The sequence below is a fragment of the Ambystoma mexicanum genome, chromosome 10 (assembly GCF_040938575.1).
Source record: "Ambystoma mexicanum isolate Mex_15411 chromosome 10, UKY_AmexF1_1, whole genome shotgun sequence".
Taxonomy (NCBI): Eukaryota; Metazoa; Chordata; class Amphibia; order Caudata; family Ambystomatidae; genus Ambystoma; species Ambystoma mexicanum.
This window is the reverse complement of record NC_090932.1, coordinates 941,586,570-941,658,658: the sequence shown is the minus strand read 5'-3', so window position 1 is coordinate 941,658,658 and position 72,089 is coordinate 941,586,570.

Below are 72,089 nucleotides of genomic sequence, written 5' to 3'. Positions count from 1 at the left end.
GAGGTCAGAGTCATACCAGGAGCTGCACTTGGCTTTGGGCTTCAGGCGGATCCTCATGACAGCGGCAAGAACATCAAGAGTATCAGATATAGCAGAGTGGAGCATGGAAAGGGCTGTGTCAGGGTGTGAGTCAGCCAAAGGGGGAGGGGGTGGTGATAAAGTGACGGTGAAAGCCTCAACTGACTTGCGCTTCATGGGTCGGATGACTGAGAAAGTGGGTGGCAGAGATGGAGTTGGCTTGGCCTGAGGGGTAGAGAGCGTGAGCTGGGAGGAAAGGAGAAAGTGATCACTCCAGGAGTGAGGAGTGGTGAGAGGGATAGAAAGGGGAAGGTCTTTGATACCACTGTCTTATCAAGGAGTTTCTCAAAGGACTGTTTCAATCATTCCCACCAGTGAAGCCACCTTCCCCGGCATGGGAACTCAACTTGGTACTGACTTGCCTCATGGAGGCACCTTCGAGCCTATGCATCAGGCCCCTCTCAAGTTCCTTTCATGGAAAACTGCTTTCCTTGTGGCCATCACCTCTACCAAGAAGGTAGGTGAGATCCAGGCCTATGCTGCAAACAGCCTTATTTGACATTTTACGACACCGGGGTGGTGCTGCGGACGCACCTCTCTTTCGTGCCAAAGGTTCTGTCAGAATTCCACCTCAATGAACCTTTAGTGTTGCCTATGTTCTTTCCGAAATCTTTGTCACTAGCTGAAAGGGCTTTGCACTGGCTGGATGTGGCTCGTGCTCCGAAGTTCTATGTGGCATGCACAAAGAGTTTCCGGAAGACATTTCAACTATTCGTTAACTTTGGTCCTGTGAACCATGGGAAGGCCTTGTCCAAGGCTTCCATCTCCAGGTGGCTCTCTGGCTGTATCACACACTGTCACTGGTTGGCAAACCAACCGTGGTCCGGCCATCAGAGAGCCCATTAAACAAGAGCGGTCTCTGCGACAATGGTATTCCTGTCTGGTGTGCCCCTGCTGGACATCTGCAGGGCTGATACATGGAGGTCCACGCACACCTTCACAAGATTCCACTGCATTGACATGGATTCAAGGGAGTTGTCCAGGGTGGGCCAAGCAGTGCTTCGCAACCTGCTTGCTTGAAGGTGAGCCTGTTCTGTAAGTAAGAGTAATTGCTTCTGTTAAGCCTTGCCACCTCCCTTGGTTATGTAATATTGTAATGCTATGTATTCTTTATTCAGGAGCATGTGACTCCATGCCAGACCCCATTCTGGAGAAGGAACAAGTTACTTTAATTTAATTATTGTTCCCCAGCATGGGTCTGGCATGGATTCACATGCGAACCCTCCTGCTGTCCCCTCTGCGGCTCTTCTTGGTCATACTGCCACTTTAGTGCTTACCAAATCTGAAGATAGCTGCCAGAGGAGTGGCTTAGGGAGAGGACAGTCATTGGCTGGGGGAGTATGGCCCAGAGCTCAGTGATTTGTTTAGTGGAGAAATATAGTTTGTAAGTGTAAGTGAAACTGCATTTTCTTTAACTAGGATTCCCAGCCTGACAACAGGAATATTCAGGAGCATGTGAATCCATGCTGTAGTACAATAGTTACAGGTAAGTAACTTGTTCCATTTTTTTATGAATAATTTCTAATAGACTCATCAAGTTTCTTTATATTTGTAACTGTAAACTGTGTTCAATTACACCAATAAGAAGTCTTCTTATCACTGGACCGTTATTTGGATCCTGTAAGAAAGTGTGAATATTAATGTCTCTTCTAACAAGAGTAGGGAAAGATTGAAGTATGCACAAAGATACATCAACCACAAGCCATGAATGTCACTGTCAGCAGGTACCATATGTTTTGATCACTTAAAACAAATATTCTCCACAAAATGAATCTGGATACTGTTTTCGTTTCCAATTTCTGATAAAACACTGACGTTTAGGCATAACTCTGATTAATTATTCTTTGCTTCAATATATTTCTAAAAGTTCTTTTCAAAATTCCTGGAATTCTCTGCAACTCCTTGCACTCTGTGCTAAAATATATAGAAGGAGTGTCTACTGAATTCCAGTCCAAATAAAGTAGGTGTTAACCACGGGCTGCTTTATCGTCCTTCTTCTTAGTCCTCAATTGAGTCTGCACACATGAAAGTTCTTCTTCTTGTCTTGCTTCCAGATCAGCAACGGTGGGAGTTAATATCTTGCCTTTATAGATCTTCATGTCGCTCAGGTGCAACCAAGCTCTTCTTCCTTAACTACAGAAGGGGGCCTTCTTCAACAATGAAAGGGCAATGGAACCATGGCTCATGCCACTCCTGGTAAAATGTTTAATTAACACTAGGTCCCCAGAAAATAACTTAGGTGGTGGTAATAATTCACTTGGATTGGTGATGAATTATTTTCTTCTGTGTTCTTAGACCGGCCCCTCTGGTGCTTGACTTGATCTGAAATTTAAGAAATACTAGAAGTCATACATGTCAAATAATCATGCATCTCATCACCTAAAGTTTTATCTACACTCTGGGCATCACTCCTAATCCTAGACGGAGGTCTAAGGAGAAGTCTCATTCGACGCCCTGTCACTAGTTCATGTGGAGTGAGGTGGTGGTCTGACCCTGGTTGACTCTGAAGGGCATATAAGGCCAGGGGTAGGCAATACAGCCATCCCTTTTTCAAAGTCAATTCAATCGTGCCAATCCTTTCTTTGAGGAGGCCATTGAGTGTCTCACGTATCCTGTTCGCTAGCTGGTGATATGCGGAAGAGAACATGTGCTTTATACTTAATAAAAGCCCAGTTTGTTTGAATAACTCAATGTGGCCCATTATGGGATCTCATCACTTCAGACACACCCCACCTCAGAAATACTTTGTACACTTCAAACTTTGCTGTGCAAGTGGCATCGGGGTGTATACACGCAGTGATAAAACACAAAATGTGAGACCCCCCTGCGAGCCAAGCTGAGCCCCCCCAACTCAGCAACAAATCATAAAGCCACTGTATTTGCAATTTTGTTTGTAGGGTAACACCAATCCAATACATGCAAGTCACCAACAGTGCACAGGAACATTAATGTTTTGCTATTAAAAATGCCTTGCCACAATGAAAACGTGTCCAACTGGCTGCACAATGTAGACCAGTGTAGACACATCATTACATCAAAGTAAAGCATGCCAGGCCACATTTAGACATACTTAGATTGGTTGCACCAAAATGCCAGTCGAAGCAATAATACTCATCAAGAAGAGAGCACCTGATCTCTACCTTCTTCACTAACTTTCAGTGTTATGCGGATAACCCAGCTTTCCTTCAGACTCTACCTTAATGCCAGTAACACAGAGATCCTTCTCATTGGGACCCCTGCACCTGCTTTACCTCTCTCACTCTGCCCGCTTGCCTTGGGCCCTCTACCTTCGCCTTCTTGCGAAGCAAAAAACCTTGGTGTCATCTCCGACTCCACTCTCTTTCTCTCCTCACATCTCAGACATCGCCAAGAAGTCCCACTACCAGCTCCTCCTCAAAGGTACGCTTGGCTTTCTCACTTTCCACCAGAAGTTCACTGTCTCCAGAGCCCTGGTTCTCTCTAGGCTGGACTACTGCAACAGACTCTTTCTCAATCGGCCTTCCTCTACTCTCTGCCATCTGCAACTAATCTGGAACAGGACTGCAAGAATTATCCTTGGCTCAAGCCCAGGGATATTATCTCTCCATCCCTGAAACTCTCTCCACTGGCTCCCGGTGGATGCAAAGATCAAGTTCAAGACCCTTTGCATTGTCCACAAGGCTTTCTGGGGCCGGGTCCTGCACTTCAACCAACGTTCTCTTCCAAAATACCTTCCTTCTCGAGCCCTTCGCTCAGCTTCCTCCAACCATCTAAGGGTTAGACGCTTCTCCACGCAGAGAATGGCAGGTTGATCCCTGTCCTCTGCAGGTTTCTCCCTCTGGAATGGCCTCCCTGCGCCTCTCAAACTTGAGCCGGATCACCTGAAGTTTTGGAAGCAGCTCAAAACGTTCCTCTTCACCTCTGCTTTCCCCCCCCCTGCTGACTTACCTGTCTGTTGTACCAACAGGTTGCTAAGTTACCCTCAGAGTCCCTCTGAGTCCATGCTCTTTCTTGATCGGTCACCCTTGCACTGCCTCCGGGCCTACCATGTACTTAGGGGCTCTAAATGTACTCTGCAGTCCCTTGTTCTCCTTGCACTGCCCAGATACACGCTGCCCTGGCTGCACTTGCTAAGAGCATTGCTGCACAGTTTTCCCCTCCCCTCTCCATTGCACTACCACCTCCCTTTCCCCTTCTCGTTCTCACATTTGTACAATCTGAATGAGGCCTACTAAGATTGTTTGTCTTGTCCTCCCTTTATCTTCCCTCCCTTGTCTAGAAACACTTGTGTACAGGCGCATTATAAATGACTTATATCCTATCATAGCATTTTATCACAGATGCCGAGAAAAATATACAACGCTGCAGTAAGAAATGGCTAGACTGGCAGCACCCAAATGCCAATCTTGTCAGGTAATTACCCTTAGCAGGACTGCTTTATCAGAAAATCCCAGTTAAAATAAAGTCATACCAAACTAAGGTATGACTAGACTAGCTGCACCAAAATGCCTCTCTAGCTACTCATACCACATATCATGCCTGCTTAGCCTGGACATGGACAACCATTATGATTTATTGCACAATCCTACCCCCCACCAGATCCCCTCTCCTCCCACCCACTACCCCAACCTCCAAAATCAACCCCTTAGCCCAGAATGACTGTGATGTCCCTCTTCCTTGTCCCAGAGCTTACATATGAGGCTCCTTGCCTCATAGGTAAGTACTGGGATGAGGAAGAGTGGGACAAGGAGCAACAAAGATTACAGGTAGCTACGACAGGCATTACCTCCATGTAACTCTAACTCCTACCAGTACTTGTGTATGAAGCAAAGTGCCTCATACACAAGTACTGCCTCATACATAGGTATTGGGACGAGGGAGAATATGGCTAGGAATACTGCAGATTACCAACAAGTAATCAAGGCATTAAACACAAGTAGTGGCGCAGCACCATTGAGTTGACTGGGCTTCAGCACTCTCCCCCCCCTAAAATTTTGGGCTATGTTGACTCGACCTGGCTGACCTTTAGAGCAGCTGTTGGATAGAACAGGACACAGATGTTAAATGGCACCTGGGTTTTGCTGTTAACAAGGGCCCAGCAATTACCAAGGTCAAGCATTTCACTGTTAATACCTGCATTAAAATGCCACATTTTTTAGGCAATTGAAATTGTGATGTGGGTTTCGTACTTGCATGCCAGGGGAGTGATTGTAAGGGTAGAGTGGCAACAGGAGCCCACTCATTCTCACAGCAGTCCATAAGTGGGTGCTTTCAGGCTTAAAGGAGAGAGTTAACTGCTTGTAAAATTGAAGCTGCACTAGAATACTCTCATTAAACTGTGTAAAGAAGTTAAATTTCCCCCACACAAATAAGTGTGCCTCTCCCCATCGTCTGTGAAGTTAGCACCTCTCCCAACATTGGAAGGGTTAGCCACCCAAAATGTAGGTTTGCCCCTGAACGCACACACAAACACACACCGTTCACGATGTACACACATGCACACCCTGCCATCCATCCACTTAAGTGTGCACTCTTTCACCATACAGGCACACTGAGGCAGCCAACTGTATATTTAAGTCTGCACCCTTTCACCATAGAAGCACACACACCCCGGCACCCACCCATACATTTAAGTGTGCACCCATTGACCACTCACTCACACAGGCAGCCACCTATACATTTAAGTGTGCACTCTTTCACCATACAGGCACATCCAGGCAGCCACCCATGTATTCAAGTGTGCACCCTTTCACCATATACTCATACAGCCAGCCACCTATACATTTAAGTGTGCACCCTTTCACCACACACGCACACATCATGGTGTTGAGGGGAGCCCTATCACTTCAAAAAGAAATTGTTTCTTTTTGAAATCACTCTGACTTGACTAAGAAATTATTTCCGTTAAGGACCGAACAATAACAGAAATAATTTCTTTATGAAGGCAGAGTGACTTAAAAAAAGACATATTTCTTGTTGAAGTCATAGGGCTCCCCCATCCCATGACATGGATGGCTCCAGCCTAGAGTATTCCATTTCATGGGTTGGGGTGGGCCCTCGGACTTCAAAAAGAAAGTTTATTTTTGTAGTCACTCCGCCTTCATTTTTTTCTCCAAGTGGGGCCCTTTCCCAGGACATGTGCTGGTGGGGTCCCCACAACATGGGGGTTTCTGTTATGCCAGTGTGTACACGGACCTGCCTTACTCCACCTAGAAAAGGGACACACCATTGCTAATAGATACCTATATCCATTACATGCCTGCAGCATATCGACATAGTGGATATGTAAATGCTGAAACTGACCACTTGATCGAGGTATTACTCCTCCTTGTTCTCAGCGTATGCCCAGCAGTAAACTTTTCGGACACAATGCAATTCACAATAAACAGTGCAACATGTTTCAATAAATTAGGAATGAACCAGTCCTCTGCAATACTAGCAGCAAGACTTTCTCTAGTTACATGTACAGGGTCATGAGCTGTTCAAGCGCGACTTTCAATAAATGTACTGGCATCACTTGCTTTCCAATGCTATGCTGTCACCATAATGCTTCTGTGGGGGATAAAGAACATCCCCTTCATTTCCACAGTTCTTGCTCTTACTGTGGTACACTTCCCTAAATTTCTATTAATTGGGTTATTGACAATTTATTAAACCCCTCTTGTACTAACATAGTTGTAACTGAATTCTCTTTAATACTATCAGTATCAAAACTCAAAGTTTCTGGAGAATATGCAACCCTTTTGGCTACTATATCTGCAGCTTCATTCCCGCAAGAGGTACAATCTGTTTGCTTAGTAAGTGCTGCACATTTAATGACTGCTATGGCTACTGGGAGTTGTAGTGCCTTAATGAGTCTCTCCAATAAGGATGCATGCTGCACTGCAGAGCCATCTGTACGGATATAGATCCTCCTCTTCCAACGTGCCAACCCCGCATGTACAGTTAACGTCACATAGGCAGAGTCAGTGTACATCATCACTTCCTGTCCTTCATGCTTCTGAAGTGCGACAATAAGCGTTACTAATTCTGCTGCTTGAGCTGAAAAGGGAGATGTAGTATTGCACTTGCTACTTCTTCAAATTCTCCATTTAATCTGTGCCTTACTACTGCAGAGCCTGAATGCCTTTCCCCACTAGTTTGATCAATTTTCAGAGAACCATCTATAAAAAGAATCTTCCCTCGCTCTAAAGCATTCTCCTTTATACGGGGTATATCATCATACAATTCAACATAATGGGCACAGTCATGCACATGATCACCTTCTTCTATGGGTTCAGCTATAAACATGGCTGGGTACACTATTTTACATCTTACAACTTTAATGTCGGGTTAGAAATCAGTATCTCATACGGTGAAGCTCTTGCAGATGTCAATGTGCCCTTGGGTTTCTCTAGACTGGCAAATAGCACATGCTCAGGAAAAGAGTCATAGAGCAGCCCATGACAACACTTGGTGGACTTCTCAATTGCAAATGTGGTAGCTGGCAAACATTGTTCACACACAGAGTTTCCTCTCATAACTGGGTCTAGAATTCCACTGTAATATGCCAAAGGTTCATATCCCAATGTGGTTCTTTGTGTAAGCACTGATGTCATTACTAACCCACCTGTGTGTGAAAACAGATGAAATTCTTTTCCATAATTGGGAATTACTAAAACCGGGGCTGTACAAATTGTTTTCTTCAGTTCTTCAGATCCAGTTTCCATCTCTTCAGTCCATTCTAGCTTTGTTTTACCAACTTGCGCTTTATTTAATGCTTGCAGAAGTGGCCTTGTGTATGTACTATAATCAAACACCCAGGCTCTAACGTAATTGCACAAACCTAGAAACTGCTGCATCTGTCTCACTGTGTTTGGTTTTGATGTTTTCATGATTGTTTCAGCTCTCTCAGGTGTCACTTTATTTCCCTCACGTGAAATCAACCGACCTATGCATAACACTTCTTCTTGACAATACTGTAACTTCTCCTTATCCACCTTATATCCTTTGTCAGCTACAATAGTAATTAGTCGGATAGAGTCCTGTCTGCAGTCATCCTCTGATTTACTGCAAATCAATAGGTCATCTACTTATTGTATGACTGCACTTTCGAGATCGATATTGCCTAGTTCCATCTGTGGGGCTGTGTTAAAGATCGACGGGAACTCACAGTGACCTTGACCTTCAATCAAAGTGAAGTATCGAGCTTCTACTGGGATACTACATAATATTGTTGCTGGATTAGGAACTAAAAGAAACTCAGCATCTACAATCTGGTTAAGAGGTCTCAAATGCTCGATAAATATCCATGACCCACCTTTAGATTTTTTAATCGTATACACCGCAGTATTACACAATGACTGTGGTGGCACCAGAATCCCCTGATTCATCAGTGCTGATATCCTCTTAAATATACCTTCATCAGAATCTTGAGACATGGCATACTGATTTGATTGGGGTAATATTGCTCCTGCCTTAAGCTTTATTTTAAACTCCCGCTCCCTTTCAATAAACTTACGTCATAAGGGCCTGTGGTTTATAGGGCACTCGCCATCTTTTCAAGATCCTCCAAAAAGAATGCTGGTCATTGCTGCATTATCACCATTCGCTGTGGGTCTTCCCTTTTATCTATCCTCATGCAGTATGTAATGCTCATGATGAACACTACTTCATCATCGTTTCAGTCTTCTCCGAACATAATGTCATCAGTTATGTCAGTCAATCTGTACCCTTCCTCAAGGACTATCACTGTTCTCCATGGTCTACCCTCATCATCTACTCCTTCGAGCATTGCCATTTCTTTTCATACTATAGCTGCTTCTAACTCTATAGCACTAGTCTGTCCACCCTCCTCATCCGTAGGTATTTGTGGTCTAAACAAAAACATGTAACGTATCCTCACCATGTAACCATGTCAAAAAAAAATGCTCATCCCATATAGAAAAATCTCTGGATCTGTTGGAACACCTCACAGAGCCACTTGCCCTGTGAATGCCAATATAAACTCTACCACATTAGAATAGTGTATTCCCGGAGTTTTGTCATTACATCTCTTCCTAAAATGTTAACAGTGTCTGTCTGTAGTCAATATAACAGAGGAATGGACATGTCACATTCTCCTATGGAAACTGGTAAATTAGCAGTAAAAGGAACTTGACTCATAGCTCCAGTGAACCCTTGAGCCTTCAAGGCAGTACCTGACATTGGATATTTTACTTCTCGTATACACAAACGAGTTGCTCCAGTGTCTGCAAGAAAAGAAAAGGATTTGCCTCCTATCGTCACATCAACCATTGATTCCTCTTGGGAGTCTGGTGTCACAGATAGTACTGAATACATCAAGTCACCCTGTGAGCTGTCCTATTGAGGATACAAGCTAATCCCCATCACTGTGAAAGGATTTCCCCCCACCACAGTGACACCTCCTATTCTAGGTGTCAATACCTGTCCTGTATTTGCATACCGCTGTGTCTGCATCAAGGTATGTTGTGACTACCCTTGTGGTGGATTCATTTGTGTGTGTCCCTGCTGTTGCACCTGCTGTACTTGTGGTGCTTGTACCTGATAAGTTGTGTGACCTTGGCAAAGCCCTCTATGGGCTGTGTGCTATATGGAAAATTGCCCATTTTGTACACTCCCTTGGCTCCCACATATGTGCGCAATATGTCCTGTCATTCCACAATTCCAACATACTGAAGAAACCCTCCTGCTAATTCCTCCTTGGTTAGCTCCTCCCTGAGTGCTCTGGTTTTCATTCTGTGTATTTTGAAACCCACCTTGGTTATTCTGAAATCCACCTCCGCTCCCCTATAACCCATACCTCTGTTTTGTGGCGTAAAGCAATATCCACCTTGGCCCACCAGGCACAAATTATTTGCCTGCGATGTACCTATTGTTTCCTGCATTCCCAATCCTTCAAGGCTTATCTGTACCACCCCTTCTATGGCAAGTTTGGACAACTCTTTCTGAACAAACTTGCCTTCCTCGAACTTCCTATTCTCATCTTTCTTCTTGTTTTTCTCTTGTAATAACTGACAATAGTGCACTATCATCAGCTGTATCACAGCCCATGGCTTTGCTTCCATCCTTACTTGTTTTTTCATCTGTCTCTGTACTGGCTCAGTCAACCCCTGACGTAAAATATACTAACATAATGCCACTGTCTTTGCTCCTGAATATCCAGAATGTAAGCAATAGGATCTTCATCTTCCTTCATTTTGCGTGTCATAATTGTACCCATATCTGATTTGTCAGGATAATGTATCCTGAGAGCACTCCGAACATCTGCTCTACAATTATTAGACAGCGCTCCATCATGTCATGCACTGTGTTTTGTACAGTCACACTTCAATATCCCGCTCTTCTCTATATCTCATCAGCCCTCTCTCCAAGAATGGCTGCCAGGAGACCTTTTATGTTATTCCTGTCATTTTCTGTAATTTTTATAGCCATTTCCCAGCCCCTAAAGTCAAACTAGGGAGCTTGCATTTTAAGATATCCTTATCCATTTGTGGCCATGGATGTATTACAGTCTTGCTCACCATTTTTCTAACAAGGGAAACTGTGTAAACCCCATCCCATAGTCAGATCCCACTATTAGTCTATTTATGGCAGGGATAATCGTTCCTGTCTGTCTTCTTGGTGGTATTGACTTTAACCTGTTTACATATTTATTTTTATTTATTTTTATTTTTATTTAACATTTATAAAGCGCTCACACAGCCCGCAGGCATCGAGGCGCTGTTACAGGGATTGTTTGTTTTTTCTTAGTTGCGTAATTGTTTTTTTTTTTTTTTTTTTCTCTTAGTTGCGTATTTATAACACGCTTAAACACCCAGAGGTTTTTAAGCGCGGACCCGGGGATCGAACCTGTTGTTGCTTCGTGTCGTCCTGCTTCCAAGACGCGCACGCTGCCGCTGAGCTATCCTCCCGGGACATATGGTGGAGATTCTCCCTTCACACTATGTGATGGTCCTCGGGGACACTCAGGATATGCTATGGGATCTGCCATTCTATTTTTAGGTTGTTCCAGATCCGACCATCTCACTTCTTTATCCATTTGCTAGCTTCCTTCAGGGGCACATGCGTTCCCTCCTTCTGCCTCAAGACCATACTCTCTTTCCTCGTCTGACATGTCTAGGTCCCCAACTAGTGTGACTATCATACCCCTGACCCTTGTCTAAGTTCAGTCTGCTCAAAGACAATGTGCTGCGTTCATCACTAAACAAGTTTCCTTCCTCACTTTGTAATTGTGTTTCTGGGTATCGATCACCATTCCCTCGAGTTCCATTCTCGCTACCTCGTCTTAACTGTTGATAGACCTTAGTGATCCTTTCTCTAATGCTTGCATCAAATCTTTCTTCTTCTAGCACTACTCTAGATACTGCTGGTGTTGCTTCCTTTATTGGAAGAGTCTCTTCCACTATGTCCCCTAGTATTTCTGGGCTCTGCCTCATTTGTTCTTTTCAGATGAGACTTGTATCGAAACCTTGCTGTCTCCTTTTTCGTTCTATTTCTTCATCTACTTCCCTCCAGTTTCTTGCATGCCTTCTAATTCTTTCTTCCTCTTGCCTTTGTTCTTCTCTCCTTACTTCTTCTCTCCTTTCCTCTTCTTCCCTTCATCTGTGTAACCTTTTGTCCCTTAATCATTGTGCTTCTTCTTCCTCCTCTCTGCTTCTTTCCTTTCTATCCCTTTCTACTATCGCTCTTTGTATATAGTTGTATTTTCTTTATTCTTCTGCCCGTTCTTGAATTTTTGCTTGCTCTTCTGATATATCTGCTCTTGTCGCTCCCTGTGTTTCCTTTTTTGCTCATCCTCTTTTAACCTCTTCTCTCATTCATTATCCTTTCTTTCTTGTTCATCCTTCTCTTCTTGTTGCTTAACTTCCTCAATACTTTTCCCATCTATCTTGAGTAATATCTGTCCTCCCAGCCATTTGTTTTGTACGAGTGCTAAATTGTTAGCTTTATCTTTTTCTTTTTTCCTTCTCTTAATTTCCCTCTCTAGTTCTGTCGACAATATTTTTCTTTCTCTTATTCTCTTTCGGACTATCATCACTAATGTAAGCGTGGGGTTCATATATCGGATTACTTTAACCCGTAGCTTTTCTCAGTTCCTTTAAAGGATACACTCCTATCTGTTCCATAACAACACTTTTCACTTCAGGCAAGGTAAGGGGAACTGAGGGCCCAACGCCTTCGTCCTTGTGCTAATTACGCATCCACTCCTTAGGTGGCGGGTCTTCACTTTCCTATTGATACATCTTCCAGAGCCCTAAAATCGCTAATTATTGTTTAGTATTCTGGTGGATGAAAGAAAGGAAAATAAAATTAGATGGGATCTTAACAACAAAGCGGCCTATCGTATTTGGAGATTTTTTTTTATTGCAGTGGACATTACTAATGTCATAGCAAGTTCCTGAATGTTGATTTAATTCATAGTATTCTATTTTTTACATTGAACATCATTACTTTGAATATCTATAGTCATTACTTTTAATGAAGTCTTCTGCCAAGTCTATTAGAAAAAACTGGGAAATGTGGCAATCCTATGAAACCTGTCTTTAGGTATTGTCTGAACATTCTACGTTTAAAGTACTGTTTGGAGAAGGCTTTCATTATCTCCATGTTTTTAAATGGTTTTAAGTTGTGGGTGGGTATAAAATATAAATACTATAAAGGTGGGATAATATTTTCCTTTGTACACCATTTGATGGTGGGGCACAGAGGCTTCCGATTATGCAACATGAATGCTTAGAAATAATCAATGAAGAAACGTATCAATGGGTTTACAATAAAGTACTAAAGACAGATTCATTTGACCAGTTTGCTGACCTGAGGATATCCTCTAATGGTGTGCCGGCCCAATGAGCCATGAGGCCATTGCAACCGTGGCCTAGTGGGTGCCCAAGAAGGACATATCTATCTCTGCATGAAACAAGTCAGAGAGGAAACTGCTTTGTGGGTTTCCTACATTAGATGAACAGCTGAGAATACAAACCACTCTGCTCTCTGGTGATGGTTTCTTAACATTTAAGGCATTGTACCATGCATAAATAGGGGAAATCTGTCAAGCTGAATATTCTATTAACTTGCAACTCATCATGCCTGATAAAAAGGGCTGACCTCTCAGATCCAAACCTCAGATCCAAACCCCTGATGTTTGAAGCTCACTTAAAACACACTATTTGGTAGCGTAATCAATTTGGTGGAAAAGGCCTGCAGTGAAAGGTCTTTGTTGTGTAGGCCATTATTGAACTAGAGAAATAAACTAAATTGATGTCACATAACACTGTATGTGCAGATTGTGGAGGGTGTTTATAAATAATGGCCATCAACAAGCTACATACCAAAGCTTTTCCCTTGTAAGTAGGACATCTGGCCTACCATGCTTAGCATGAATATCAGACCTATAGACATTCACTTTCTCACATAAATGAGTGAAAGCCATGTCAGCAAGGAAATCAACTACCCTTCACATCAAGGGATTTAAAGGGGTCCAGGTGTCTAGACAGTCACTATACACCATATGTCTTCCAAGTCAAAAAGTACATTGTTCTAATATGGGGAGCCCAGGTCTCATGTAAGACATCTAGACCTAGACCTGAACGGCCTGTAATATTCCAAGCCAAAAGAGTCAGGGATCAGTCCAGGACCAGAGAGTGAAAATGACCCACTGGGTTATAAAGTATTTTGTGGAATCAAGAAATTGGGACCATTATCTTAACGTTCATATGGTGGGGAAAACAAGGAAATGGGACTGTTACCTTGATGTTCATCTTCAGAGCATTTGGGTACAAGGCTTGGGGCAGCCATAACTGTGCTATCAGAATAATGGACACTTCTTGAGTGCATGTTTTAAGCAGAACCTCTGGAATAAGGAAAAAGGGAGGGACGCGTAGTGACAATTTTGGGAATAAATATGAAAATAAACACATGCAGAGCCATGACATCTTTGTTTGATTTTTTGGGAAATATTTTGGGATTATGCCTAACTTTGTGGTATGTTTATTATGGTGGTAAACGGTGGTATTATATGGTGGTAGTATCTGCTGTGGTAATTTGTTGGGGTGTCTCTTTTAACAGTGGTAAGACTAACTTCAGAATACTGCCAAACAATTGTTTTTACCAGGGCAATTTACCACAGCAGGTTAATGGACATGATACAGTCTAGGTGGGCAAACTATACCTTCTCCTCTCGCAGTATTGTATATACAATACCTCAGTATGCCCTTGTGGCTGAGCTTCAAAACATATTAATCATTTCATAAACACATAATTATACACACACACACACACACCTAGCACTTCTGAAAACTCAATTCACAGAAAAACAATGTATTTTAGATTTTACCACATGTGGTAAAGGGAACTACCACTTGCGGTAAAATAGGCTTACCAACTGCAGGACCTCAGTCTATGTGCTAAGAATGACTCAGACACATATTCAAAGTACTGACTCAATTTGTTTTTTATACCTTTAGATTTTTATAGAAGGTTCAACTTCAAAAGCTATCCAGAGATTTGCATAATGCAGTACTACTTTACAATGGCTTACACTTGGACATGAACAACATTTCATTAGGGTGCTCACACACGTAAAAAAAATGGTGATTGATAAGCTTCACTTACACATTTGTCGCTAGCTGGCCAGCAACAGTCTGGCGAGGAGACCTTGACTGTTAACAGATAGAAGCCTGTAGTTTAAAAAAGCTCACTTCATAAATGGGAACCCATGTAAAATATAAACCATGAATTTCTTTTTAAAAAAAACATATCTCTTTCACAAAATCTGTAAGTAAGTATTCCCCAGTCACACCACATTCACCACAATTACTAAATATATTCACCTAAATCTACTGATGATATTCCTGTCTCAGCTTGGCATGGAGCCCGGAGTCACATAGATAAGCATTTGCTCCCATCAAACAGCCCTCAGCACTGTAGTCTGCTAATCTGCCAGCCAGCTGTCACCAATCTCAGCCTGAAGTGCGTTCTCCCAGCTCTCGAAGGTGCCTGCCTGTCCTACACCCGCTCAAGTACTTTGTATGACCTCTTGCTGCCAGTCAAGGGAGATCCTGCCCCTTCCAAATCATACCACTGAAAACCACATGATCCTATTGTGCTTTTCCTGCCTTCACCGACCGCATGTCTGAAGCTAAATGTTACATTTATTTTGTTTGTGTCCTGCACTACAGCAGAGCATCATTTCATACATGTTCAACTTCACCAAGCTCATTCTGCACCTTTGAATCCATTTTACAAAGCACAATGTATTTTCCAAAATCATTTTCAGGCCATTTCGACATAGACTAATTTACACTAAATGGTAGTAAGGGAACATGTTACTGGGATTGTATTACCATGTTAATATATTAGTATTTGTTTCAGTGCAAATTAGTCAATTGAAATATCATCCTGGAAAAATATGCATTTTCAAGCATGTGCTTTGCATTTCTGAACTCTGTGCATTTCTCATCTTGCCTTATGCATTGACAACCATGTGCCTTGTGCACTTCTGCATTTCTGTCTTTCTGTCTAAGACCCACACCACAGCTATAGGTGCATGCTAAACTAAAAAGCCATAATTATAAAGAGCCCTACAAGCCCTCCTTTTTTTTCACTGCTGGGACATACCCAAAATCACTGCAGGAAAAAATGAAAACATATATTCCAAAACGCATGTGCTGCTCCCAATTGAATTTTCTCCCTCAACATTGTCATCAAAACTAAGATCAATAGTTTCATCTTAATGGTGAGACCAATCAACCAGATCAAAATAATCAGCATTGGGTCCGCCAAGATCACCAAACCTCTTTCAATCCAGGTCCCCCAATTGAACCTTTCTACCTCTGTCAGGGCTAAATTGCCCACAGTAATACTGTCCTTATTTAGATGCATTCTAAGTGTATGTACACGTTTATGTTTCAGCAAGAATTCAATGTCTGGATCAATGGGAAATGCATTTTTCTGAAAAGAATCAGTGTTCGCCACCTTTCCCTCCCACAAATTGCCATCGGCATGAAATAGGGTCATTCAACCCACCAACACCACTGTATGTTTAGGGATAGATATATACAACACACTGTGCTGCAACTGCTTCACAATAAAATATCCATGGTTAAGGTGAGTAACTTTGTAATTGGTCATTGAAGTACTTACTAACCACCTATCCTTAATCAATTTAACATGGGCCAATTCTTCAACCTCTATGTTCTGCAGTTGTGGCATTGTGGGCATGATGCAACATCAACCCCAAAATGACAAGGGCTCTACCCATTGTATTTGAGCTGTCACAGATTCTCTAACCATCATTCCGTCTTGAAATCTATTTCTCTTTTTGTGTTTTAGTAATATTCTCAACTCCTCTTTCCCTTTGCATTCCTCTTCAGTCAAAGGATGTTTTCTGCATTTAACAAATGGTTATAAAATAGGCCTAGGCTAAGATCTTCCTTTTGCACTTTGATTAGGTCCTGATCTGGAGTATCAAAAATCCATTGTGGCATGGGCTGCTTTTGGAGTTTTAGAGCATGTTATTGCATCTACCTGTATTTCATCAAGCAGGTGTTCAATAGGAAATCTTACCCATTACAGCTCCAATTTTGGCTAATTGATCTGCCTTGTCATTCCCCTCTTTGTCCTCACATGGCGTTTTCAAATGAACATATTTTTTCCTCCAATGCATTATTAAATCATGCTCTGACACAAGTTTGTCTATGGCTTGAATCATCTTGCCATGTTTAAGTGTTTTTTTGTTATAGGTGAGCATGCCCTTTGCTTTCCAGCCAGGTAAATATTCTACAAAGCTATTTTGTACATAATCAGAATCAGTTACTAGAACAATTTATTTGAGTTTATTTTCTACTGCTGTAGAGATTGCCTTGTAAATAGCGGCCAATACTGCCACTTTACTCTTTCTCTTTATGCTTACCCTTGGAATGTTGTCATGTTTGAACCATATATTTCCTATTCCTGCTACTAGCTCTTTTTCTGCTTTTTTTGTACATGGTATGTGCATCCATCTACATACAGAGTTGGTAAATCCCTTCATATTTCTTAATTGAATGCATTGTGTGTGGATTTCTCAACATCATCCACACTTGTTTCTAGCTCTGTATCATCAGGTGCACACACATCTGCACAATCATGCAAGTCTGCTAGCCCTTGGGCAACCGGGCTCTTTTTTATTATGTCCATATTTCTCTTCCGCAGTAAATCCATGAAGCGCTAATGTCCAGGAAGTAATTCTTGACTTGGACAAATTCCATGATCTGATTCTCTTACTTTGAAGAAACTGCATAGGTTGGTTATTTGTTTCAATAATTACCCTCTTCCCTTGAATATGGGGCAGAAATGTTGTAACGCCCAGACAGTGGTCAGAAGCGCTTTTTTGCAATCGCTAAATTTGGTCTCTACCTGTGACAATACTTTGCTAGGATATGGAAAAGTTTTATTATTTGCATCATATGTTTGATATAACACAGCTGACATGCATTGATCAGTGAATCCTATTTTCTAAAAATAAATCCTGGTTCTTTATTGGATATGCCAGACATGGCGCCTTCATGAGACACTCTTTTAACCTGCCCACTGCCTCACTTTGTTCCTTTTCCCATTTACGGGATACACCCTGCTTCAGTAATGTTGTTAAAGGTTGTGTCATTTCTGCGTAACTCTCAAAACATTTCCTGTTGTAGCCTGTCATCCCTAATACACTCTTTAACCCTTTCAGATTAGTGGAATCGTTTAGTTTATGAACTGCCTCCACTTTCTTCTTTTGCAGGTTTAAACCATGCTCAGTCACTTCATAACCTAGGAAGTCACCTTCTTTTTACACCATTGTGCTTTCTATAAAGATGGTTTGGCCCCAGCCTTCTGTAGCTGGCTAAGCACATGTCTAATTTCATTGAAGTAGCTTTTCAGATTTTCATTTTTAATCAGCACATCATCCACATAAACTATTGTCCCCCTCTCAGCTGCATCCGGAAGTACCTTGCTCAGGAATATCCCAAACTCACTCTCACTAGTGACATACCCAAAAGGTGTCCGGGACCATTCATATTGTGATTTGTCAAAAGAAAATGCAAACACATTTTGAATATCTTCAGTCAATGGTATGCACCAGTATCCAGCTGTAAGATCTAATGTGGTAAATACCTTTGACTCGTGGACCTGTGCGAGACCCTTATCAATAAATGGGAGGGTCCACCTTGCAACAGGTATCTTTTGTTTAATTCTCATAGTTCTACACACAAATGTCATTGGCCATTTGGTTTTAACACACCCTATATAGGGGTATTTGATGTGCTATGAATAGGCCTAATAATTCCTCTAGAGTCTACATTTTTTATTATTTCAGCTAATGATTCCAAATCATTCCAGGGGTAAACTATATTGTCGCACAAATGCTGGCTCCCTACCATGTCCTTCTGGTAATGTGACAAAATGCAAATATGTTAACCCACAATCATATGCACCTTTGGCAAAAAACTGTTTGCATTCCATAAATATTATTCTCAATTGGTCTTTTTCGTCTTCATTTGTACAAGCATCTGCAGCCTCAATTTGCTCTTCTACCATTTTAGAGAACTAAAAGGAAGTCCTCTAAAGTAGGAACCTGTGTACTTTCCTCTAACCGTGTGGCTGCATCTCTTTGGAGAGTCGACACACTTAAATATTTTGGAATATTGACCTCCATTTCAATATGCTGTTTTTCACTTTCAGATTCAACTAATTTGAATAGAATGCAATCATCTTGGTGACTGCACACTATTTCATTTGACTCATAAGGATACACAGACCAAACTTTAAAGATTCCTTTAGCTTTAGAATCCAAGGATTCTGGCAACTCACCCTGTGTAGTCACATAGCTTTCAGGAATGTTCCCAATCACTGCATTACTGAAATCTGCAGTGTAATAAGACTTCTGTTTTGACATTTCTACTGCTGAATTCTCTTCCAATTGAATGTCTTGACACCCTTTATTGTCCACCAGGATTTGAATGGGTCCAGCCCCAATTTCATTCAGTGGTGTATATTCCCATTCTAATCCTTGCTGCTTCATAGATTCATTCAGCATACAAAAGCATCAGAATCTTTTATCTGTTATCCATTTCTGCACTTTGATGCTATTGTAACTTGCCCGGTGAACACAGGCATGGTAACATCCCTTTTCACCTACAGTTCAACTGCATATGATGCCATCTGTGCGCAATGGTAAGCTTGTCCTTAATCTTCAAATTCAGGCGTGGCCCCACCTAATCTGGATCAAACCTTTTGATTTAGAATGTCCAATACCATACACATTCTGTGCATACTATCATTTCCCAAATAAAATGTGTTTTGTGTACCGTTCATGATCCACACATTGTGATAAATTCTCTTAAGACCAATTGTAATCTTTAACATGCAACTTCCTACAATTCTTTGCCCCGACTCTGGATCATCGAGGCCAAAGATCTGTTGATTCTTTATTCTGAATTTTGGGACCTCCCTCCTGTCAATTATTTGTTGGAGTACCTTTCCATTAATGAAACTTTCATGTTCCAGTGCTAAAGTGGCTTCTATTATTTCAGGATGCCCATTCACATGGATAGGAATCCATGGCTGCCCATCTCCCATGTATATTTCTGAAAGAGTTGAAATGTGCGTTTCCGTATTCATATCTGGAGTGACATTTGGCTTGCATTTTTTTTCAGTTGGATAAAAGCGCAATGTGTTTTCATCTATTTCTGTTTGCCATTTTTTCTTAGGGTCCAAAATAAATCTCCAAAGACTCCTTCTCTTTTTCTCCCCGCATTTCACCCGGACACATGAGAATGACAGTGTCGCTATGCGCATGGCCATTCTGAAGATATACTTCCACTGCACTTTCTGCAACGGTATGGAATTCTTTTACACTGTTGTTTTGTGTCATTATTTTTTTAGGCCTCAATGTTTTTTTGGCTAGGGACCACAATACTCCGGTTGTATACTAATTGACATTTTCACAATTGACCTCGGGAGAATTGACCTCGGGAGAATCAACCTAATTTAGAATGTTAATTAGCACATATGTGCAGGGGGGAAACCCCTCGCAATCCCTCACCCAATCCAAAACCCCCCGCAACCCCCAACCAATACCCTTAGATTATTTATAATCCAAAACCAACCCAATACATAAATAAAATAACTAAAATAATATAAAGGTCAATTGTGCAGAAGGTCAATTAGGACCACTATAAATAGGTCAATTGTGCAAAAGATGAATTGTAAACGGTCAATTTGGGTAATACCCAATACATGTTCCCCATCAATGATATGATATGATATGGCATTTATAACACCCCTATACACAAGTGTTTCAAGGCGCAAAGAGGCAAGGGAGGTGGAACAGAGGGAAGACAGACAACAATCCTACTAGGCCAGGTGTCATTCAGTGCATGGGAACGGGTAAGGGGGAAAGTGTGGGGGGTGGGGGCTCGAGGGGACAGTGTACTACATGGAATAATAGAATACATAAACAATAAGTACGGCCAGCAAGTGGCAAGGGTAGCAAAGTTAAGTGCAGGCATTAGGTGTTAAGTGCTGGTAGTGGGACTGTAGGGATACAAAAAACAGACCCCAAGTGTGGGGGTTGCCAGGAAGGCAGTGCTGGTGTGCGATGGCGGGGAAGTGGACCTGGGCCCGAGATCAGAGGCGGCCAGGTAACCAGTGCAGTTTCAGTTTTAGCCAGGAAGTCATCTGGGGAGAGGAGGAGAAAAAACAGACGCAAAGAGAAAGGTTTTCAGGTGCTTCCGGAACCGGAGATGATTCCCCTCAAGTTTCAGGGAGGCAGGGAGGCTGTTCCAGAAGGAGGCCCCGGCTGAAGAAAGAGATCTACAACAAACTCGTTGCTTGGAGAAGCGACTGACCCTGAGGGAGTTGGAGGCTGATGAGCAAAGAGCTTGAGAGGGAAGATATTTAGGAAGAGAGAGTTGAAGGTATTGAGTCCCCAAGGCCCAGAATGTCTTGTGGATAATGCAGAGGGTTTTGAACTTAATCCTTGCAGCCACTGGGAGCCAGTGCAGAGATTTCAGTCCTGGAGAGATACAATCCCTGGGCTTGAGGCCAAGGACAAGTCTCGCAGTCCTGTCCTGGATGAGTTACAGAGGGCAGAGAGTAGAAGCAGGCAGATTTAGAAAGAGGCTGTTGCAATAATCCAGCCTAGAAAGAACCAGAGCTCTGGAGACAGTGAGCTTCTGGGGAAGGAGAGGAAAGGAAGAATACCTCTGAGGATGTGCAGCTAGTAGTGTGACTTCTTAGAGACGTCTGAGATGTGAGGAGAGAAGGAGAGTGTGGAATTGAAGATGACCCTGAGGTTTTTAGCCTCACAGGTGGGAGCAGGAAGAGGGCCAAGAGAGGCCGGTCAGAGAGTGACAGGAAAGGAGGGTGTGGGTGTGCCGATGAGGAGAATCTCGATATTGCTGGCATTAAGGCAGAGATCATTGGCGGCACACCACTCTGGTATGGCGGACTGACAGTCAGAGAGGAGAGCGAGAGAGAAAAGGTGGCTGAGCGTAGCCTGAAAATTAGCTGAGTGTCATCTACATAGCACTGGAAGTTGCGGCAGAGCACGGCAATGCGGTGGGCAAGAAGTGCCAGGTATTGGTTGAACAGCCAGGGAGAGAGGTTAAACCCCTAGGGAACACCACAGGTAGAGATAAAGATAGAGATAGAAGAGAGGAAGGGCCCAAGTTGAACCTGGGAGGGTTGATCAGAGAGGAAAGAAGTCAGCAACGCCAGGGCCTGACTGGTGACCCCCAGGTTATCACGGAGACAGTTGAGCAGGATGGCATGGTTGACCGTGTCAAAGGCATGAGAGAGATCAAGTAAGATAAGGACACAGGGGGTGTTGAATCAAGATTGGAGAGCAGGTCTTCATGGATGCGCAGGAGAACAGTTTCCGTGCTCCTTGCAGCTCTGAAGCCACACTGATGATCCTAGAGACAACCAACAGATTCAGTGTGAAGACTGAGTTAGGAGATGGCCAACTTTTCCAAGAGTTTGCCCAGGAAAGGAGTGATGGAGATTGGGCGATAGTTGGCTGGCAGGATGGGTCAGCAGAGGGTTTCTTAAGAAGAGGGTGCACAAGGGAGTGCTACAGGGGGAAGGGAAGAATCCAGTGGTGAAGGAGTGGTTGCAAAAGTTGGCCAGGGCAGGTGCCAGGGAGTCAATCTCGTCCTTGATGGTTTTGGAGGAACACGGATGAACCTGTTTTGACAAGACTTTCATAGATCGGACCTGTCTAGAAACCTTGTCTGGGGAGAACAGGCGAAAGGCAGAGAAGGAGGGAGGAGAGGTGGCCGAAGAAGGGCCAATGGAAGAGCAGGGAGTAGAGGGAGGAAGGGGAAAGTAGGAGAGAGAGGACAGGATGCCCTGAGTTTTAGAGATGAAATGAGAAGCCAGTGCTGTGCAGAGGGCCTGGGAAGGGATAGGAGAGGTAGAGTCTGTGGCAGGATTGGCCAGTTGCTTGCAGATTTTAAAGAGTTCAGCTGAGTTGTTAGATGCCGCAGAGAGGCAGGATTGGTTGTGAGCTCTCTTCTTGGTGACGACAGAGAGCCGGTATTGCCTTTGGAGCAGGCGGCAGGCCAGTTTGTTAGAGGATGTACATGAAGCGCGTAGTTTCCTCTCAGCCACCCTGCACTTGCTTTTAAGGGTGACGAGGTCAGAGTCATACCAGGAGCTGCATTTGGCTTTGGGCTTCAGGCGGATCCACATGATAGGAGCAAGAACATCGAGAGTATCAGATATAGCAGAGTGGAGCATGGAAATGGGCTGTGTCAGGGTGTGAGTCAGCCAAAGGGGGAGGGGGTGGTGAGAAAGTGGCGGTAAAAGCCTCAACTGACGCGCGCTTCATGGGTCGGATGACCGAGAAGGTTGGTGGCAATGATGAATTTGGCTTGGCCTGAGGCGTAGAGAGGGTGAGCTGGGAGGAAAGGAGAAAGTGATCACTCCAGGAGAGAGGAGTGATGAGGGGGATAGAAAGGTGAAGGTCTGAGGAGATCAGAACATCCAGAGTATGCTCTGCAGAGTGAGTCGGGCCAGAGAGGAGAATAATGAGTGAGAGAGAGTCACAAAGGTTTGCAAAAGAGTACAGAGGAAGGACAGGAAGCATACAGGTGGATGTTGAAGTCTCCAAGAAGGAGGAGTGGAGTGGTCAAGACCAGGCGGGAATAGGAGAAGTCCGCCCACTCAGAGAGGAAAGAGGAGATCTGACCAGGTGGCCAATAGATAGCAGCCACAGTAAGGGAATTGCTGGACAAAGAGAGAGCCTGCAGACTAGGCATTTCAAGGAGCAGTAGGCCTGCGTAGGAATGGCAGAGGCAGGAATACACTCAGGGAAGATGAGGTATACACTCCCTCCAGAAGGGTTGGACCTGGGCGCAGAGAGGATCTTGTAGCCATCAGGGAGGAGAGTGTCAAAGTGTGGGACAGAGCTGGCCATGAACAATGTCTCGGTGAGACCGAAGACATTGAGATCAAGTTCTTCCAGAAGGCGGCAGATGTCGGAGGAGTGTTTGACAACTGAGCGAGAGTTAAGAGTGGCAATATGGAGATGGTTGCCGTCCTTGAAAGACTTCCCAATGAGGGGCAACAACCTCTTCAGGCAATTTGTCAATATGAGAAATGATATTTCATTGATCGATGTGATCAACACTTCCTGTCTCATCCAAGACATCCCTATCTGTCACAACCCTTAACCAAAACCCCCACTGGCATGTCCACATGCCAGGTAAGGTCAGAGTTCGGGGTTCCATTAGGGCATCAGAGGCCTTGCACCACCTTCCAAGACTCTCATGGAGTGAGTCCTGGCGTCTGGGCGCCAGACTCATATTCAGTATGAGGAACATCTTTGAAGGGGACTTCTTTTTCTTGGGCCTGCAGTCAACATGAAGGCACTCACACAGTCTAGTTCCCTAGAACTAGACTATGTGGTATAGTGTTTTGGGTGTGGTAGCCTGGGACGACTTTACCTGGACTACTTTGCTGGGAGGCTTATTAAACCACACCCAAGCAACAGAACACGCTTCGCGTTATTCTGCAGCCTGCAGCGTAAAGCTCACCGTGTCCAGTGTCCTTGATACCGGCAATCATCGGAGCAACAAGCCTGCAGAGAAGAAAAAGAACATCATTAATAGACTCTTACCTGCAAACTCCATCCTGTATCCACCCGACGCTCACCATGCTTCTGCTTACTCGCGGTCGCCCATCCAGCAATCTGCATAATCCGGACACCGCATATCACTGTAACGAAGCAACCTGAACTTAGAGGGAGAAAGACAGCGTTAGAAAAGGTTATTTACGGCATAAGCTTCAGACATCGCGAGAACCTCACCTGATTGGCCACTTCTTGGCTGGCATCGTTCCGGAATACCATGCTCACCGGAGAAGACCATTGCGACCTGTAAGGATAGAAGAAACACAGGTTAGCAAGTACAAGGCAAAGCAGCGCTGTGCTTAGCGCGTTAAATACCGAATCATAGTGAGCTTCTTGCGCCATCCATTACCGGAAGGTGCTCATCCAACCAGCACAACACGCCGAATCTCCTGCTCACCTACAGGGGGAAAGAAAATACATTAACCACAAAGAAAGGAAGGCAAAGACAGTAACATACAAAGACTGCTGCAATAAGACCTACCTTAAAGACACATCAATAGGCTTGCACCAGTGAAGTAACTCAGTTGCCCAAGCCCACTGAAGACTACACACCCCAGCAAAGAAGACAGGATGGAGAGCACGCAAAATATTACAATAAGGTGAGGAGAGGGCCAAAGGGTTGATCGCAGGGGAGGTGGGAGAAGACCTTACCTGATCTTGAATCCAGTCCTTCTGTGCTTTCAGGGCGACTTACATCGAAGGCACCACCCGGGATCGGGAAGAGGGTTCCAGGCGCAAATCAATCAACCAGGGCTGAGTGGCATCCCTGTGGATACCAGGTGAGCGTAACACTATCTTTATGTCAATCTCAGTGACAACTTCAATAGATATCTCTTCACCATTGAAGTTATGAACAGGCCCTTCATTTTGCCTCACATTTAGGTGGTTTTGTGGGGCTCTCCCTTCATTGATACTTTTCACTAGTTCTTTTAACATTATCCGAAGACCAAACTGCATGGGCAAAAAGCTTTGCCTCAGTATAGTTCGCCAGTTAAGAAAATTCAGCCTCAATTTGGAACATGGTAACCCTATTGTGTGAGTCAAATGAGCACACAGTACTGCACCACTTCACAGCACTAATTCACTTAATATGTGCACAGTATGGCTATGCTCATAATGCCCCTTCCATATCATACCACTGAAACCACATGATCCCAATGTGCTTTCCATGCCTTCACCAACTGCATTTCTGAAGCTAAATGCTACATTAATATTTTCTGATTCCTGCGCTACAGCAGAACAGAATTTCACACGTGTTCAACTTCACCAAGCTCATTCTGCATTTTTGATTCCATTTTACAAATTGCAATGTATTTTCCAAAATCATTTTCAGGCCATTTCCACATAGATTCATTTGCACTTAATGTTAGTAAGGGGACATGTTACTCGGGTTGTATTACCATGTTAATATATTAGTATTAGTTGTACTGCATATTAGTCAATTGAAATATCATCCTGGAACAATATACATTTTTAAGCATGTGCTTTCAATTTCCCATATTGCCTTATGCATTGGCCTTACACACGTCTGCATTTCTGTCTTTCTGTCTAAGACCCACACCTCAGATATAGGTGCATGCTAAACTAATAATCCCCAATTATACAGAGCACTACACTTTCCCAATAAAACATGCACATTTTGAAAACAATGTTGAATATAGTTGTTAAGTGTTGGGGCAAACATATCTATGGCCCTTAATGGCAACAGAGTGTCAGAAAGGGAAAGGGTTTACTACCAGACTCTAGAGTCTATGGCATGGCATCCAAATAAATCAAGAGTCAAATCCTATGGGTCATAGTCACTGTCCAGAAACAGCCCGGGATGAATGAAAAACCAAACAGAAGGAAAGTGCACTTAGGCATTGATAATGAGAGGTAAAAGTAGGAATCGGTAGGTAAGCATTTTTCAGTGTCATAGGGATTAATCCAGTTCCCTGGCTACAAGACATTCTTGAGCTATTGTATCATCTCCATCTTAAAATATCTGAATCCCAGAAATGTGTTGAGGTCCCATGGATGCATTCCTTACTGGTAGACATCCCTTGTACGTGTTGCTCATAATAAGGAGGGTGCTCAGAAAACCTGAAGGAGAGAAGAAAGCCTCCTTCTCTAAGGCCACTTTTTGAAAAATTCCTTTGCTTCCTGAGATATGACTAGAAAACACACAAGGGGAAAACAGAATCTTTATGAGGTTTTTGTTTTGAAATGGGGGACACACAAACTCTAAATAGAAATCCTGCATGGTGTTGACCTAACCAAGGATCTCGTGTTATTCTACAGAAATTAAAAAGATGCAGTAATGTTCAGAGGCTGGCTGCTGGTGTCCTCTACTACTATCACCCCTGGGGACATTGCCATACTTGGCTCAAAAAATGCTAGCATTATTTCATTGGTTTGTCAATGTGGCACAAATATCTAGGATCACTTGCATCTGGCACATTCTACCCTTACAAATGCTATCGAACCTTTATGATTAATGGTGGCAGACATATTGAGCCACAAGTGTCCAGGGGGCACATTCTTTTGAATTAGGCTGCAGAATGGATTGTGGCCGAAACATGATTACACCTGATGGCCCTATACCTCACTATACCCAAACGCATCTTAATCAGGCTGTGACTGATCAACATCTACCAGCAGTACCTCTTCATAGTCTTCACCATAATGCATGGCATTTCCTTTACCATTTGGATAATGAGGTGATGATAAACGAGCTGGCAATGTCAGTGATCTCTTATCCAGATTAAAAAACTACTTCTGGCTAAAGGGCTTTGCAGGTATACTAGCTATATCTAACATGTATTCGCGTTTGGCCTTCTCCTGAGCATGAAGGCCTGTTGCCTACAAGGTGATTCCTCTTTTTGATGGGTCTTGCGGATGTACAGCCCTCCTTGAAAATTAGTACATTCCAGTTCCCCTTCCAGGAAGAATATGGCAGCAATAAGAGGAGCTTGAGCCTCAAATACCACATTGGAAAATTACTTTCCAATCACTGAAGTACATTCCTTCAAGGTGGCAGACATATTTCTGCTCAAGAAGTCAGAGATGGAGGTGTGCATGAAGGATGCTGGGTCTTCAGAACAATAAGTCTAAGACGCTGTCTACTCAGGAGTGTCAAAATATTCCTCAACTAAGGAAGAATCATCACCTTTGTGTGGTTCCATCTTCTAAAAATGCCATGGAAATAAAGGTGTGTGTAGTGTTTGCAGGAAATTACTATTGTTTAGACATGGTAAGAGGTTATCATATCAACTTGAATGTTAAACTGGGAGAATATGAAGAACACTGTTGTCTGGGGCATGTTGTATGACAGTCACCAACTGAAATGAAAGTAAACAGTAAAAGGCACGGGTGGGAACTTCACACTAGACACAGAGACTGGCAACACGGGGATTACTCCTGATGTGCAACAGCTAACAGCAAAACAGAAATGTAAAGAATGAATGCTGGGGCTGTACTTTTGGTAATGAAGTAGACATGAAGAAAGTACAATTTGGATGAATATAAATAAAATAACTGAGCATGTTAAAGCTAGCAAAGGTGTACTGCTTGACATGCTCACTATCTTAAAATAGAGTTAGCAAAGTACAATCGCTCTTTATTGGACCACGGGCTGCTCATATTCTGCATGGATGAGAATGGTGCTACCATCCATAACGCGATGAGGTGGAGCAAACGAACCTTTGCTCTGCTTTGAGTAAAAGACTACCAGCTGTAAATGAAAACATGTTATTCGTCTTTACAGATTGTACAATATGTATGTAAAGTAGAACTCAGTTGCAGTGTAACTGTGTTTGTACAACTAGCATATTTATGTGTATTTTAAAGTAACAATATACAAGTTTATCTAAATGTGAAGGGTGTGTTACTTGGACCTTTGTAGATGATGGCTGGGCCCAGTAGCAACAAGCCCCCTTTGGCTTTCTACTATTCCCCCCTGGCCCGCCCCCCTCCTCAATCTCTGAGAAGTTTAGTAATTTTTATCCCCCTGGTTCATGTTCATATTTCATTAAAAGAACGACTTTACTGAATCGGTTTACGCAGCGTAGTTATACTTTTTATTTATGTTTCGTTGAAAATGAGTGGCATCTCCTTGTTTTGTCGAGAAGGAGACCCAGATGGGATAGGATGATGACTGCACACACCTCCAGACTCTTTCCATTAGTTTGAGTGACAAGTGCAGACGCTGGCTGACAATGCGAAAGAACGGCTTCTCATTGTCCTCCACGAGAACGATTTCTATCCAGAAAGCCAGATTGGAGTGAATTCTGGGACAAATGTGGATATACGTCATTGATTTCTGATCAGATGTTCTCTATACATAATCAAGCAATATACCACATGCCACGCAAAAAGCAATGCAAAAACAAAGGTGTGTACGTGTTGGTGTTTTTGCGAATGAAAACCTGTGCATGTTGTTATTACCATAAAAACATGCACAGGTTTTCATTCGCATGACCTTGTTGGTCTTCCTCTAATTGAGTAATGTGATGGTAGCTGCTTGAGCTCACTTTCTGATGGTACCATTTTTTTAGATGTCTTACCCAGAGCTTTTGCGGTTTACCTTTTTATTGCACTACAGTAATGCCAAATTAATCCTGGTGGCCGAGGAAGGCTGCACTCTCAAGTGGGGTGTGAATGTGATTCAGTGGCAACCCAAACCTCAACTGTACAACAGCTCAAAATAACGTGAAGGTCCAGGTTTGAAAAAAATAGATACGGTGCAATGAAACACATCGTCAGTAAAAATAACTAAATAGAAAAACACCACACAAAACCATCCCTTTAGGAAAGAGCCATCATGTGTACAGAGAGAAATATATAGCACTCTGTAATAAATCAGGTATGTAAGGTAATTCAAAAACACTAAGTTTGGTGAGGTTTGGTTCAGGGGTGGCAAAGTTATAGGGGGGGCCCAAACTTCTTTTTTTCCCAGTGAATGGGGAAAAAACTTTGCTCACGCCTACAGCCCAAACCACTGGACGGATTTTCACCAAATTGGCAGCAGGAGCTTTTGTCAATTTGGTGAAAATCCGTCCAGTAGTTTTTTAAAAAACGACCAAAAAGTAGGTCACAAAAAATGTGTGATATCTATGTCCGCCCCACGGACACATTTCCCTGTTCGCTCCGTGGACAGTGTCCTGATTGGCTAATCAGCTTGCGTCATGTCCGCGGACATGCAACGTGTTTGCTGATTGGATGGTGAAGAGCGTGGGGTGTGTCAGATTCTTTCGATGCGCCCGCCATCTTGGATCTGCGGACATGCAACGTGTTCGATGATTGGATGGTGAAGAGCGTGGAGTGCTTCAGATTGTTTCGATGCATCCCCCATCTTGGATCCCCGGACAGCGCGGCGACAAATGGGGAAGATAGACAATTTTGGCAAGTGTGTTGGCGTGTAAGACTGGGGAGGGTGGGGGAGTAAGAAATGGGTCAAATGTTGTATGTATTTGGGTGACAAGCACCCTTGTTGTGTTCTTTGTGTCCGCGGACAGCCACGTTGTCCTGGATGTCCGTATCGATCAAAATGGGGGTGCCTAAGGACACTATACGTGTCCGTACTGTCTGCAGGCAAGTTGAAACTGTTCTAAGAACACGTACGGTGTCCGGGATGTCCGCCATCAAACAAAAATGGGGGTGTCCTAAGGACACTATACCTGTCCGTACTGTCCGTAGGCAAGTCGAAACTGTTCTAAGAACACGCACAGTGTCCGGGATGTCCACAATTAAACAAAAATGGAGGTGTCCTAAGGACACTATACCTGTCCGTTCTGTCCGCAGGCAAGTTGAAACTGTTCCAAGGACACACTTGGTGTCCAGGATGTCCGTAATCAGGCAAAATGGGGGTGTTCTAAGGACACGATACCTTTCCGTGCTGTCCGCAGGCAAGTTGAAACTGTTCTAAGAACGCTTGCGGTGTCTACGGACATAAAAAATGCCCATATGGCATAGTTAAAATGTTTGATTCTATGGGTGTGATCTATGGGTGTGATAAGCTGCGGTGGTTGTGGCCAGGGCCTAGAGTCTTGGGTGCATGCAGTGGTTTTGGTTAGGGCCTAGGGCCATGCACCCAAGACCAAAGTTATAAGCACTGAAGTTTAATACCATGGGTATGATATGCTGCGGTGGTTGTGGCCAGGGCCTAGAGTCTTGGGTCCATGGCCATGCACCCAAGACCAATGTTATAAGCACTGAAGTTATAAGCCACCATGGGTGTGATATGCTGCGGTGGTTGTGGCCAGGGCGTAGAGTCTTGGGCCATGCACCCAAGACTGAAGTTATATGCACTGTTTGCTTCAATGGTTGTGTTATGGAACAGTATTTATGAGTTGTACTTATTGTAATATCCTTACTGTTTGGTTTGGTTACGTGGAGTACATATATTCTTTGTCAATTTCTGTGATAAAAGAAAAGATCATGTTAGTATTGGTAGTTTGTAAGGACTTATAACATGGAATAATAGACATTCATTATTCATTTCGACCCTCATATTTAGTAGATTACAAACCAGTGTACTGTGCAATTTGCTCAATTTCTGTGTTTGTTTTTGAAATCATTGGGCCTGTGGGGAAAAAAAAATCCATGTCAGATTAAAAAAAAACTTTTTTTTGTTATGCTGCAGTCTATTTGTTTGTTTGCTTTCAGTGTTCACTTGTTGTTTCTGGCTAATGTTCTATCTGTTGGCTTGTTGCAGATTTTTGGACCAGTTAGATACCTGTTGGCGTATTCTAACTGTTTATTTCTTGTTATAATTTAGTGGTATTCATTTATTTGTTTGGTTGTTATAGAATCTTGGGGCAGTTAGATACCTGTTGGCGTATTCTAAGAGTTTATAGTTTTTTAATTGAAGGTTTGTTAATGTTTAAGTACAGATTAGTTATTACATTTTGGTTTTAAGAAGATTAAATACGCATTTGTAAGATTTGCTGGTAATCTCTGCTTTAGAGTAATGGTACTATAATTACATTCGAGCCATCCACACTTCTTTTTAATTTATGCAGTGTAGTGACCTGCATTGGTTGTGGCTCCAGCGTGGTAGATTATACCTATTGTTGTGAAGGTTTTCTTACCAAGTGATACTTGACCATTTGTGAATCAAGTCAGCTTGCAGTTGTTTTTGGTACCATCTGCATTCTATGACAAGACAGGAGGCTCGCATTATGCTTTACTTTCTTTTATTTGCTGCCACACCAGCACTTTAAAACTTAGCTTTAATACTGCACATTTATGTTCTTACAAAACCACAGTTATGGAAAATGAAAATGGACCAGTTTAAACATTTGTTTCATATCTGAATGTGATCACTGTAATCACCCGGGAACTACTAGTCCCATGATACTCATGTCTCTGGTAGTCCAATCCTCCAAGCTCTGCACCTATCAGAGGGCAGCCTCCTGTATAAGAACCCTTGTGCCCAGGTCCTTTCCTCTTTCTTTTTGCTGCCTCAGAAAAGTGACATATTTCTCTATCTTTGCTTATAGAAGGATTGTTAGTCATGTATATATTTCTATAAGTTCTACGATATGTGTATATCAGTATGGCATTACACCGTAGTGCGCATGAATTAGTTTCATTTCTCCTCAAAAGAGTTTACCTTAACGCGTAGCACGAGCGTTGCGCAGCGTACCACATTCAGTCAGCGCGCGTTAGACTTCTTTCACGAAACGTTCGAGTGTTGTGAAGAGTGGGCGAGGGCCGGAGCCGCAAGCAATTCTGCTCGCTTCAGGCTGCCGAGCCCGCGCTCTGTGGTAATCGGCGCCGGCGAACTCGGCTGCCGTTAGGACCCGTGGGAGTGGGACCTCCTCAGGCTTTCCAGCTTCCCCAGGGATTCTAGCTTCTGCTCGCATTGCGCCTGCAGTCGGGTATGAGGGAAGTAGTTAACCAGAGCTCCAGATTCATTGTTGAAAAAAAAAAATATATATATATTTATGAATACTTTATAAATCGCAAGAAGCGGTTTACAGGCACACACTACATTAATCCTGAGCACGTGTGTAGAGCCTGAAGAGCCTTCATCTGCTGACTTCCACGCAGTTGGCCCAGCCAACATCTCGATTATGGCTCAGTTTGTCACCCCCACTAACACCCCTTCCACTTCTCCGGAGTTGAGTCAAGAAGAGTGGGAAGAGGATCCTTCCCAGCAAGAATCAGACTTGTCACAGAGTTTTAAGGAGGTACTCGGAGACTCCTTGCAGCAGGCAGTCTCTCAAGGGGTGCAGAGATTGGAGACTCTGGAAATGATAATGGCTGAACAACAGAAAAAAATCACAGCCAAGAAAAGACAGGCTAGTAGCCCTGATGAAGGAACGTCAGCAGGACACCCCCAAAGAGGGGTTGAGATGAAGGGGTGTAAAGTAGCCCGGAAGAGTAAGCACTCTTTGACCCCCCCGGGCAACACTGAAAGGGTTAACACTGTTCCCCAATTGACAGGCGACCCTGTCGCCAGGCTTAAAGAAGCTTTTCTGGCAAAGAGCAGAGACGGCCAGGATAGACCACCTACCCCAGGGGTGTACAATTTAGGGGATGATGGAGGGCTATTCGCCCGATGATGAAGGGGGCGAGGAAGAGGAAGACATCAGTAAAGGTGTGGAATACCCCCAGAACATAGAAGATACAGAAGACATGTTCGACCCCGAAGCCATCCGGCACCCTAAGTCGCCAGAATGGGTACCCTCCCCTAGAGTGGCACTTTACATGGCTCAGCATATTAGAAAACCTCTAGAAAGAGTGGTAAGATCAAGAATGAGATCCGAGTGTCCTAGACCAGAGCTGCCAAATAAACTAACAGAAACCCCTGACTTAGACCCCAAGATGGTTACGTTTGTGACCAAAACAGCTAGAGACATCAGGAAAGGTGTAGACCGAGCCTGGAAAGGATGTCAGGATAAGCTCCTAGACATTTCGGGTCCATTAGCCAAAATTATGGACCTCGCTGAGAAATCAAAAGATACAGGTACGCCAGTAGACGCAACCGTCCTAGGCAACTGGGCGCAAAAGGCAATATGCCTCTTGGGCAACACCAATTGTGCCTTATCTTCAGAAAGAAGAAGAGGACTCCTATTGAAGATTGACAACAAGTTGAGCGACCTGGCCACCTATGAAGCGGGCGAAGGTGCCAAAGGTCTGTTGTTCGGCGAGGCGTTTGCTAAAGAAATGGCGCAATTCGTAGGAACTTACTCCACTTTAGAGAAGGCCCAGAATTCCATCAGAAAAATCTTTCCAGGGTGAATTTTTGCTGGTACCGGACGACATAGGGGTCGCTCGTCTGGTCGCTATAACTCCCAACTAAGGCCCTACAATCAGCGCGCCCAGTACTGGAACTCCAGACAACAAGACTCCTTCTTCCCAGCTAGATCGAGGTTCCCTAGAGGCCGCAGGGGAAGAAGATCTTACAGACAATCGGGGGCAGCAGCCGGTGAGTACAGCATGTCGGAGTGTAGGAGGAAGAACCCTCCACTACCTGCGCGAATGGCAAGCGTTATCAAGCGATGCATGGGTGCTACAGGCAGTAACAGGCCTACAGATAGAGTTCATAGGTACGCCAGTGCAGAGAACAGAACCCCGCCCCATAGTTATGGCAAGAGGAAGCAGCGCTCCTGCATAGCGTGCTCAGCAAACTAGAAAGCAAAAATGTGATAGAGTGCAAATTCCAAAGAGATCCCGGTTTCCTCAGCAACATGTTCCTAGTCCACAGAGGGGACAAAATAAGACCAGTAATCAATCTGAAGGACTTAAACGAATGGGTGTTATACAACCATTTCAAGATGGAGGGGATTCATCTTCTCCAAGACCTTCTGCGCTCCGGAGACTGGCTAGCTCGTCTAGACCTCAAGGACACATACCTAACGATTCCGATAGCAACTTCTTATCGGAAATATTTGCGCTTCCGATGGAAGGGAGAAGTATGGCGATTCACGTGTCTCCCGTTCGGTCTGTCCTCCGCTCCTTGGGCCTTCACCAAGCTCATGAAACCGGTGGCAGCAGTCATCAGAGAAAGAGGCATACGTATCATCATCTATCTAGACGACGTTCTCGTCTGCGGATCAGAAAAAGCTACTCTAGCAAAGAACGTTCAATGGGTATTCTCGCTCCTCACCTCGCTAGGATTCCTAGTGAACCTAGACAAATCTCAACTACGTCCTGTCCAGAGGATAGACTTTCTGGGCTTTACAATAGACTCAGTGAAAGCCTCCCTCGAGCTCCTGGGTCACAAAGTAAGAGCGATCAAGAAAGAACTAAGAGCAGTTCTACCGAAAGGGACTATTTCCCTTCGCAAACTGGCCAGGGTAGTAGGTCTTCTAGCAGCCTCCATTCAGGCGATATTCCTGGGTCCTCTTCATTATCGAGCACTGCAAAGGCTCAAGATAAAACATCTCCAAGGAGGTCTGCGATACCATCAATTAGTGAGTTTGGACCGTGAAGCCCTCACAGAGCTCAACTGGTGGCTAGAGAATATGGAGGCCTGGAACGGCTGCACCATTTTTGGCGATGCCCCAGAACTAGTAATAGAATCAGATGCAAGCAGGTCAGGCTGGGGAGCCAGATGCGAGCATGTGCAGACAGGAGGGAAGTGGTCAGAGGAAGAGTTACACCCCCATATAAATTGTCTCGAGTTGTTAGCGGGCTCCTTCGCAGTGCGCACTTTTACGAAAGACAAGGTGAAATGTTGTGTACTGCTCAAGATGGACACCATCTCTGCAGTGCGATACATAAACAAATTGGGAGGCACAAAATCCAAAATGCTAGCCGAGTTAGCGAAGAATTTCTGGCATTACTGTCTCCAAAACAGAATCTCCGTTTCTGCGGAATAGTTACCAGGGAAGCAGAACAAAGTAGCAGAATTCACGTTATCTTGTGGACTCCAGCGACTGGAAACTACATCGCCAAGTGTTCCAGCGATTACAGAATCTATGGGGGCCCCTACATATAGATCTGTTTCCGTCCAGACACCAAGGTACTTCAGCTGGAGGATAGACCCGGATGTAGCGGGCACAGATGCCTTCCTGCAACCTTGGACAGGGGCAGTACATTATGCCTTCCCGCCGTTCATTATGATCACGAGAGCTCTAGCGAAAGTTCGCAGAGACCAAGCAGAGATTGTGATGGTGCTCCCCCTATGGAAGGCACAGCCTTGGTTTCCAGTAGCGATGGAACTTTCTACGGATTTTCTGAGGATAGTGCCTCAGCTGCTGGACCTTCTTCTCGACCCATCCGGCCACCCTCACCCGCTAGTGGCAGCGGGCTCACTACATTTGATAGCATGCAGGGTTTCAGGAAAAGATGGGACTTGCCAGGAATTTCACAACTCGCTGCAGATTGCATCAGAGACTCCTGGGCACCTTCCACCCTTCGGAGCTATAGTGCGACATGGAATGGGTGGTCAAGGTGGTGTTCGGAGCACGAGTTGGATCCAGTTTCAGCCCCTTTAGTAGAAGTCCTCAACTTCTTAGCTTCAAATTTCAAGAAGGCAGCGCCTTCAGAACGGTGGGAGTTTATAGGTCCGCCATTTCAGCGGGCCACGATGAAATAGAAGGTACCGCGGTAGGCGTGCACCCAGCAGTTGTACGTCTACTCAGGGGGATGAAGCTCAAAAGACCACCTATGCCCAAGTACAAAGTGTTGTGGGATGTCAGAGACGTTTTTCACCTCTTTCTTACATGGCCCGATAACGAGAACTTGTCCCGATCACAGTTATCAGGAAAGCTAGCCATGCTGCTTTGCCTTACAGCCTGTAGGAGAGTTGCTGATGTCAAAGCTCTTGAAATCGATAGGAAAATATTCTATCCGACGGCATATCTTTTACCATTACTAAAAGGACAAAGACAGACTCAAGAGTGATTGACTAACCGTACTTCACTAGTAATAAAAAGCTTTGCGTAGCGCAATGTATCAAGGATTATGAGAAAGCAACAGCGCATATTAGGCCACAGGGAGTGCCCCAGCTACTCATTGTGCGCAGGAAGCCCTATCATGCAGTACATCAGCGACCATTGCTAGATGGGTGAGAGAGATAATGCATTGGGCAGAGATTGACTTGTCTCTTTTTGGCGCGCATTCGGCCAGGGGTGCAATGGCTTCAGAAGCTTTTACTACAGGGGTGTCTCTACAAGACATTATGAAATCAGCAGATTGTTCCTCTGAGTTGACCTTCAAGACATTCCATTTTAAGCCTGTATCTGAGATACCTAATAGGGTGGTGAACAGCGTTGAACAAGCATAATGCGAGCCTCCTGTCTTGTCATAGAATAAAGATTGCCAACGCTATTAGCTCAGGAGTCTTCATTCTATTAAAGACAAGGAGGCGAGCATTATATCCCACCCAGAATAGTAACATATCAGTTGCTTTGTCATGTGGTTAACTTTGTAACACCGTTGCTCATTCCCACCCTCATAATGACTCTCCATTCCTTTTAGGAGTTGACCAGAAAACTACAGGATGAAGAAACTCGCAAAATTGAGGAAAGTCAGTTCAAGTTGGTCGCGTTTGACCTTAAAGCCTACAGTTCCGAGGATTGTTAACAGTTCATCCCGAGAGGATCGCTCCGTTGGCGAAGAGACTATTGAGTTCAAGGGCCAGACACAAAGAAAGAGGAAAGGACCTGGGCACAAGGGTCTTATACAGGAGGCTGCCCTCTCATAGGTGCAGAGCTTGGAGGATTTGACTACCAGAGACATGAGTATCATGGGACTAGTAGTTCCCGTGTGATTACAGTGATCACATTCAGATATGAAACAAACTTTTAAACTGGTCCATTTTCGTTTTCCATAACTGTGGTTTTCTAAGAACATAAATGTGCAGTATAAAAGTTAAGTTTTAAAGTGCTGGTGTGGCAGCAAATAAAAGAAAGTAAAGCATGATGCTCGCCTCCTTGTCTTTAATAGAATAAAGACTTCCTGAGCTGATAGTGTGGGCAATCTTTATTGTAACGTAGAAGCATTAGTATTAATATTTACTATGTGTTTGTATTAGTAAGGTGGAGCGATTCTCTGAATTGCAGATAGTGCATAATCTACCATGGTTTGCATTTTGTAGAAGTTGCTGAAATGGAATGGATTCACAATTAGGTATGGATACATACACACAGCACTCATTAGGGATGTGTTCCTGTGTCACGTTGTTGGAGACAGTGCATGTATGTTTCCACATGTATGAAATCTGGAAGATTTCATTTATAGGTATGTTTTTGTTTTCCAGTACTTGTAGTAAGTACATTAGGAATTCTTATGGATCTTCTTGTGAGTTTATAGTGAATTTATACCATTCCTGCACAATAGTCCAATTCTTGTCTTATTCCATGAACACTATACCTGTTGTCAGGATTGTTTGTTGCATTTCTATGAAGTACTAACATTTGCAAACACAATTGGTCTGTACTGTGTAAGTAAATGTTGTCAACAATTGGTGGTAATTGAAATAGAACATTCATTGCTACATTTGCGTAACAATTTACGCTAGTTATATTTGAACATTTGAATGGACCAGATAGGTCTGTGTCCAAGTCATTTTTTTGGAGTTTGTGTTGCTTCTTTGAAGAAGTACCTAAGTTACTTTGAGTAATAGGTTCTTCTTTGGTTGTGGTAATTGATGAAATATTAGCTTCTTTTCCTCTCTTTGGAGGATTTGCATTGATATCCTGTTGCATTTCTGTTTGAATTAGTTTTCTTTTACAACATTTTCCTTTTTGTGGAACAGGATTTGTTTTTAGATGGGGGTGTATAGTGAACATAGTCTATTGTATTCTAAAATGCAAGGAATATCAGTGTTTACTTTACTTGCATCAAAGTTGATTAGAAATAGACCGTCAAGTGTACGTAAGCATGATAGTGCTATGTAGCTCATGCCTTCTTTAAAGACTGTGTTACCAATATCTATCAATGCTTTGTCTAGGGTAAGACCTTGTGATTTATGAATGGTGACGGCGTATGCTGGAGTTTGAGAAAATTGTTCTCTGCGTACATACATGTCTTTGAAGAGAAGGAATCGAGCTGTTGAATGCCCTATCCTTTTTACTTCTGAAAGTTTGTCAAAGAGAATATTTACAAACTGAATGTTGTTGTTACGTGGGTATGTTTGAAAGCCAACAACTGTCCTCAGTGCTCCATTAACTAGTCCTTGTTCTTCGTCAAGGTTACGCTTAAGCATTACTCTACACTTTAAGGATCATTTTAATATTTTCTCCAAACCAGCTGTGTTGGAGATAGAATTTTCTGAGGTATTTAGTCTTGTTGTGGCTTGTTGACACATAGGTAGTGTCATACCATGTACGCCCAGTTTGTCTGTGGAGCAAATTTCAAATATTGGTTGTATTTCTTTTTTCAACATTGTTTCTTTGAATTTGGAACAACTTGCAAGAGTTGGCATTAAGGACATACAATTGACATTTTTATGTGCTAATTGTTCCATAACATCAGTAGCACATGAGCTATGGCCATTAAGTGTATGGATGTGCGGGGTTTTTAATAATGCTTGTGCTTCTTGAGATAGTACACCAACTCGAATACTTTTTAAAATGTTGGCGTAGGTGAGGTCTGCAGACTGTCGCATGTTTTCTGTTAATTCTCTGCATTGGAAATGTTGCCAAAGGTTGTCAATTCCTATGCTGCCAACAGTTTTACGGCAGAGTTTTTGTACTAAGGTTTTAAAAATAGGCTCACCTTTCACTGGTGTCAATTGAAGAAGATCTCCGAAAACCATAATGTGTTTTCCTCCAAAGTGCTCTTCGTAGTTTGCTTTAAGTACTTCTTGTAATCTTAGGTGAATCAAAGCCAATATTAGGTTGGAGACCATGCTCACTTCATCTATTAGTGGCATTTTCATTTGTTTTAACACTCAGCTTCTGTAGAAAGTTTGTAATAATCTAATTTGTATTGGTGTTCTACTGGCAGGAGTAGTAATTGGTGTAAAGTGACACCGCCTATGTTGTAGGCAGCTAAACCTGTGGGGGCAGTTACAATAGCTGACAGTTTGTTGTTTGTCAATTGTTGAAGGAACTTGCTGATGATTTTGATTAAGCATGTTTTGCCTGAACCAGCTTCACCAATGACGTGTAATTTAGGCAGGTACATTCTTTATTTTCATGTTGTACACCATGTGCAATTTCTTTTGTTACTTCTTGGAAAATGCTACACTGCTCATTGTTTAGTTTTGATTGTAGTATAGTTAAGTCTTCTGTATCTTCATGCTGACACATGGTGTTTTCTACTTCTGTCTAGCTAATTCTGCCTCATGTGCTATTAGTGGCTGTCCCAGTGGTTTTTGGCTTCCTGTTACAGAAGGTTGACTACTGTCAGGAGTGTAGTTATCTAGTTGGGCTTGGAGTTCTTCCTTGTGTTGCTGTTCAATGTGCAACATTGTTTTGTACTGTGTAAAGTTTACATCAGTGATAGTGCTTTCATTTGCTTTGAAAGCGTCTTCATAGGAGTCATAGTTATCTAGTATTTTTTCTTCTTTTCTCCATGGTTTAAAGAGTTGTAGCATGGACATGTAATATAGTTCTTTATGTTGAGGAGTTTTTAATGACAATTTGATATGATTCATTAAACTTAATTTGGTAAGTTTTACTAAGCTGCCTTCATAATTTGTCACTCTGTATCTACCTATTTTCATTGGGTTTTATATTATTTTTGTATGTGACGTTTTGGGCTATGTGGTATAGACACATGGTTTCCAAAGTGGTACTTCTATTTGGGTAGTATGTGTCTGGTAAATTGTTTTTCAAAATGTCTTGGCTGTTGGGATCATTTTTAGTTATTGTTTCTATGTCGTCGTATGATTTGAGAACTCTTTTTCTAGATTTAGCAGGACCAAGACATAGCCATACTATATTTTCAGATTTTCCATACAAAGCAGCACCGGTTAAACGATCTGCAGCTTCATAGCAGCCACATTCTCTATGGGAGAGCATTTTTATGCCCAATCTGTACAATTTCTGAGACAGTGTTTTGTCATTCCAGAGGTCTTGAAGCTCTGTTTTTTCTGCTTCGGTAAAGTAGGCTGTAACATATCGTGCAACTGCAGTGGAATTGTCTGCAATGTTCTGCATATCTATGTTTGCAGTCCACATTAGGACAATGATTGCATTGTAATCATTGATATATTTTGCATATTCTGTAATTTTTATGTAATATGTATTTTTAGGTGATTTACCTTTAACACCATGTCTAACTGAAGACATGAAGTTGTTCACTTCACCTGTTTCTGTAACTGGTCTAGGGAAACCAAAGCGACATTTGGTGTAGTATTTCCCTTAGTTTTTGTATTTGCAACGACAATATTTGCCACATTTGTGTCTTTGAAATTGTAGAATTTGAATTTATGCATGAAAATCACTATTTGTTGCTTCTGATGGAATTTCACAAGTGACATATTTTTCAATAAACTGTAACAGTGGCATCACTGTCTTGACCAAAATTAGGAGCATCTTTAATCCATAAAAACATGTGGATATGTGGTGCTCCTTTGGCTTGCTAGTCTTTTCCCCAAAAGAAGTGTTGCACTTCTCCGAGGGGAGGAACAGTTTTATTACAAATCAAGTGTAGCATAGCAATGAAGCGATGATGGAAATATCTTGAAACATTAACAGGATCTAGAGAGCAAAGTTCTCCAGGTGTTAGTATATCTATGTTTGTTTTGTTTTTGTTTGATATGCGTAGGAAATCAAGTATATCTTCTCATGCATGTTCCGCACAACTTAATGTAACAAACCAAGTGGGTGGGCCAAGGTTTCTTATCATACAACGTATATCTCTGTGACGTTGGAACCAATACTCTTTAGTACCACGCATGTTTACTAACAGGTTTGTAATGCTTGATTTTAAACCTCATCTTTTTATTGCACTTTTTGTAGTAATTGCATAGCTGACATATTTTGAAAGTGGGTTCCTGATTTTAATGTGTGTGCAACTCTGTAAAATAGAGCAGCTAGTTCACTTTCAAAGAGTAGGTGGAATATGTATTCCACATTTTGTCTAAATCTGGGATCTTCAGAATACATTCGTATCGAGCGGTATTCTGATGCTGTTATCTGAATAGGTCTATCATCGTACCTTCCTCCTTTGCCAGTAGGAAAGAGTAGAGCAAAAGCATGTGCTTCTATATTTTTTTCCCATATGCTGATTGGTGATCCTTTGGTTTGTCACATTTGGTATGTTTCTAGTGCATCATCTATGGTGTCATTAGAGTGTAATAGATTAATTGTATAATGGTCTAAAAGTCTAAAATATTGGATACTGTAGCAGGATCTAGAAGTTCAAATTGACCAGTTTCTGGTGACTCTTGAATTATTTCAGTTGTTTCCTTAAGTTTTCTTCAATATTTATTTCTTTGTGGTATTCATTAATGTCTTTTAGATATTGCAAGGCTTGTCTAACTTTATGTAAGTCTACAAGTTGCTGCCAAATCTTTTTGTCTTTTGTAGGTAGACCATTTACTAAGACAATTAAAGATTGCTCTATTGGACGTTGCACTCCCAGAGTGTGCACATTTTCTTTTAGATCTAATGGTAAATAAACTACTTTGCCAAAAATGCCTTTCACCAATTCAGAGGGAGGTAATTCTGCTGTTTTTGGTTGAAGGCGTATTATTGCTTGAAATGGGTGCACTGTTTGAATTATGATGCTCTCATATAAATTGAGTTGGTAGTGGGAATAATTCCAAGTTATTTGTGATAGCATGTGAGGAGTTTTATTGTTGTCAAGTTTTGTAGTGCAGTAACTGCAAAGTGTTAAGGGGTCAGTTATTTCGTATTTGTTTTCTGCTATAAGGAGAGAGCTAATTGAAACCATTTGGAATCTTCATTGTCTTCTATTTTGTATGTTATGTCTATAGTTTTTGAGTTACTTTTATAAAAAGTTCTGCGGCAACACACACACACACATGGTTTGGTACTTCAGCGGATGTACTTTTGAATTTTGTTATTTCTTTTTTGTATGTGTGTAGTAGAAGGTTGCCATGTGAAAAATTGTTGATAGTCTGTTGTAAGGCTATTGCATTTTGTAAGTGGTTTTCACAAAATATTTCATCTGGATATGGTTGATTTCTTCGAGTAGGTCTTTGGCTGTACCATGTAGAAGGTTGTTATTTAAATTGGCTAGTGCTAAAACAGGACTTTTAGCATAGTACAGTTTATAGACTAGATTTCTTATAGTTGAATGATGTGTTGATATAATTTTGATATGATGGAAGCTGCTCTTGCAAATCGGTCCTGAAATGCAGGTCAATGAATCTTGTAGTCCTGTGTATTTGCGCACTGGACAGATATCCATACTTTGCAGCAGTTTTATTTTTATTTTGTCTTTGCCTTTCACATATTGATTGAGGAACTGGCGTAAAGATGTGAAAGATTTTTTGGCAATGTTACATGACGTGCATGGCCATTTGTATACTGGACATTCTGGTTCAGTCGAATGGAGAACTGATACTGAGTTTTCTGGGAATATGTTTGTAAGCAGTATTTCTTGTTCCATTATGGTATTGTTACGTTTTTCATAACCTCGTCCACTGCTATGGATGGCAATTGTGTTTGTTTGATTTTCTTTGTATGCTTCTTCATTGAAATATGGTTCTGTGCTTGTGGTGTGACTCCAATCACCTCCACAGATATTTAAGAAGTTATTTTTGTTGATATTCCTTTATTGAGAAGCCTTTTTTGTAATGTAGTACTTAGTTTTGTTAGTGGTTTCATTCTGTTTGACACTAAAATAAATATCTTTCTTTTGAGAAGGATTGCACTGTCTATCGAAGCTTCTAAGATTAATTTTCTGCGGTAGTTTTTAAGGGTTGTGCATGATTTGTCTCCTGTTGTTATACGATTCTGAAGGACTCTGGCAGAACATGTTTGCTAATATACTTTTTTGGCATGGTTACTTCCTACTATATCAAGATGTATAGGAGCAGTTTTATCAGTAGTGGTAGCTGCATTTCTGTTAATCATTTTCTGTTTTCGTCAACATTTTGATAGAGGACGCAAAGTTTCTGTACTGGAAGATTGTTTTGTTTTGCTAAATGACTCTATTAGCTGTTTTGTTTGAACATTTTCTACAAACTCTGCTAGAGAGGGATGCTTATTTTGGACATTTTTATTTTCATTTGCTCTATTTCTGTGTTGATTTCTACGGACTTGCTTTCTGGTAGGGATTCTGTGGGGTCTGTTGAAACAAAAAAATAGAAGGTATGGGTTGGGCTGTTGTGCAATGCATGTGTGCTGTATGCATGAGTGTCTGAGTATGATGGTAAAGATGTATCTGTTGGTGTGTAATTGTGCATTGGGCAGCTACAATTAGCTGGGAAGGCTATTCTTCTATTTGTGTGTTACTATAATGCAGTTCAGATGACAGTAGAAAGTGAGCTAGTGATGGGGATAAGCACTAATAGTTAATCAAATGGTATAAAATTAAAACAATTCTTTGTTTTGTAATACTAATATTCTAGGGGCTGAGTTATGTTATTTGTGCTTTGAAAAACAGGGATTTGTGTGCCCTTCTGCATGTTAATCCCTGTTTAATAAATGGTGATGTGTGGGTAGAATGGTGCACAAATCTTCTTATCTTCGTTTTTTTGGTGCACAAATTACATGAATCACCCGCACAGTGTGTTTGAGTAATACATTATAACAACAAGAGGATACATATAACAATTAACATTATAACAGTAACAGTAGAAGCAATTTAAAATTGAGAATCAGACCAGGAGAACAGTAAGTAGAACAATTAAACTGAAGGGGAGAAGGAGAGTAGTGCAGTAGAAGTGAGAGAGAGGGAGGGGTGAGGAAAAGGAGGAGGAGGGAAACGGATGGGGTTAAGAGTGAGAATGGGGGCAGGTGGAAGAGGAGGGAGATGATTAAGGAGATAAGGCAAGGGGCAGGGGGCAAGAAGGTGGGAGGGTTTTCATGGTAAGGAATGGAAAAGGAGAGATTTGAGGTAAGTGCAGAATGAGGAAAAGGGAGAAATAGAGTGGAGTGAGAGAGGTAAGGAATTACAGTGCAGGGGACTAGGAGATGGAAGGATCGGAAATGTGATGTGGCACAAGGGGAAGGAGGAACAATGAGAAGAAAGTGGTTAGGAGAGTGAAGAGAGTGGGAGGGAGTGTAGAAAGAGAGGAGAGAGGAGACTAGGCAGAGAAACTAAGGTAGTATTGTACTTACTCTTTTTTTGTAGAATTAGCAGGTTTCTTTGTAGTTGGTGTTTGTAGTTCAGATGTTGCTGTTTTCCATGAGAGTGGTCTTCACTGCAATTGTAAAAGAAAGAAGTTAGTAATTTTGTGATGTTAATTGAGAGATTCATTTTTATGTCTTTGTAGTAGTGTTCTTGTTTGATTTCTGAACATAGTGTATGCATGCAGTTTCATTTACCTATTTGCAGCCTTTATATTTTATTTATATTCTGTTAGTTCAACATGCTTTGTAAATGAGTAGAATATTAAGGGTATGAAATTCACTTGGTTTTTTAAAGCTGCGTTATAGGAGAAAGAAGAAATAATGTTACATTTATTTTGCAATTTGTATTAGGTAAATGGCAGAAACTGTATAGAAAAGCATAGAATAAATGTATTTGTGAAGCTGTGGGTAATAAATTAGAAGGATGTGATTTACAGGTAGTGTTGTTATTGCAGCTGGGAGCTTTTCAATGAATGTGTCTATGTGTGCAAGTGTATGAAGATGCATGAAATGTTACTGTCTGTGTGTAATGTTATGATACACTACTAATTGTTTTTCCACAATTACATTGTTATTTATTCCATCTTCTAATATTATAATTTTTTAGATAGGTGTGTGTGTATAAAAAAACTAGATAGCAGACAGGGTTGGAAGTGACAATTGATTATAGCAGATGGAATCAATGACAATAAATTCATTTTATAGGCTAAACAGGTTAAGTGGCAGTTACTCTGTTTATATGCATTTATAAGAGTTGTACATGTAATTTGCAGAAAATATGCATACCTGTAGTTTGTATTCATGCATGTGGATATGCATGCAGCTGCAAGTAGAAATCTTGGAGACCTGTAAAATAGTTTTTGTAGTGGGTGCTTTCAGATGATATGAGACTTGTACTCAGAGTGATCAACAGTACATTTGAAGTGCTGAACCCTGATGATGGAGTTAGATGTAGAGGTCTTGGATGAGATTAGCGAATGGTTGTGTGACTGGTTAGCTGTATGCAATGAGGGAATGGCACAGAGAGTGAAGTGGAAATGGTAGAAGGGCTGTCCAAGTAACGATATGTCCGCGGACATGGCAGTAGTCTGCGGACATCGCGTATTACATACAGGGTTTTTTGGGTGGAGAAGCATGCAAATGGGAATGAGCAGAGCAACTGATTGGTCAGTAAAGTTTAGTGGGTGTGTTGTGTAAGGAGAGAGTTTGTCAGAAAGTCTTTTTCCTGAGAGAAGAACAGTTAGCTATGGCTGTGTGTTTCAGAAAACAGATTGTCTGGATTTTGGAAGACTCATGGATACAATGGTTGGAGGTGCATGCAGAACGCTGTGGAGTAGCTGCAGATCTTGGATTCCCTCATGTGGAAGTGCACTGGCATGGAGTGTGTGGAATGAAGTGGCTGGACTTGGTACCTCTCTGTGCTAGTTTGGAGACAGAGCTTCATCTAGACATAATTATAATTCATTGTGGAGGGAACAGTTTAGGACATGTGTCAGGAATTTCTTGAAAATTTGCGATTAAAGAAGGACTTGGGAAGGTCATGGACATGTCTCCGAATTCCCAAGTAAGATTTTCTTGTATTGTGCAGAGACAAATGTGGCTGCGTTCTTCTTCATTTGGTCCACAAATGGAGAAAGCAAGGCGGAATGTTAATAAGGCTGTGTGTGCCTTTCTAAGAGATGTTGGCATGTCCTCTTTCCACAATGAAAATATTATGTTTCGTAGCACATATATTTTTCGCAGAGATGGAGTTCATCTTACTTATGCTGGTAATCAGATTTTTCTGAGAAATGTACAAAATGCATTGCAACCTTTTGTGGAATTACAGCCATCCATTTTGCAGTAGGTGTTGACTATTTCAAATATTTGAAACACAAAAAAATACCACCAAAAGGCTATTTTCAGAGCCACCACTTCCTCCCAGAGAAAGGTGCAATGGTTTTGATAGGGCAGCACCACAACATTTTAGATGTCCGCGGACTTCTAAAAAAATGCACAGGGCCCTGCTACATTTATTTACCACTTCTATTTTTAGACTGTGAAAGGCGGCTCTGAAAAGAGCCTTTTTTGGGGGATTTTTATTGTTTTATATATTTTTTGGTTTTTTTACACACAACACACTAGGAGAGGAGGGGAAAGGAGGGTAAGGGGGGACACCAACCACGGGGATAAGAAAGGGCAGGTGGAGAGAGGAAGATGTAGGGTGGGCCTTATTTAGGTAGTGGGCAGGTCTTCTCGTGCTCCAAGACCGTAGTCTCGAAAGCACTTCGAACTCTCTCCCCCCTGCAGAGTACTGCGTCACAGTACACACACAAAACTCTGACCCTCGAAAGCTAAGGGTCATCAGCATTGTGAATGGCCTGTGAGGCAGCTGGAGGGATGCGCTCTCCCACAGGAGTGTCTCTTTTGGTGAGAGGAGCGGAAACAGAGGATGTAGTAGAGGAACTCAAACTACTACGTTCCTCACAAGGCACAACCTTGCGAATGGCCCCACCGTGGAACAACCTTAGGTGTCGCTTCATAGTTGTCGTACCAAAGCTGTACGAACCAAGCCTCCCGTGACTCAGCACCATTTTGCACTGGTTGCAGGCGACTTTGTTCGCACTCGCCTTGGGTACGTTACCATGAATGGTAAATAACCGCCACAACCAAGACTCAAGGCGAGTGCTGGTAGTAGGGACTTCCATCACCTCATCCTCATCATCCTCCTCCTCTACATCCTCATGCCTGTTTCCCTCTTCACGCCCCTGGGGAGGTGGTGGTGGAGGGGGTGTGGATGGTGCTGAGACAGATATAGCACCAGCTGGAGTAACAAGCATTGATTCCATCAGGTCTGATGGAAAGCAGCAGCAAGAGCAGGAAAATACCAGCCAAAGTAGACAATGCTTTGTCAGATAGCCAAAAGCACAATGAGGATGAGCTCTGGGGTGAGGCCTTTTATAGGGGTGCCTGTGCGCACTTCGCGGACACCCGCGCTGTCTGCAGACAGATCAAACACACAAAAAAGGCTCTAAATATATGTAGAAAGTCAGGGTCATTGTCGGGGACATGTGCTACGGTGAATTTCTACTATAAAATAATGTGGATTGCCTGAAAAGGTACTTTTAAAATGTTCGGGGACCCGGACAGTGTCCGCAATTCAGGACACACGCTCAGCTTGGGTGCGGTCACATGATTGCGTTGCAAAAATGTCCGCAAAGAGAACGCAAAGAGAACAGGTTTCCGCAGGACACTAAATGCACAGGAACGGTCACGTGGATGCGCGAGGGTGTTCTATGGACAGGGTTCGGGTCCTGAAACCAATTAAAAGTGTGACACAAGTGAGACGAACAGTTACGGACAGGCCCGATGTTCGTAGAACTTATGAGTGCAGTGCGCACGTGCGTAGATGTTCTTCAGGCAGTACGGACAGGTATAGTGTCCTCAGGACACCCCCATTTTGTTTATTTATGGACATCCCAGACACTGTATGTGTTCTTAGAAAAGTTTTAACTTGACAGCGGACAGTACGGACAGGCATAGTGTCATTAGGACACCACCATTTTTGTTTAATTGCGGACATCCCGGACACCGCCTGTGTTCTTAGAACAGTTTCAACTTTACTGCGGACATTACGGACAGGCATAGTGTCCTTAGGACACCCACATTTTGTTTATTTATGGATATCCCAGACACCGCGTGTGTTCTTAGAACAGTTTCAACTTGACTGCTGACATTACTGACAGGCATAGTGTCCTTAGGACACCCCCATTTTGTTTATGTACGGACAGCCCGAACACCGCGTGTGTTCTTAGAACAGTTTCAACTTGACTGCGGACATTACAGACAGGCATAGTGTCCTTAGGACACCCCCATTTTGTTTATTTACAGACATCCCAGACACTGTGGGTGTTTTTAGAGCAGTTTCAACTTGTCTGCGGACAGTACGAACAGGTATAATGTCCTTAGGACACCCCCATTTTGGCTTATTATGGACATCCCGGACACCCGCGCTGTCCGCGGACAACCAAACTGCCTTTTAAAAAAAAGAAATGGACTGAATTCAAACACACATAATATTTTTTTTAATTATATATAGATGTACAATTTATGAAAGAGAAGGGGAATCAAAAACTGACACAAACACAGGGGAATTGGGGGTTTCAAGCGGATGGATAGGAGGAGATAAAGGAATGGAAGTCTCATCAAAACGTTTTTCTTCGTGGAGTGGGTTTGGGGATAATTGACTGGGATATGGAGAGGGGGGGCAGGTACATGTGGGACCATGGTATTTATTTTTTTCTTTTATGTGTTCCTCCACAACATTTTTCAAATGGTTGAAATTTGCCATGAGCATGTCCATTTGTTCTTCCATGCGCTGGAGAGTCTTTTCCAATGTATCTTTTGGTGTACTATTTTCTATGTTTGTATGGTCTGTTAAAAATAGATATATATGTTAAGTGCACATAAAGTAATGCTTATTAATTTGGTTATGTAGAGAAGTGTCTACCATTAGTATCACTATCTCCAGACATTTCCTTACATGGGAAATTCTTCTGAAGCCACTCTAAAATACTGGACATTTCTGTGAAAAAAAAAATATATATATATATTACTTTTATTGTATCTAATACAGAAATTTTAGAAATATATAAGAAAAATTAAGTTTACTTACTAGCTTCTGGTAAGTTGTGTTCTTACTGGTCTGTAGATCTGCTGTTGCTCCTAGTTGTGCAATTTCTGTGAGGTAATTATGTCGGAAGCATATCTTTGTTGTTTCGGTATATTCCATTTGAGTACATATGGTATTTAAATGGATGGTTGATATGTTAGATATATAGGTAAATAACAACAGGGTAAATTAAAGCTTGAAGAACCGGAGTGGCAACTGCCTTCCCAAACCGTAGGGAGATACTGGTACACAGGGGACGGTTTTCTGGGGAAAAAGGTTTGTCAGCTTGCCAATCAGGGCAAGACAGAACAACTAATGGAAATGCTTGAACGGTGGTCTTGTTCTCTTGGACACAGGGTGGAAAACTGATCTGGTGCTCTGTTGAGACACCCAGACCCCACCGGTGGGGAGCCGGGGGGTAGGGGGAGGTGTTGTGTGGGATATCTAGCCACAGGCGATGATGGACGTGCTACCTGACTGGAGGGCAGTCTGGCTTGGAGTGAGTTGTTTTTTTGGTCATCAACAGCCTGACAGATGGAAGGGGGGGGAAACAGGATGGGAGTGGGGCAACCAGCACTATTATATAAAAAAGTGCGAGAGGGGGATTAAATCTCGTGATCTTAGATCTAGACGACTAGAAATGACAAGTGCAAAATTGGAGGCATCGGGATTTTTTAATGATTTTATTCACCCTTGTGACTCGAAAGTTCCTTGCAGATGGATGGTTGCCCGGAGAGTGGATTGGGTGATACCAAATTTTGACTAAAAATGCACTGTCCCACTTGCTAGGGGATGTGCTGGAAAAACCCATGTTATCTGGTTGTTTTTTTGCAATTTTGTGCAGTAGCCCCTGTTGGTCTTGGGGGTATCATAAAATGTTGTGGTGGAGCCACAACAGGTGAGGTCGACCGGTTTCGATGGTTTGTTAGTGATTACCGACCATCTTCTTCAGGACAAGATCGATCTTCATGTGGTACTGAATAGTATCTGTCCTCTTAGTAGGGCAGCAGAGGCAGGCTGCATGGGGATCCTGGAATAGGAGACACAAGAAACACATTGCAGAGAGGGCATGAGTGAACCTCTAACCGCAATGTTGCAACAATGGTGCATCCAGAACACAGCTTGAGAACCTGTTACAAAGCAAGTAAATGCTATCACAAAAAAAAAAGGGTTGCTCACCAATTGAGAGCAAAAAACCACTACAATAGTGGCTAAAGCATAGACAAATAAACCCAAGTGGGGGGAAAGAGAGGAGAGAAGGAAAGGATTGGGGGGAACGTGGCAAAGACCTGTGCACGTGAAGGAGAAGGAGAAGAGGTGAGGGGGGAGCGGAGAGGGAACCGTGGGATGTGCTGGGGGAAAGGCCAATTGTAGGAGCCTACCTGTCGGGGGGTTTCTCCCGGGGTCGGCTGGGCCTTCCGCGGACCTCTGGGCTGGGAGGCCCCAACTCCTCCCGCGTATCCCAAAAATGAGTGTGAGACACACACACAAGAAGCAAGGTGGTTCTGCTGTTTATTGAATAACGGCAGGGATGGGTCTAGGATCGTACGCGTCCGTCCAGACTCTCAAAGTTCGTGGCGCTCGCAGGCCCTTTTTGCCACAGTATGACGCGCTACTTCCGTCACCTGGGAAAGTTAGCGAAAAACCTATCGCCACTCTGGATTGGTTCCTCGAGTGGTAGGGCTAGTATAGCATACATATAGAGAACATTATTAGTGGTTGAGGGTCAGTCAGGTGGTATACTTGGGTTGTCCCTTCTATTAGATACTTGAAAATTGTTACACAAAGACCCCTATTGATTGGCTAATATTAGTGGCGTCAGTGATGAGTGCCCCCATGTTCTGATTGGTCCACTCGCGAGCCCCCCAGCCTGGGACCATCGTTGTTCCCAGCTCGCGGTGTACCTGTCACTAGCAACAATATGTAACTATGTGTTAGTGCAGACAATGCGCAGATTTGCTCACAGGCCTGAGAGCAGACCATTCCCATCGCTGTAGGTGTCCATTGGGTAATTTCATTGTTGCAGCCGGTGTCCCAGACATGGGACCCAGGCGACTTCTCCCTCGTGGGTCTGGCACCTTGTCAGGTTGGCTTGGTCACGTGAGGAGAGACCGTGGCTGAGGCAGAATTCTGCACATTTAAAGTTGTATTTGCTTCTTCGTGCTTGGCTTTGCTTACAGGTGTGACCTTGGCGTCGACTGGTAGCATACGAGTTGCAACATCGCTCCCTTGGCTGTCAGCTCTCGCTGGGCTCGTTCTGCATGGTCAGCACTTGTACTCTTGCTTGTTCAGTGTTCATGGCGGCTCTTGCTTGCCGCCAACTTGGGCCTGGTTCATAGGTGGGGATGTGTAATGCACGGCACCTGTGTTGCGGTGCGACATGGCTTCATAGGCAGTATCATGTCTTCGTTATATTTTCATCACGATGCAAGGGTCAGGAGAAGCGTCAGCAAGCATTTAGATGAGTGCTTTGTGCGTCTTGCGTTTCTGCATTTCGGAAAACCTATGTGAAAAATAATAAAGATGCGCGTCAGTGGGTGTGTCCGTCACCTACGTCATAGCACTGAGTATGTTCTTCGTGTGGATTGGTGTGGGGGTGTCCAGTGTGCATGGTTGCACGGGTGGTCTTGACAGTTGGCTAGGTCGTCATGGCATCTCTAACGATGTATTTCCTTACTGTTGAAGGGCTTAGTCGAGTTCATCCATGCCGCAGGTGTCGGCTTGAGCAGGGCAGGCTGGCGGGCAGGCTGGTGGGCACATCCGTATGTTCCTGTACCAGGGTATTTGGTCGTCAGGTAGATAGGCAAATTCATCTTGTGGCGGGTGTCTGGGTCGCGATCCTCTAGGCCAGGGGCGCGAGGAGATTGGGGGCAGTCTTTTCTCCCATTCTCCCACTTCAGTCCCCCCTCTGGTCGACTTGTCGACCACAAACATATCCTTTTCCTTATCTCCTCTTACTCTCCATATTTTAGTTACTCCTCCCAGGTGTCCATAGTGGTTGACATGATCCTCAAATGACCAATACATATATATACAACTTCCGCCCGGTGTGCAGTATAGCCATTTCCCGATGTAGCTCCTCGGGTTTCTTGGGTTTTCGAGCTTCTCGGAAGGCGGGTCCAGGTGGTTGGTGATGATCTGTTTGCGTAGTTTTTCTCTTTCCTTTATTATTGTGTCTGTGTGCTGGTCATCATCAGTTGGCATCAAGGGGTGCATACCAACCATTTCGATCATTTTGTCTGTAGTGCGTGCCGTCCGGGCTTTCCAGAACCTTATTATAATCAATGCAGCCCCAGCCAGTATTATACATCCAACTATAATCTTCAGCCCGTCCGACAGCCATGATGGCATCCATGACCATAACAATAAAAACCAGCTATCATCCTTCTTCACTCCTTTGCTTTCTTCCATCACTTTAGAGTGCATCTGGGCCAGTTGTGATACTTCTTCGGTGAGCGTACCATTGTCGGCATCGTTAGCAGGAATAAATGTGCAGCATGATTGTCCTATCTTTGCGCAAACTCCTCCCTCCATCGCTGTAAGGAGATCCAATACATATCTGTTCTGTAGTGCTACCATCCTCACCGCTCGTAGTTCCTCTTTTATTGCGTTGAATCCGTTTACTGTTGAATTAATTGTCATCATCAGCTCCCATCGAGTTATCTGGAGCCATTTAGCGTTTGCATAAGCTTGTAGTCCAGGGTGTATTATTGACGAGAAGAACATTGCGGCTCTGCTGAATAATCTGTGTTCTGGTGGGATTGAAGTGAGTGCTGTTTCCGACCTTCCCCACAGGTAGTTTCCTGTCAGAGGTTCTCCTTGTCTCTTTTTCCTGTTCAGGACATTATTGTTGTTGTTGTCGTTGTCCGACCCCCTGTGAGATTGTATCGATCTCTTCTTCCTCTTGTTTCCTTCATCCATTTTGGGGAAGTCCGCCATGTTCACATGGGGCACCACTAGTGATGGTACATTAATGTGTACCATTGTGCATATACCATTCCACAGCGGGGGCAGGGTGTGATATGCCTTATTTCCGCAGGCCCAGTAGTGGTCCATTAACACTGCTGTTCCTGCTCCCCCCTCTGGTAACTCTAACACGCTTACACAGTTGGTGTTGTATCCCACTTCCACATCTCCTCTGTGTTGGTAGCATAGCTTGGGCGCAGTCAGCGGCAGTATGCTCATTGGGTCTTCATCCTTCTCCATCCATGTCAGCATGGGTACGTACTTTCCCCATATTGTCCAACATCTGTTATTGTGTTCATCCATGGTGGTAATATTTTCTCTTGTTACCATGTTGCTGCCAACCACTCCTATGTCCCATTTATTGTTCATGCATACCTTCCCTGTTATTGTTACCAGTGGTCTTTACCAACAGCCTTGTCTACCAGGAACTTCAGTGGCATACCAGTGACATGGTAGGTATTGTAGTGTCACTTTCTTCGTTTCTCCCTTTTCAGGACCACTTGTCATGTAACTGAACGCTTCAGCATGCAAACTGCTCTTGTGGTAACTCAAATATGACTTGAGGAAGTTGTTTTCGTATGGATATGTGTCTCGCGTTTTCCACACCAGTCTCACCACCGTTCCTTGAAATCGCCCTCTCGTTTGGAATAGTGCCAGATATATTATACATCGTGCCGTCTTCTCTTCTATTTCTGTGGCGACGAATGTTCGAGAAGCGCTCATAGCGTATGGGATCAATGAGCAGACATAACAGCTGTCTTCTGTTGTCTGCTTACCTATTTGGGTCATGTGCTGGTACCACATGTTGTTCGAGACGTGTGCTGAATCTGTTATGTAATTATCAATACCCTTATTATCTGAATAAGTGCTGCGTTTAATTCTACTTCCCTTATGCGGAGGGTTGCTAGTACCACCTGACTTAACACCTGTTGCAGCCGTGGGTGGGGGTATGTTAGGTTTGGGTGCAGCCATAATATTGATAGCATAACTTTTCTGCCATACAGAGGCAGCCAATAGACCAGTGATGACCAAAACCCCTATCATTTTTATTACAAAAGCTAGTCTCACCGGCATTTGCTCTTACCTTACTGCAGTCCGGCAGCTTATTCTTGCGACGTTAAAGTTGCCCGCCTGAAAATTCTCAATACGCTTGTTATTATGGTTAGTTGTCGTTATCAAGCCCTCCCTATCAGGTAGTCGTTCAGTGCCCAGGCGAAGAGCTGCTCCCACGCCAATCTAAGCGATCTATCTCTTAGAGCAGGTAAGTGCTGGTGAAGATGGGGCATTGATTGTTCTATGGCCAAAATAAATGCGGTGTAGTAGACACGTACCCTCCTTCTTTTTAGGTACTTTGGCCTTTTTATGTGATATACAAATTGGTGTGATAGGGCTTCAGGGTAGTTATCGTCTGTGGGTAGCATCTACTCCTGGGCAATGTACACTGTTAGTTACCTATTTTCTTAACAATACAATTACACACGGTCCCTGCATGTGCGAGAAAGAAAAAGGAAAACATACAAGTGTTTACATGTGTATGTGCGCAAAACAATATCCTTCAATTGGGTGGTGACTGTAGTGGGCAGGGGGTTTGGGGCTCAACTGACGGAAATCTGTTTACTCTTTGATCTCGTGATCATGGGATGGGCGGTGGGCAAATGCCCAGTGTCTATTTCAGTACTTGTCTCTGGGGACTCTGGGGGATGATAGGGTATAGTGATACTAAGGTTGTCAGCTGTGGTAGACGTCTCTTTCTCCGTAGGTAATGCTGTCGCTGTTCTTCCAATGGCCCTGTCGGTAATGCTAGGGCGGGTCTGGAGTTTGCAGATCTTCACGTCGTGTAGGTGATTCCAAGTACGCTTATCCTGCAACTTCACCGCTCTCGTAGATACCTCCTCTACCAAGTGGGGACCAGTGAAGCGTGGGCTGTTCCACCTACTATTGAAGTTGCGGAGTAGCACGTGGTCACCTTTAGCAATTTTGCACAGTCTTTCCTTTTCCAATTCTTTGTCGGCGTCTTCTTGTTGGTAACTCTTGTTGGTAAATCAAAGAAGACACATATTGGTACATTTCATCACCAAGAACAGTTGCAGTGTTTTCATAGTCTGTGAATGCTCTTGATGTTGGCGTTAGAGGAAGGCGCATTTGACGTCCGGTCACCACCTCTTGAGGGGTGAGGTGGTGGTCAGACCCTGGCCTATTCCTTAGCTCAAATAGAGCTAGCAGAAGACAATACAGCCAACTCTTCTTTGGTGTTTGCTGTATCTTTGCGATTGCCTCCTTCAATAGGCTTTTCAGGCGTTCACATAAACCGTTGGCCTGCGGGTGACATGCACACGCAAATTTATGCTTGATGTTCAGTAAGGACATGATGTGCTGAAACATTTCATTAGCAAAGTGCGGGCCGTTATCTGACTGCAGTACTTCGCACACTCCGCACCTGGGGAAAACCTCCCTCACTAGAAATTTAGCTGCTCTGAAAGCATCCGCATGTGAGCAGGGTCCTGCCTCAATCCACCTGGAGAATGGGCATACCACTACAATCATATACCTATTTCCTTGACATACATTGATCATATCAACGTAATCAATATGAATGTGCAGGAAGGGTCCCTCTGGCCGGGGTATAATACCTTTTATCACTTGCAGCGTGTGACCGGCCGTAAACTGTTGGCATGTAAGGCAGTTGCTTATAAAATTTGTTACATGAGAATTTAGCTCGGGGCAAAACCAGTCTTCCCTAATTCGTGCTGCAATAACTTCCTTCCCTGTATGAGCTGGGTGATGGAGCTGGCCCAGGGCGGTGTTCAATAGTGCCAATGGCATGACCATCTTTCCAGTGTTACCCTGACGCCATAGTGCGTCAGTTGGCGACATTGTACATCCTCTTTTTACCCATAGTTCCTTTTCTGCCATTGGTGCGGCCGCCTGTAATTCCATTATCTGTGTGGCTGGGAGATGGGTGTACCCTTCTTTCATCAACATCTCTTTAGCTATCCCCCTCCCCCTCCCTCTCCCTCTCTCTGTTTCTGGGGGGTTCCATATTTCACCAAAATACGCAGCATACTTGGCCTGTGCGTCTGCTGCTTCATTCCCTTTTGAGATATGATCTTCTCCATTAGTGTGTGTGGGACATTTGACCAAAGCTAGTTCTTGGGGATTATTTATTACTTCATTTAATTCAGCTAACAAGAGAGCATGTTGCACTGGGGTGCCATCAGCTCTCCTAAACCCCCTTCTCCGCCATTTAGTCAACCCCGAGTGGACAGTTGACGTGACATATGCGCTATCAGAATATATAGTAACTCTTTTGTCAAAGCTTTCCTTCAACGCCAAGATCAGTGCAACCAATTCTGCTGCTTGAGCAGAATAATGCTGTGGTAACTGTACACATTTCACCGGGACACACACCAATTCTTCTGTCATTTTTACAACTGCTGCCCCAGTTCTCCTTATCCCATCACTCTGGTCTATTGTCGATGACCCATCAATGAACAAGAGCTCTCCTCCATTTAGCGCACCCTCTTCAACTTTTCTAGTACATGAGTACATTTCAGTAGTCTGCGTACAGTCGTGAGCATAGTCACCTTCCTCAATAACTTCTGCTATAAACCTTGCAGGATTAACTGTGCTGCATCTAACAATAGATAGTTCTAGTCTAGATAAGATGATCTCATAACCTGACGCCCTCTGCGTGGTTAGTGTGGACTTAGGTGTGTTCAATATTGCAAATAGTGCATGCTCCATGAATAGTGTGGTTGGGCACCCCATTGTAATAGATGATGATTTCTCTACTGCGAAGGCAGCTGCGGTAAGACCTTTTTCACAAGTGAAATGACCTAACATAACAGGGTCCAAGTGACTGCTGTAGAACGCTATTGGCTTGTATCCCATGCTTGTTTTCTGAGCCAACACTGCTTTCATTACTGCTGAGTCGCAATGTGAAAAGATAAGGAACTGTCGTTCATAATCTGGGGTGGCCAGTACCGGAGCAGTTGATATCGCGTTTTTTAACTTGTCAAATGCTTCCTTCATTTCCCTTGTCCACCTCAATTTTTTCTCCCCTTTGTTTGCTTCTCTCAATGCTTCAAGTAGGGGTCCTATGGATGAGCTGTAATCAAAAACCCATGCTCTACAGTAGTTGCACAATCCCAGGAACTGCTGCAGCTCCCTCACTGTTTGTGGCAATGGCGTGTTTGATATAGCCTGTGCTCTTTGTGGTGCAATCTTTCTTCCGTGTTGGGATAACAGTTGACCAATGTATAATACATGTTCCTGACAGTACTGTAACTTTTCTTTGTCTACCTTGTAACCCTTTTCAGCCAATATTGTCAGCATTTTCAATGAGTCCTCCCTGCACCTTTTTTTGCTTGTGCTGCAAATTATTATGTCGTCAACATATTGCAGCACCGTACTTTCCAATTCAACGTTTCCTAAGTCCATCTGTATTACTCTGTTGAAAATTGAGGGTGACTCGAAGTACCCTTGTGGTAACCTGGTGTGTTTCCATTTTGTGTTTCTGTACGTGAAGCTTGTCAGGTCTTGTGAATCTGGATGCAGGGGTATTGAGAAAAAGGCATTTTTGAGGTCAATCACTGTAAACCGTGAGGCCTCTGCTGGAATTCCACATAATATGGTGGCCGGGTTTGCTGCTATGGGGTATTCTGCTTCTACAATGTTGTTCAAGGGCCTGAGGTCCTGGATGAAACGCCAAGACCCTCCTTTAGCTTTGCGCACTGGATACACGGCCGTGTTACATGGTGATTCTGATGGTACCAGTATGCTGTTATTTATTAGGGCCGTTATTGTTTCGTATATGCCCTCATCTGCCTCTTTTGATAGTGGGTATTGCTTCACTCTAGGGAGTATTGCACCCTTTTTCAGTTTTATTCTTACTCCCCCGATACTCTTTATGCAACCCACGTCATAGGGACTAGTGGTCCACAGTGATGTTGGAACTTTTGCCATATCTTCCTCGTAAAAGGGAACTGGGGTAGATGCGGGTGCTTCAAGTGCCATGGCAATTTTCTGTGCCACTTGCTTGTATGTCACTCTTAGCCATATATCTACACTCATCATAAATACCATTTCACCCTCTTCCTTGTCTTCTGAAAAGAGCTCCTCATCGGACACCTGCGTGAGCCTGCATCCCTCAGCCAGCGCTATCACTGCCCTCCATGCTCTTCCTTCCCGGTCTAGGGCATGTACTGCGATATAATCAGCAGTCGCTTTAATGCTCTCGATGCTCACTGAAATCACCTTTCCTTCTGGTTCATTGGCTGGTGTTTCAGGTCTGAACAGATAGGCTGCTGGCCTCCTCCAGATCTTCCCTTCTATTCCTGGCATCCATGCGAATGCCATGTCTGTTCCGTACTGGAACAGTTCGCCATCTACTGGCTCAGCCCGAGTCACTGTCTGCCCACAGTATGCTTGCATAATTTGCCGTGCAGTGAGCATGTTTATTCCAGGGGTGGAACAAATTATGCCGTCCTCCGTGAAGGAGATTGTCATATTCAACCTGCTCATTATGTCTCTCCCAAGTATGTTTACTGGCGATTCCCTTGAATATAGGAGCGGGACAGACATGTCATAATCCCCTATCGATAAGGAGATGTTATCAGTAAAGGGAACCAACCCCCTTGCCCCAGAAAATCCTTGGGTGTTCATGGCCTCACCTGACATCTTAAATTTACCTTCCCTTATGCAAGACCGGGTTGCCCCAGTGTCAACAAGGAATGATAACTTTTTGTCACCTATCGTTACCTCTATGCGTGGTTCCTCCGCACTATTAGGTGTTACTGACAGGATGGGACACACCAAGGACGTCTGTGGGCTGTCCTATTGTGGGTATAATGATTGACCACTTCCTGTGTAAGGATTGTGTTCCAGGACAGTCACCCTTCCCAGTTGTGTTTGCTGTAGCTGTGTATTGGTGGAGGTTACCTTATGGTCCTGAATTTGAGTGGGCTGCTGTACTTGCTGCACTTGGTGTTGTTGTGATATCGCTACCTGTTGTTGCGGTAGTGAATATGTCTGTGGCTGTTGTTGTGTTACTAACTGTTGCTGCGTGCGGCCCTGTGGCAGTGCCTGCTGTTGTTGGTAACCCTGCTGTTCCCCTGTAGGCCCTTGTTGTCCCTGTTCTCCCCACGCTGGTGTGCAGGGTCTCATTCTACATGTGCGTGACATGTGTCCTAACAATCCACAAATCCAACATACAGGTGGTTCCCTGGTCTGCCATGGGAAACTTCCTGAATTGTCCGGGTATACAGGTTGCCCAGTGGGGTAGAAGCTTCTGAATCCTCCCCCTTGCTGTTGTGCGTTATAGCCGTATCCCCTCCCCCTCATCATTCCTCCCCTTCCCCTGTTGTAACTATAATATCCAGCTCCTGGTGTTGAGTATCCTCCTCTCATATTAGTCGTATATGGTGGGGGTGATGGTAGCTGTTGTGCTATAATTTGTGGTGATTGTATTTGGGAGGGATCTTGTGCGGCCACTACTTGCGTGGGGTTCGGTGTCATTGTTGTGGGTGTAGTTATTAGTGCACCTTCCATCGTGTACTTAGTCAGTTTTTTCTGCACTAATTTAGCCTCTTCCGCTTTCCTATCCTCTTCCTTTTGTTTCATCTTTTCTTGCCATGTCCTACAATGATGTACTATCGTCAGTTGTATTTCTGGCCAAGCCTTTGCTTCCATCCCCACTACTTTCTTCAATTGTTTCTGCACCGCCTCCGGGAGCCCTTGTATTAGTATATGGTAAAATATTGCTGGTGTCTTGTCCCACTGCTCTCTAGTTTCCATACGCCACTTTTCTTGAATTTCCTGGATATAATCGACAGGATCTTCGTTCTCACGCATCTTGCGCAATGTAATTGCTCCTATGTCTGATGTGTCTGGGTATTGTACCCTCAGTGCTTGCCATAATGCATGTCTGCAGTTTGCAAATGGCGCCCCGTCGTGTGATGTGTTCGTTATTGTTACCCCGGGGACGCCCGCTCTCTTCCAGATGTCATCTGCTGCATCCCCCAATATTGACATTAGTAGGCCCTTCACGTCTCCTACTGCCAGTTTCTGTCCTGCAGTGTGTTTTTCCATCTCATGTATCCATTTCCCCGCACCTCCACTTAGTGATGGGAGCCTGCACTTTATATTTTCCTTGTCTGCATGCTTCCAAGGGACGTATTGTGGTCTAACCCCTCCTCTCTCCAAACGTGGCATTAGGTTGTGTCCTATCTGACCCCCCGGGTTTCCCGGTATTGAGTCCGTATACCCCTCCTCTTCTTTTGTGTTGTCTACATCGTTTGTTATGTCCATATTTCCCCTGCTCGTAGCTGTTTCCCCTCCATCTCTTCCCCTCCGTTTATCATTTCCTTTATTTGATGTGGGCGTGTATATACATTCTTCCTGCCTGCATCCAGGGAGATCTCTAAGCCTGCCACCATAGGGTGTGTGTTCGTGAGGGGCGGGTGTGGGTGTAGGTGGACATGTTGCACAGGATGAGTGCGGGGTGGTGGAACATGTTGGACGGGATGATGAGGGTGTAGCTGCACGTGTGTGCCTTACCGCCATTCCTTGCTCTTCTCCCTCACTTCCCCCCAGTTCTTCCTTCCTTCTGCAGGCCCATGGTGATTCCCTGTTGGTCCGGGTGATGTACAATTTATCTAAGCTTTCCCTTTCCCTATTTCTTCCCTCTCTCTCCATTCCTTCTTCTTCCTCGCTGCAAAAGTCATCCAGGAGCGACAATCCCCAATCTGTCTTTTTCCCCCTAATCGTCACTGTTTTTAAATCTATTAAATCCGTTCCTCCCGTTTCTTCTTTACCAATTGCTCCCTTTTGCGCTGATGTTGTTGCTACTTCTGTGTCCCTGCGTACATATTTCCTTATTTCACTCTCCCCTCTCCTATCTCCTCTTTCCCCTTCTTTTTTCTCTACTATCTCTCCACCCATTTCCTCTCTTTTCTTTTTTAATTCCTCCATTACTTCACTACTCATCTTTTCCAATAGCCTTTCCTCCTCTCTCCTCCTTTCCCATCTCTCTCTTTCCCGTTCTAATATGCTTTCTATCACCCTCCCTTCTTTGTATTTCTTTGTCATTTCTGATAGTATTTTCCTCTTCCATATTTCCATTTCCTTTTCTTTCTCTTCTTCCTCCCTTTTCTTGTCGCGTTGTGCTGCTCGAGATACCCTTTCTGCTGCTGCCTTCACCCTTTCAGCTTCCCTCTTTCGTTCTTCAGTTCGTTCCCTCATTTTTTCCAACTCATTCTTACTTTCTTTCCTTTCTCGTCTTCTCTCTCTTTCCTCCCTCTCAAGCTGTTTGATCAGGGCATTTTGCTCATTCCTTAACTCTGCTAATCGTTCCTCCAAAATCTCTTCTTCTTCTTGTAACAGCTCCCCTTCCTTCCTTTTTCCCCCTTCCCCTCTTATCTCGCTCTTACTCACATTGTCCTCGCTCATTTTCCTTACTACCTCCTTCTCTTCTCCTGTTAATGAACCTCGCAATTTTAATAACACCTGCGCAGCTACCCACTCATCGTGTCCTATGGCTGCAATTTGTTCTTCGCTAGTCTTCCCTTCCCCTGCGGGCATCTTCGTATAAGTTGACCCTACCGTACTTGTCGCCTCCCCTCCCGTGTAGCCACCTGTAGCTGTATATGGTGGTGGGCTGTATGCTGGGTTCGAATACCCCTCAGCCGCCCTTAATTGTTCTCTCACTATTTCTCGTAGTTCTGTTATAGGATATAACCCCCCTTCCTCCTTTTTCACTACTTTCGCTAAGGGCATGTCGTCGCCCTGTTGCTTTTTTATTTCTGTTTCATTTACGTTGCTACTCTTTTCTCCTCCCTCTTGTCCTTTCCCCGTGCACTGTGTGCTTTCACTCTCTTTTTCCCCCGTTTTGTTCTTCCTCCTTAACCTTCTTCTCCTCTTTTGTTACCCCCACAGTGAACATTCCGGTCAGTCCTGGTCGGGACCCCTGGAACATCCTCCATAAGTTAAACACCTCCACATGGTGTGTCAACTTCTTCCCCTTGTATGTGTTATGTAGATGGGTCAATAGTGAGTGTTGGACATATGGGTCGAAACTGCCATTAGGCAGCCAGGGTGTCGTCATTTTGTTGTCCGTCCCCTGTGTCCATTCTATGCTGTATTTAATCAGTTTCTCCCTATGGGGTGACAGTGTTTTACAGATATGCTGTAGCGGGGTAGTGAGGGTGTTCCCCCACCCTCCCGATCCTGTCCCGTATGACATAGTAGCACTGTGTTGTTATCCTCCCTCGATATGGTAGTGGTTACCTTGCTAATAATGAACGCTATACAATTTCAGATGTTTTACCTGGCCCCGTAATTTTGGGGACTTGCGATCGTCCGCTAAAAGAAAGTAATAAAATATAGCATTTGCAATCATGTATTCTTTTCTGTCTTTGCTTCGTTCACCTAACACCGTTACGGCCCCTCTACGGCCGAGGCACACGTAGCCCCCTGCGGCTGCGTGCCCTGTGTGACGTGCTTATACAGCCGTCCCACTTTATTTCACCCCTCCTCCTCTTTCCTCACTCATCGTGGCCGGCGTTCTCCGTGTGCGGTCACGTCCCCCTCTCCACCTTGCCCTGATATAATCGTTACCGTTTACCTCCGTGTCCACTCCCTTACCACTATTCTCTTCCCCACCATTCTTCAACAATGCTTTGTGCTCGAGGTATCCTATGAAAGGCCTACTGGTGACGTCACCGACCTCTTCCAAAACTACCGGTAAGCTCTTTTCACATTTCAGAAAGCTCGAAATAAGTTTTGCTATTTCATCCCCGTTAACCCCACAGCTGTCCTCTTGTCACGCCTGGAACAAGGTAATCAATAATATAATCAGACTGCACACGCTGCGTCGCCTCGCGTGTGATACGCCCCTCAACAGGAGGGCTTAACCAGCCAATTATCTTCCGTATTAGGCAACCAGCTAGCTACCGCCTACAGGAAAACGTCATCTATATATCGAGTTTCTCTGCTCGATCAATAGGGATCCTCATCTACTCATTGATCAATAATCGCCAATTCGTAGGAAACCGCACACACACACACACACACACCCACACCCTTACAGGCGATCGCGACCTAGGCCAATCAGTGTCTACGAGCGGCCGCACGTGATATTTTCCTGCTCCGCCCACTCCTCTTCGTAGCGTGGCGGACTGCTCTTGCACTTGTCCAGCCACCATTCACTTTCAACACTAATTTATCAAACCTTTGCCGCGCACCTTGGTGATACCTCCCACCTCCCGTATTCTATTCCTTCCCCCTCGCTCACAATTTCACATTGCTTGTTGGGTGTGGCATACTCACCAAGTTCTCTTGATGCAGGGCCGCTCAACCGCGTGCACCCCTCCAAGCGGCTAGCCACCTCCCCTCGTCTGGACCACGTCTGGACACTCGCCAACCGCGGGCGGGATACTTCTCAACCGGCTCCCGAGGGCTAATATCCCGATTGCGCTGTCCGGTTTTCTCGCAGTTCCGCGATGGTCCTGTAGTCCTCAAAAAGGGGGCAGCGGCAGAGGGGGGCCGCGCCGCCGGGTCTCCCCGCAACGAGAGTACTCGGAAAAATAAAATAAAAGGTAGATCTTAAACAGATCTCAGCGGTGCCTCCAACTTGTCGGGGGGTTTCTCCCGGGGTCGGCTGGGCCTTCCGCGGACCTCCGGGCTGGGAGGCCCCAACTCCTCCCGCATATCCCAAAAATGAGTATGAGACACACACACAAGAAGCAAGGTGGTTCTGCTGTTTATTGAATAACGGCAGGGGTGGGTCTAGGATCGTACGCGTCCGTCCAGACTCTCAAAGTTCGTGGGGTTCGCAGGCCCTTTTTGCCACATTATGACGCGCTACTTGGGTCACCTGGGAAAGTTAGCGAAAAACCTATCGCCACTCTGGATTGGTTCCTCGAGTGGTAGGGTTAGTATAGCATACATATAGAGAACATTATTAGTGGTTGAGGGTCAGTCAGATGGTATACTTGGGTTGTCCCTTCTATTGGATACTTGAAAATTGGTACACAAAGACCCCTAATGATTAGCTAATGTTAGTGGCATCAGTGATGAATGCCCCCATGTTCTGATTGGTCCACTCGCGAGCCCCCCAGCCTGGGACCATCGTTGTTCCCAGCTCGCGGTGTACCTGTCACTAGCAACAATATGTAACTATGTGTTCGTGCAGACAATGCGCGGATTTGCTCACAGGCCTGAGAGCAGACCATTCCCATCGCTGTAGGTGTCAATTGGGTAATTTCATTGTTGCAGCCCGTGTCCCAGACTTGGGACCCAGGCGACTTCTCCCTCGTGGGTCTGGCACCTTGTCAGGTTGGCTTGGCCACGTGAGGAGAGACCGTGGCTGAGGCAGAATTCTGCACATTTAAAGTTGTATTTGCTTCTTCGTGCTTAGCTTTGCTTACAGGTGTGACCTTGGCGTCGGCTGGTAGCATACAAGTGCAACATCGCTCCCTTGGCTGTCAGCTCTCTCTGGGCTCGTTCTGCATGGTCAGCACTTGTACTCTTGCTCGTTCAGTGTTCATGGCGGCTCTTGCTTGCGGCCTACTTGGGCCTGGTTCATAGGTGGGGATGTGTAATGCACGGCACCTGTGTTGCGGTGCGACATGGCTTCATAGGCAGTATCATGTCTTCGTTATATTTTCATCACGATGCAAGGGTCAGGAGAAGCGTCAGCAAGCATTTAGATGAGTGCTTTGTGCGTCTTGCGTTTCTGCATTTCGGAAAACCTATGTGAAAAATAATAAAGATGCACGTCAGTGGGTGTGTCCGTCACCTACGTCATAGCACTGAGTATGTTCTTCGTGTGGATTGGTGTGGGGGTGTCCAGTGTGCATGGTTGCACGGGTGGTCTTGACAGTTGGCTAGGTCGTCATGGCATCTCTAACGATGTATTTCCTTACTGTTGAAGGGCTTAGTCGAGTTCATCCATGCCGCAGGTGTCGGCTTGAGCAGGGCAGGCTGGCGGGCAGGCTGGTGGGCATATCCGTATGTTCCTGTACCAGGGTATTTGGTCGTCAGGTAGCTAGGCAAATTCATCTCGTGGCGGGTGTCTGGGTCGCGATCCTCTAGGCCAGGGGCGCGAGGAGATTGGGGGCAGTCTTTTCTCCCATTCTCCCACTTCAGGTTGCTGTGCTGTCCAGGAGGTCCGCTAGGAGCAAAAAAGGGCGCTCTCCAGGGGCGTGCCTGTAGAGGAAAGCATGAGCAGAGCAGTGAGGGGCTGGATCACCTGAAAATGGGCGGCAACGCTGTAGGCATAATGGGCGGCTGCAGCGGTTATTATCTTCCGCGTATGACGCGGCATGGGGGTGTGGCAGCACCCTGTCACAGGCGCATGGGCCAATCAGTGGTTGCCACGTAACGATTGTGTCAGCTTGCATGCGGCCAATCAGAATGCGGCCCATGCGGATGTGGGCGCCGCGTAAGGCCAATCAAGGCACACACTCCAATGTGTGTGTGTGCTGCAGGGCTAGGGCCAATCAGGGGTTGCAACATGCCGAGTGAGGCAGCTGGCAATAAGCCAATCGTAGAGCGGCCCATGCGGTTGTGTGGGCGCGCGCTAATCCAATCAGGGCTCACGCATCGGTGGGTGTGTGTGCTATCCGAGCTGAGGCTTGTGTCGGCACGAGCTGGGGGGAGGGGGGGAAGGAGACAAATCCCTGGATGGAACCACAAGGGAATGTTGAGAGCAGTGAAAAGGGTGCCCCTCACTGCTCTGCTCATGCTTTCCTCTACAGGCACGCCCCTGGAGAGCGCCCTTTTTTGCTCCCAGCGGACCTCCTGGACAGCACAGCAACCCTACCCAGGTAGGCTCCTACAATTGGCCTTTCCCCCAGCACATCCCACGGTGCCCTCTCCGCTCCCCCTCACCTCTCCTCCTTCTCCTTCAAGTGCACAGGTCTTTGCCACGTTCCCCCACTCCTTTCCTTCTCTCCTCTCTTTCCTCCCACTGGGGTTTATTTGTCTATGCTTTAGGTACCATCGTAGTGGTTTTTTGCTCTCAATTGGTGAGCAACCCTTTTTTTTTGTGATAGCATTTACTTGCTTTGTAACAGGTTCTCAAGCTGTGTTCTGGATGCACCATTGTTGCAACATTGCGGTTAGAGGTTCACTCATGCCCTCTCTGCAATGTGTTTCTTGTGTCTCCTATTCCAGGATCCCCATGCAGCCTGCCACTGCTGCCCTACTAAGAGGACAGATACTATTAAGTAGCACATGAAGATCGATCTTGTCCTGAAGAAGATGGTCGGTAATCACTAACAAACCATCGAAACCGGTCGACCTCACCTGTTGTGGCTCCACCACAACATTTTATGATACTACCAAAACCAACAGGGGCTACTGCACGAAATTGCAAAAAAAAAACAGATAGCATGGGTTTTTCCAGCACATCCCCTAGCTAGTGGGACAGTGCATTTTTAGTCAAAATTTGGTATCACCCAATCCACTCTAAGGGCAACCATCCATCTGCAAGGAACTTTCGAGTCACAAGGGTGAATAAAATCATTAAAAAATCCCGATGCCTCCAATTTTGCACTTGTCATTTCTAGTCGTCTAGATCTAAGATCACGAGATGTAATCCCCCTCTCGCACTCTTTTATATAATAGTGCTGGTTGCCCCACTCCCATCCTGTTCCCCCCCCCCTTCCATCTGTCAGGCTGTTGGTGACCAAAAAAACAACTCACTCCAAGCCAGACTGCCCTCCAGTCAGGTAGCACGTCCATCATCGCCTGTGGCTAGATATCCCACACAACACCTCCACCTACCCCCCGGCTCCCCATCGGTGGGGTCTGGGTGTCTCAACAGAGCACCAGATCAGTTTTCCACCCTGTGTCCAAGAGAACAGGGCCACCGTTCAAGCATTTCCATTAGTTGTTCTGTCTTGCCCTGATTGGCAAGCTGACAAACCTTTTTCCCCAGAAAACCATCCCCTTAGATATATAGGTTCCGCTTCTTATTTATTACTACATATAATGTGTTTGTGTGCTGGTTTTTGAACTTGTGCCATGTTCATATGGCATGATATAACAATTTAAGATACCCCCTTAGTTTTTGGGTACTGTTGCTGTTGTCCGCGGACATACGCACAGTCCGCGGACATCAACATCACTAGCTGGGGGTTCAGTATGTTCTATGTTACATGTATATAAAGTCAGGGACATTATGGTTAAGTTGCGCTACTAAAAATCTATGAAATTCAGTAAAAAAACTTTGTTAAAGGGATGTTATGGTTAAGTTGTGCTACTAAAAACCTATGAAATTCAGTAAAAAAAACATTGTTAAAGGGACGTTATGGTTCCAAGTAAAACCGAAAACCCCCTGAAATTCGCTAGTTATGGTAAGCTAAGCAACCATAACTCACGCCACCACCATGCACTGCTAAGACTAACACCCAGGACATCAAAGATGACATCACAAATGTCATTCACGACATCACTGATGACATCACATGTGCATTTAGTTTTCATGAAAAGTGTATACAAGGGATTGTTATTATAATGTTGACAAAAAAGTGTCAAGGGTCAGTGGAATAAATATCATGAGCTACTTAATGCATTAAGCAATGCATTGATATAAATATCATTCTATTATGAAGTTCTTTCCAGTATACTAAGCTACTCATGTAGAAACATTGGCATTGTGTGCAGAATACATGATGGAGGTGCAATATTCATAATCTTGCCATGTTGAACAGTGAAATGATAACTGCTTTCGTATTAGAGTTTTGCGTAATGTGAAACATGTAATAAGTAGCTAATGAAACCCACTTACTACATAATTGCATTATTACAGACAAAACATAAAGACACAACAACACATACAAATGTAAGTATATACAGGGAAAGTGAAGCAAGCAAAAAAGCAGCAGTAGTAGCAGAAAGTGTTCATAACCTAACTGATTATCTTAATGCAGAGAATTGATTGCTCTGTTTCAAAGCTGCTACTTTCCCTATCTATATGTATCACATGATGTGATACAACCCTAAGGAAAGTAGTGTGAGTACAATGTATACAAATATGAGCATATGGAAAGTAGAGTAATAAAAAACAACAGAACTATCAGAAAGTGCTGATAACCCTACTGGTTATCTTCATGCACAGAAAGCATTGCTGTCTTTCAAGCTTGTGTCTTACCCTATGTATATGTTTCATATGATGTGTCTGGACCCTAAGGGAATTCCTGTAAGAACATACTTGAAGGATAAGTCTACATATATAGTACTTTTTCAATTTTTAGTTCCTGACTGTTACTGAAGAAAACCATGTGGCCTAGATATGACAGTAAAGGAAGAAAGGGGGAGCCAGAAATGTGATGTCATCAGTGATGTCATACATGACATTTGTGATGTCATCTTTGATGTCCTGGGTGTTCGTCTTAGCAGTGCACGGTGGTGGCACGAGTTATGGTTGCTTAGCTTACCATAACTAGTGAATTTCAGGGGTTTTTCGATTTTACTTGGAACCATAACGTCCCTTAAACAAAGTTTTTTTTTCTGAATACAAATATATAAATATATGTTCTAGTGTAGAAGTAGAAAGGGATTTAAGGTAACGTAACCAGTCTCTAGGTCCCAAAGGTGGACCAAGGAGGCAGTTAGCAGTCAATAATACCTTTTTGAGGTTCTTCACAGTTTGCTGGAGTCAAACCAGGCTTCTTGGTGCTTCTTGGTGCTGTTCGTGTGGTTTGATGAGGTTCCAGTGTAGCGTGCTCGTTGTAAGCAACACAAGTATTATTTGTGCATGTCAAAGTAAGTGACACCCTTCTTGCAGATGTGTATGTGCTCACCTGGTTGTTCTGGTAAAGGTGACTTGTGACTTTTATACCAAAAATAGCAATGCATATACAAAGCCTTCTGACCAAATTTAAATCCAGGACTTGTGCTATATCGTGGCATTGAGAGCGCACATTTCCTTTCCTTTAATAGTTGACTAATGGAGCTTCAGAACAGTTAATTGGCCTCATTACGGGTTCAAAGGTGCAGCACAAATCTGGAAACAATTTGATTACCACCACTTTATTGGCAGTAACAGAATTACTGCCACTTTTAGTGACTGCCAAATTTTGAGGTAAAGTAAAGGATTCTCTGCATGCAAAACGTTTGCGGTAAATCCTCTACTTTACCACCAAAAATCAGTGGAGTTAACCATGTGATAAATCTGCCAAAAATCACTATGGTGTCCTTTGGACTCCAATATTTGGTGCTATGCACCATATACACCACCATATCACCATGTGTAATCCTGTGGTAATGCAACAGGACTGAGTGAAAGTAACAGTAAATACATTAAGTGGTAAATCTGTAGATCACCAATGTATCGCCAAACTCGTAATGAGGCCCAATACCTTTACCTCACAAGCAACATCAGCTAAGGGGCTTAGGGGGTACCAGGCCCCTCTCTAGTTTTCCTCCTCAGGGTGGGGTCATCCTTGCTATTAGAGGCGCTAGACTAGTGATGTGACTAACTTAGGCAAAAACATGGTGGCAGTTCATGGATTCGTGGTTTCACTCTGCTTTTCTCTACTGTATATGTGTTCTTCTTGAACCAACATGGCACCTCCTCAAAGCGATTTAACACAAAAGAGATCCCTAACGCAATCCTGGTTTCATTTTGGCACACTAATGTTTTCCTCATATTGGGGGTGTACCACTAGTATAACTAATTAGAGTGGTTACATCCTATCAATGGCAAAAGTAACTGGAAAGACCTGGAATTGTCTCTCCTCGACATTCCTTGGTTTACTGGCGCTGAGGTTCCACAAAATGCAGGTTAGATAGAGGCAGGTTATGGACCATCAATCTATGCATGGTGATATGGTACAGAAATTCTGCGTGAGCGGTATCCTCCCCCGGCATGGCTCCCAGAGGCGTAGACAGGGTAGGGCCTGAGAGGGCAAGGCCCACCCAAAAGCTGTAAATGCCCACTCAGCAGCACTGTGTCTTAATTTACAGATGTTAATGTCACTGAAGTGTGCCCAACTACATTAGATTCAGACCCAACTTGTTAGACAATCCTGGCTACGCCTCAGGCTCTGACAGAATCCCTTCTTATGGAGTTACATTGAAAGTTACACACTTAGTATTGTGCTCCCCAATAGATGTGTTGCCCTGCTGCAGTTTGTGGATGCAAAGGCAATTGTTCCACCCACGAACTGCTGATAGCTTACCTTCTGCCAATATTAGGGTTATGAAGAGTGGAATTCAAGGGGGATTAATGGAGGCTGATGAAATGATGTGTGGTGCGTCCTGGAGCATGAGTGGGTGTGATGCAGAATGACATTAGCTCAATTGATGGACGAAGGAATAGTTCATTATAAATACCAGACACATATTCTGAATACACATGTTGTTGGGTTCAGAAAAGTCTGAAAGCCATCATAGTTTGAAAATGTTTTGGTGCTTCCTGCGCCCTCAGAATATACTTGCACAGAGGCTATTTATGGTGCAGACAGGGCTTTTCACGACACTATATAAAAAAGACACTCGCATCTGAAGAAGCCACATTACTTGTGAGCATAGTGACATAATTTTACAAAGCAGAGGGATCTCGCACTGCTCTGAAAAAGTGTGTGTATGGTTCAGCTGAGCCAGCACTGACAGTGAGGCATGTACTGTGATGTAATCGATGACACAGATGCACTCAACTCTCCTTTGGAACGTGACGAAGGATACTTGTGGGGGAAATACAGTCTGTCACTGCCACCAGTCAGTCAGCCCCCCCCCCGTGGCCCCTATTTTCACACCTCCTAAAGTCACTCTGCAATGAGGTGCACATGTCTTGCACATTTGGGGAGCACAACTGGGTAGCACAACCCGCACCCTACTTGTCAGTAAGATCTTTTACAGAAAAATCTAAAATCACTTGACTTTTGGGTGAATTGACCAGGTCGAAATTCAGTCAAACATTTGAACAACCCAATGGTTATAAAGGGGCTTACATACTTAGTCATATTTCAGAGAAGCAGGAAGATCTTGCTGAAAATTGGCTTAGGGAATTTAAAGAAGGGCTAATAAACGGGTATCAAGATCAGTGGGGAGGAGAGGCAATGAGTGTCTGGGGGCTCAGTGATTAAGATTTAGGAAAACATGTAATGTGGGCGAACACAACAAGTGCCATCTGGGGTATAGGCCAATTTGACCAACAAAAAATGGTTGCAGTGACCAAAAGTTCTAAAAATGCTACCACCAAAGGTTCGAACACCAAAAGTTCGAACATTTGGTGGTAGCATTGTAAAAAAAATTGTGGCTGCAGGGGTGTCCTCCACATCGCCCTGCTCACTACACTTCATGTTATAGTAACCGGGGTCCGTGGGGAAATCCCCCGCAGCATCCATTTAAAAAAAACAAATGAAAAAAAAGAAACAGGGGCTGCAGGGGTGTCCTTTGCATCGCCCCACTCACTACACTTAATGGTATAGTGAATGGGGGCTGCGGGGGACTCCCCCGCAGCCTTCCGTTTAAAAAAAAAAAAAGAAACTATAACCAATCCTTTATTGTACAGACAGATACTGCCAATATCAGTATAGGTGCAGTTATGGGTCAGCTGAATGAGAAAGGCAGGGAACACTCAAACTGCTTCATCAGGAGGAAACTAAAGGAACCAGAGACAAGGTGGGCAACCGTAGAACATGAATGTTTTGCCGTTGTGTGGTCTTTGAAGAAGTTTACGCCATACTTGTACGGATCTACTTTTGTGATTCAAAAAGAGCACCAACCCTTGAGCTGGTTAATACAGATGAAGGGGGAGAATCCTAAATTGTCAAGATGGTCAATCAGCCTACAGGGGTTTGATTTTACCATTGAGCACAGGTCAGGGTGTAATCACCAAAATGTTGATGGTCTCTCCAGAAAGTATGATCGACTGGAGTAAGGAGATTCATCTACGGGTGGATTGAATCCTCCTGTCCCTTAGCCTGGGGGGAGGGGAGACAAGTGTTAGGGAGAGTTCTCAGAAATGTGCTAATTCCCTCCACTTTAGAAACCCCCAGCAACTTTGCTGGATTTTGAGGACTTGATTTTTTTAACCTGGAGAGAGTATGACCCCTTTTCCCACTCTCTCATGTAATTTATTGTGATGTTG